General features: G+C 47.5%; 2 protein-coding genes and 1 long non-coding RNA gene across 14 annotated transcripts in view; 2 read left to right on the top strand and 1 right to left on the bottom strand.

The window, feature by feature from the left end:
• Positions 1 to 29,640: 29,640 nt before the first annotated feature.
• Positions 29,641 to 35,261, bottom strand: NEURL3 (neuralized E3 ubiquitin protein ligase 3). Of its 2 annotated transcripts, XM_036888519.2 has the most exons (4): positions 35,002 to 35,261; positions 32,083 to 32,568; positions 31,124 to 31,213; positions 29,641 to 30,489 (listed from the first exon to the last, which is right to left on the bottom strand). In XM_036888519.2, the coding sequence occupies exons 1-4, from the start codon at positions 35,027 to 35,029 to the stop codon at positions 30,263 to 30,265; spliced, it is 831 nt and encodes a 276-aa protein (XP_036744414.1). In that variant the 5' UTR covers positions 35,030 to 35,261; the 3' UTR covers positions 29,641 to 30,262. The 2 variants fall into 2 exon arrangements, with proteins under 2 accessions (XP_036744414.1, XP_036744423.1); XM_036888528.2 differs by lacking the exons at positions 29,641 to 30,489; positions 31,124 to 31,213 and adding an exon at positions 31,259 to 31,614.
• Positions 32,463 to 38,137, top strand: LOC118914052 (uncharacterized). 3 transcript variants are annotated; one of them, XR_008995745.1, is made up of 5 exons: positions 32,463 to 32,589; positions 32,995 to 33,096; positions 33,921 to 34,038; positions 34,436 to 34,642; positions 35,955 to 38,137. It is a non-coding gene; the product is annotated as an uncharacterized LOC118914052 (long non-coding RNA). The 3 variants fall into 3 exon arrangements; XR_008995744.1 differs by having other exon boundaries at positions 32,995 to 34,038; XR_008995746.1 differs by lacking the exons at positions 32,995 to 33,096; positions 33,921 to 34,038 and having other exon boundaries at positions 32,475 to 32,589.
• Positions 38,138 to 61,918: 23,781 nt separating this feature from the next.
• Positions 61,919 to 70,288, top strand: part of ARID5A (AT-rich interaction domain 5A) — an 11,334-nt gene continuing 2,964 nt past the window's right edge. For 2 of the 9 annotated variants that reach the window (XM_036888612.2, XM_036888604.2), the window contains exons 1-2: positions 68,297 to 68,412; positions 70,203 to 70,255. In XM_036888612.2, coding sequence (XP_036744507.2) covers positions 70,253 to 70,255 — 3 coding nt within the window. In that variant the 5' untranslated portion in view covers positions 68,297 to 68,412; positions 70,203 to 70,252. Of the gene's footprint in view, positions 62,035 to 62,611; positions 62,748 to 68,296; positions 68,413 to 69,363; positions 69,544 to 69,744; positions 69,866 to 70,202; positions 70,256 to 70,288 lie in introns of those variants that run through there. The other 7 variants (XM_036888619.2, XM_057496972.1, XM_036888583.2 and 4 more) reach the window with 6 other exon arrangements.

The raw sequence follows: 70,288 nt of genomic DNA, 5'->3' as shown, positions 1-70,288 counted from the left end.
GCACATGTAGATGATCAGGTGTGTGCCTGTAGACTATGTGTTAATCCAAGCTAGACAAGGGCAATAAAACATTCACGTATGCAGAAGATTTCTCTCAGAACAGGGGGGGTGAGGTTCTAAGCCTCACCTCTGTTGATCCCCAATTTCTCACCTGATGGCCCCCCTGCGACTGTGCCTGTCTTAGGTTGTTCCTCCCTTGAGGAATCTTACCCATCTCTGGCTAACCAGTCATCTTCCGGGGCCATACAGGGAAATGTGAAGTTGGTAAGTGAGAGAGAAGCCTTATTGTTTGAAAAGGTTAGCTTTTTACTTCTTTGCGTATTTATGCCCTGTGGCTTCTTTGCCCAGCATTTGTCTTGAGGTATCTTTACCACTTGGAAGAATTATGATACTCGGTAAATTCGATATGAGGCACGAATTCTATTTAAGGGTTGTAATTAGGAAGGAAGAAGAAAAGCTATAGAAGTAGCAGGCGGAAGAAAACATGGGAAGATTGATTATTTCTTTGACATATCTTCTTGTAGAGTAACTTCAGCATGTATAGGTTTTAAACTACTAATTAAATTGCACACACACATTAACATAATAGGAGTATAGTTACATAACCAAAGCATATCTGTAATTACCAGCCATCTCCAGTGAAACCAAGAAAACCAGTTAGGCACCTTAGGCATTTGTGAAAATTTATCTATGATATGGTGGATATTGTCCAGCTGAACTTGAACAGTCTGAGAGAAATCAGACAAATTAAAACAACCCATTCCTGGGGACTGTTCACATCCCATATGTTCTTTTAACAGTAAATAGTCTGTAGTTGTAAGATTTTGGAGCGCTACAATTTGCACTTCTTCTAATTCTTGGTTGAGTTCCAACAGTATAGATCCAGTCAAATTTGTTGTTTTACTGTATGCACAGGCCAGCTTAGATATCTCCTTCTTCATTCCCATGGCAAGTCCAGGAACTGGTGGGATGAGTGCATCTACAGCTGTAGCAGCGCGTGGATCTTTGTTGGGGTTTTTTGATGATCATCTTCTGGCATGAGTCTTCCAGAGAGTGCTGATATTGGAAGTTCTTTTTCATATCGTATCTTAGTTCATTTTCGGGGTAGCCCAATTAGGCTTTGATCTTCTGTATAAACACAAACAGACCCTTTGCCTACACTTTTATATGCCCTTTATACCCTTGTGTAGGACTCATTGGAGGTCTCCACACAGGAACTGCCTTTTTTTTTTTTGGTATCGTTAATCTACACTTACATGAAGAATATTATGTTTACTAGGCTCTCCCCTATACCAGGTCCCCCCTATAAACCCCTTTACAGTCACTGTCCATCAGCATAGCAAATGTTGTAGAATCACTACTTGCCTTCTCTGTGTTGTACAGCCCTCCCCTTTCTCCCCCCATGCATGCTAATCTTAATACACCCCTTCTTCTCCCCCCTCTTATCCCTCCCTACCCACCCATCCTCCCCAGTCCCTTTCCCTTTGGTACCTGTTAGTCCATTCCTGAGTTCTGTGATTCTGCTGCTGTTTTGTTCCTTCAGTTTTTCCTTTGTTCTTATACTCCACAGATGAGTGAAATCATTTGGTATTTCTCTTTCTCCGCTTGGCTTGTTTCACTGAGCATAATACCCTCCAGCTCCATCCATGTTGCTGCAAATGGTAGGATTTGCCCTTTTCTTATGGCTGAGTAGTATTCCATTGTGTATATGTACCCATCTTCTTTATCCATTCATCTATCGATGGACATTTAGGTTGCTTCCAATTCTTGGCTATTGTAAATAGTGCTGCGATAAACATAGGGGTGCATTGGTCTTTCTCATACTTGATTGCTGCATTCTTAGGGTAAATTCCTAGGAGTGCAATTCCTGGGTCAAATGGTAAGTCTGTTTTGAGCATTTTGATGTACCTCCATACTGCTTTCCACAATGGTTGAACTAATTTACATTCCCACCAGCAGTGTAGGAGGGTTCCCCTTTCTCCACAGCCTTGCCAACATTTGTTGTTGTTTGTCTTTTGGATGGCAGCCATCCTTACTGGTGTGAGGTGATACCTCATTGTAGTTTTAATTTGCATTTCTCTGATAATTAGCGATGTGGAACATCTTTTCATGTGTCTGTTGGCCATCTGTATTTCTCTTTTGGAGAACTGTCTGTTCAGATCCTCTGTCCATTTTTAATTGGGTTACTTGTTTTTTGTTTGTTGAGGCGTGTGAGCTCTTTATATATTCTGGATGTCAAACCTTTATCGGATGTGTCATTTTCAAATATATTCTCCCATACTGTAGGGTTCCTTTTTGTTCTATTGATGGTGTCTTTTGCTGTACAGAAGCTTTTCAGCTTAATATAGTCCCACTTGTTCATTTTTGCTGTTGTTTTCCTTGCCCGGGGAGATATGTTCAAGAAGAGGTCACTCATGTTTATGTCTAGGAGGTTTTTGCCTATGTTTTCTTCCAAGAGTTTAATGGTTTCATGACTTACATTCAGGTCTTTGATCCATTTTGAGTTTACCTCTGTATATGCGGTTAGACAATGGTCCAGTTTCATTCTCCTACATGTAGCTGTCCAGTTTTGCCAGCACCATCTGTTGAAGAGACTGTCATTTTGCCATTGTATGTCCATGGCTCCTTTATCAAATATTAATTGACCATATATATCTGGGTTAATGTATGGATTCTCTAGTCTGTTCCATTGGTCTGTGGCTCTGCTCTTGTGCCAGTACCAAATTGTCTTGATTACTATGGCTTTATAGTAGAACTTGAAGTTGGGGAGTGAGATCCCCCCTACTTTATTCTTCTTTCTCAGGATTGCTTTGGCTATTCGGGGTTTTTGGTGTTTCCATATGAATTCTTGAATTATTTGTTCCAGTTCATTGAAGAATGTTGCTGGTAGTTTCATAGGGATTGCATCAAATCTGTATATTGCTTTGGGCAGGATGGCCATTTTGACGATATTAATTCTTCCTCGCCACGAGCATGTGATGAGTTTCCATCTGTTAGTGTCCCCTTTAATTTCTCTTAAGAGTGACTTGTAGTTTTCAGGGTAAAAGACTTTCACTTCTTTGGTTAGGTTTATTCCTAGGTATTTTATTTTTTTTGATGCAATTGTGAATGGAGTTGTTTTCCTGATTTCTCTTTCTGTTGGTTCATTGTTAGTGTATAGGAAAGCCACAGATTTCTGTGTGTTGATTTTGTATCCTGCAACTTTGCTGTATTCTGATATCAGTTCCAGTAGTTTTGGGGTGGAGTCTTTAGGGTTTTTTATGTACAGTATCATGTCATCTGCAAATAGTGACAGTTTAACTTCTTCTTTACCAATCTGGATTCCTTGTATTTTTTTTGTTTTGTCTGATTGCCGTGGCTAGGACCTCCAGTACTATGTTAAATAACAGTGCGGAGAGTGGGCATCCCTGTCTAGTTCCCGATCTCAGAGGAAATGCTTTCATCTTCTCGCTGTTCAATATAATGTTGGCTGTGGGTTTATCATAGATGGCCTTTATTATGTTGAGGTACTTGCCCTCTATTCCCATTTTGCTGAGAGTTTTTATCATGAATGGATGTTGAACTTTGTCAAATGCTTTTTCAGCATCTATGGGGATGATCATGTGGTTTTTGTCTGTCTTTTTGTTGATGTGGTGGATGATGTTGATGGACTTTCGAATGTTGTACCATCCTTGCATCCCTGGGATGAATCCCACTTGGTCATGGTGTATGATCCTTTTGATGTATTTTTGAATTCTGTTTGCTAATATTTTGTTGAGTATTTTTGCATCTACATTCATCAGTGATATTGGTCTGTAGTTTTCTTTTTTGGTGGGGTCTTTGCCTGGTTTTGGTATTAGGGTGATGTTAGCTTCATAGAATGAGTTTGGGAGTATCCCCTCCTCCTCTATTTTTTGGAAAACTTTAAGGAGAATGGGTATTATGTCTTCCCTGTATATCTGATAAAATTCCGAGGTAAATCCATCTGGCCCGGGGGTTTTGTTCTTTGGTAGTTTTTGATTACTGCTTCAATTTCGTTGCTGGTAATTGGTCTGTTTAGATTTTCTGTTTCTTTCTGGGTCAGTCTTGGAAGGTTGTATTTTTCTAGGAAGTTGTCCATTTCTCCTAGGTTTTCCAGCTTGTTAGCATATAGGTTTTCATAGTATTCTCTAATAATTCTTTGTATTTCTGTGGGGTCCATCATGATTTTTCCTTTCTCGTTTCTGATACTGTTGATTTGTGTCGACTCTCTTTTCCTCTTAATAAGTCTGGCTACAGGCTTATCTATTTTGTTTTTTTTTCTCGAAGAACCAGCTCTTGGTTTCATTGATTTTTGCTATTGTTTTATTCTTCTCAATTTTATTTATTTCTTCTCTGATCTTTATTATGTCCCTCCTTCTGCTGACCTTAGGCCTCATCTGTTCTTCTTTTTCCAATTTCGATAATTGTGACATTAGACCATTCATTTGGGATTGTTCTTCCTTTTTTAAATATGCTTGGATTGCTATATACTTTCCTCTTAAGACTGCTTTTGCTGTGTCCCACAAAAGTTGGGGCTTAGTGTTGTTGTTGTCATTTGTTTCCATATATTGCTGGATCTCCATTTTGATTTGGTCATTGATCCATTGATTATTTAGGAGCGTGTTGTTAAGCCTCCATGTGTTTGTGAGCCTTTTTGCTTTCTTTGTACAGTTTATTTCTAGTTTTATGCCTTTGTGGTCTGAAAGTTGGTTGGTAGGATTTCAATCTTTTGGAATTTTCTGAGGCTCTTTTTGTGGCCTAGTATGTGGTCTATTCTGGAGAATGTTCCATGTGCACTTAAGAAGAATGTATATCCTTTTGCTTTTGTATGTAGAGTTCTATAGATGTCTATTAGGATCATCTGCTCTACTGTGTTGTTCAGTGCTTCTGTGTCCTTACTTATTTTCTGCCCGGTGGATCTATCCTTTGGGGTGAGTGGTGTGTTGAAGTCTCCTAGAATGAATGCATTGCAGTCTATTTCCCCCTTTAGTTCTGTTAGTATTTGTTTCACATATGCTGGGGCTCCTGTGTTGGGTGCATATATATTTAGAAAGGTTATATCCTCTTGTTGGACTGAGCCCTTTATCATTATGTAGTGTCCTTCTTTATCTCTTTTTTTTTTTTTTTTTATATAATAATTATTTTTTATTGAAGGGTAGTTGACACACAGTATTACATTACATGAGTTTCAAGTGTACAACACAGTGGTAGAACATTTATATACATAATTCTAGGTTCCAGCTATCACCCTACCAGGCTGTTACAATATCTTGACTATATTCCTTATGCTATACATTACATCCCGGTTACTAATTTATTTAACCATTGGAAGTCTGTCCTTTTTTTTTTTTTTTTTTTTTTTTTGTGAGGGCATCTCTCATATTTATTGATCAAATGGTTGTTAACGACAATAAAATTCTGTATAGGGGAGTCAATGCTCAATGCACAATCATTATTCCACCCCAAGCCTAATTTTTGTCAGTCTCCAATCTTCTGAGGCATAACAAACAAGTTTTTACATGTAGAACAAATTCTTACATAATGAATAAGTTACATAGTGAACAGTACAAGGGCAGTCATCACAGAAACTTTCGGTTTTGCTCATGCATTATGAACTATAAACAGTCAGTTCAAATATGAATACTGATTTGGTTTTTATACTTGATTTATATGTGGATACCACATTTCTCTCTTTATTATTATTATTTTTAATAAAATGCTGAAGTGGTAGGTAGATACAAGATAAAGGTAGAAAACATAGTTTAGTGTTGTATGAGAGCACATGTAGATGATCAGGTGTGTGCCTGTAGACTATGTGTTAATCCAAGCTAGACCAGGGCAATAAAATATCCACGTATGCAGAAGATTTCTCTCAGAACGGGGGGGTGAGGTTCTAAGCCTCACCTCTGTTGATCCCCAATTTCTCACCTGATGGCCCCCCTGCGACTGTGCCTGTCTTAGGTTGTTCCTCCCTTGAGGAATCTTACCCATCTCTGGCTAACCAGTCATCTTCCGGGGCCATACAGGGAAATGTGAAGTTGGTAAGTGAGAGAGAAGCCTTATTGTTTGAAAAAGTTAGCTTTTTACTTCTTTGCATATTTATGCCCTGTGGCTTCTATGCCCAGCATTTGTCTTGAGGTATCTTTACCACTTGGAAGAATTATGATACTCGGTAAATTTGATATGAGGCACAAATTCTATTTAAGGGTTGTAATTAGGAAGGAAGAAGAAAAGCTATAGAAGTAGCAGGCGGAAGAAAACATGGGAAGATTGATTATTTCTTTGATATATCTTCTTGTAGAGTAACTTCAGCATGTATAGGTTTTAAGCTACTACTTAAATTGCACACACACATTAACATAATAGGAGTATAGTTACATAACCAAAGCATATCTGTAATTACCAGCCCTCTGCAGTGAAACCAAGAAAACCAGTTAGGCACCTTAGGCATTTGTGAAAACTTATCTATGATATGGTGGATATTGTCCAAATGAACTTGAACAGTCTGAGAGAAATCAGACAAATTAAAACAACCCATTCCTGGGGACTGTTCACATGCCATATGTTCTTTTAACAATAAATAGTTTGTAGTTGTAAGACTTTGGAGCGCTACAATTTGCACTTCTCCAAATTCTTGGTTGAGTTCCAACAGTATAGATCCAGTCAAATTTTGTTGTTTTACTGTATGCACAGGCCAGCTTCGATATCTCCTTCCTCATTCCCATGGCAGGTCCAGGAACTGGTGGGATGAGTGCATCTACAGCTGTAGCAGTGCGTGGATCTTTGTTGGGGTTTTTTGATGATCATCTTCTGGCATGAGTCTTCCAGAGGGTGCAGATGTTGGAAGTTCTTTTTCATATCGTATCTTAGTTCATTTTTGGGGTAGCCCAATTAGGCTTTGATCCTCTGTATAAACACAAACAGACCCTTTGCCTACACTTTTATATGCCCTTTATACCCTTGTGTAGAACTCGTTGGAGGTTACCACACAGGAACTGCCCTTTTTTTTTTTTTTTTCTATCACTAATCTACACTTACATGACGAATATTATGTTTACTAGGCTCTCCCCTATACCAGGTCTCCCCTATAAACCCCTTTACAGTCACTGTCCATCAGCATAGCAAAATGTTGTAGAATCACTACTTGCCTTCTCTGTGTTGTACAGCCCTCCCTTTTCTCCTACCCCCCCATGCATGTTAATCTTAATACCCCCCTACTTCTCCCCCCCTTATCCCTCCCTACCCACCCATCCTCCCCAGTCCCTTTCCCTTTGGTACCTGTTAGTCCATTCTTGAGTTCTGTGATTCTGCTGCTGTTTTGTTCCTTCAGTTTTTCCTTTGTTCTTATATTCCACAGATAAGTGAAATCATTTGGTATTTCTCTTTCTCCGCTTGGCTTGTTTCACTGAGCATAATACCCTCCAGCTCCATCCATGTTGCTGCAAATGATTGGATTTGCCCTTTTCTTATAGCTGAGTAGTATTCCATTGTGTATATGTACCACATCTTCTTTATCCATTCATCTATTGATGGACATTTAGGTTGCTTCCAATTCTTGGCTATTGTAAATAGTGCTGCAATAAACATAGGGGTGCATCTGTCTTTCTCAAACTTGATTGCTGCATTCTTAGGGTAAATTCCTAGGAGTGGAATTCCTGGGTCAAATGGTAAGTCTGTTTTGAGCATTTTGATGTACCTCCATACTGCTTTCCACAATGGTTGAACTAACTTACATTCCCACCAGCAGTGTAGGAGGGTTCCCCTTTCTCCACAGCCTCGCCAACATTTGTTGTTGTTTGTCTTTTGGATGGCAGCCATCCTTACTGGTGTGAGGTGATACCTCATTGTAGTTTTAATTTGCATTTCTCTGATAATTAGCGATGTGGAGCATCTTTTCATGTGTCTGTTGGCCATCTGTATTTCTTTTTTGGAGAACTGTCTGTTCAGTTCCTCTGCCCATTTTTTAATTGGGTTATTTGTTTTTTGTTTGTTGAGGCGTGAGAGCTCCTTATATATTCTGGACGTCAAGCCTTTATCGGATGTGTCATTTTCAAATATATTCTCCCATACTGTAGGGTTCCTTTTTGTTCTATTGATGGTGTCTTTTGCTGTACAGAAGCTTTTCAGCTTAATATAGTCCCACTTACTCATTTTTGCTGTTGTTTTCCTTGCCCGGGGAGATATGTTCAAGAAGAGGTCACTCATGTTTATGTCTAAGAGGTTTTCGCCTATGTTTTCTTCCAGGAGTTTAATGGTTTCATGGCTTACATTCAGGTCTTTGATCCATTTTGAGTTTACTTTTGTATATGGGGTTAGACAATGGTCCAGTTTCATTCTCCTACATGTAGCTGTCCAGTTTTGCCAGCACCACCTGTTGAAGAGACTGTCATTTCGCCATTGTATGTCCATGGCTCCTTTATCAAATATTAATTGACCATATATGTCTGGGTTAATGTCTGGATTCTCTAGTCTGTTCCATTGGTCTGTGGCTCTGCTCTTGTGCCAGTACCAAATTGTCTTGATTACTATGGCTTTATAGTAGAGCTTGAAGTTGGGGAGTGAGATCCCCCCTACTTTATTCTTCTTTCTCAGGATTGCTTTGGCTATTCGGGGTCTTTGGTGTTTCCATATGAATTTTTGAATTATTTGTTCCAGTTCATTGAAGAATGTTGCTGGTAGTTTCATAGGGATTGCATCAAATCTGTATATTGCTTTGGGCAGGATGGCCATTTTAACGATATTATTTCTTCCTAGCCACGAGCATGGGATGAGTTTCCATCTGTTAGTGTCCCCTTTAATTTCTCTTAAGAGTGACTTGTAGTTTTCAGAGTATAAGTCTTTCACTTCTTTGGTTAGGTTTATTCCTAGGTATTTTATTTTTTTTGATGCAATTGTGAATGGAGTTGTTTTCCTGATTTCTCTCTCTGTTGGTTCATTGTTAGTATATAGGAAAGCCACAGATTTCTGTGTGTTGATTTTGTATCCTGCAACTTTGCTGTATTCCGATATCAGTTCTAGTAGTTTTGGGGTGGAGTCTTTAGGGTTTTTTATGTACAGTATCATGTCATCTGCAAATAGTGACAGTTTAACTTCTTCTTTACCAATCTGGATTCCTTGTATTTCTTTATTTTGTCTGATTGCCGTGGCTAGGACCTCCAGTACTATGTTAAATAACAGTGGAGAGAGTGGGCATCCCTGTCTAGTTCCCGATCTCAGAGGAAATGCTTTCAGCTTCTCGCTGTTCAATATAATGTTGGCTGTGGGTTTATCATAGATGGCCTTTATTATGTTGAGGTACTTGCCCTCTATTCCCATTTTGCTGAGAGTTTTTAACATGAATGGATGTTGAACTTTGTCAAATGCTTTTTCAGCATCTATGGAGATGATCATGTGGTTTTTGTCTTTCTTTTTGTTGATGTGGTGGATGATGTTGATGGACTTTCGAATGTTGTACCATCCTTGCATCCCTGGGATGAATCCCACTTGGTCATGGTGTATGATCCTTTTGATGTATTTTTGAATTCGGTTTGCTAATATTTTGTTGAGTATTTTTGCATCTACGTTCATCAGGGATATTGGTCTGTAGTTTTCTTTTTTGGTGGGGTCTTTGCCTGGTTTTGGTATTAGGGTGATGTTAGCTTCATAGAATGAGTTTGGGAGTATCCCCTCCTCCTCTATTTTTTGGAAAACTTTAAGGAGAATGGGTATTATGTCTTCCCTGTATGTCTGATAAAATTCCGAGGTAAATCCATCTGGCCCGGGGGTTTTGTTCTTTGGTAGTTTTTTGATTACCTCTTCAATTTCGTTGCTGGTAATTGGTCTGTTTAGATTTTCTGTTTCTTCCTGGGTCAATCTTGGAAGGTTATATTTTTCTAGGAAGTTGTCCATTTCTCCTAGGTTTCCCAGCTTGTTAGCATATAGGTTTTCATAGTATTCTCCAATAATTCTTTGCATTTCCGTGGGGTCCGTCGTGATTTTTCCTTTCTCGTTTCTGATACTGTTGATTTGTGTTGACTCTCTTTTCTTCTTAATAAGTCTGGCTAGAGGCTTATCTATTTTGTTTATTTTCTCGAAGAACCAGCTCTTGGTTTCATTGATTTTTGCTATTGTTTTATTCTTCTCAATTTTATTTATTTCTTCTCTGATCTTTATTATGTCCCTCCTTCTGCTGACCTTAGGCCTCATCTGTTCTTCTTTTTCCAATTTCGATAATTGTGACATTAGACCATTCATTTGGGATTGCTCTTCCTTTTTTAAATATGCTTGGATTGCTATATACTTTCCTCTTAAGACTGCTTTTGCTGTGTCCCACAGAAGTTGGGGCTTAGTGTTGTTGTTGTCATTTGTTTCCATATATTGCTGGATCTCCATTTTGATTTGGTCATTGATCCATTGATTATTTAGGAGCGTGTTGTTAAGCCTCCATGTGTTTGTGAGCCTCTTTGCTTTCTTTGTACAGTTTATTTCTAGTTTTATGCCTTTGTGGTCTGAAAAGTTGGTTGGTAGGATTTCAATCTTTTGGAATTTTCTGAGGCTCTTTTTGTGGCCTTGTATGTGGTCTATTCTGGAGAATGTTCCATGTGCACTTGAGAAGAATGTATATCCCGCTGCTTTTGGATGTAGAGTTCTATAGAAGTCTATTAGGTCCATCTGCTCTACTGTGTTGTTCAGTGCTTCCGTGTCCTTACTTATTTTCTGCCCAGTGGATCTATCCTTTGGGGTGAGTGGTGTGTTGAAGTCTCCTAGAATGAATGCATTGCAGTCTATATCCCCCTTTAGTTCTGTTAGTATTTGTTTCACATATGCTGGTGCTCCTGTGTTGGGTGCATATATATTTAGAATGGTTATATCCTCTTGTTTGACTGAGCCCTTTATCATTATGTCGTGTCCTTCTTTATCTCTTGTTACTTTCTTTGTTTTGAAGTCTATTTTGTCTGATATTAGTACTGCAACCCCTGCTTTCTTCTCGCTGTTGTTTGCCTGAAATATGTTTTTCCATCCCTTGACTTTTAGTCTGTACATGTCTTTGGGTTTGAGGTGAGTTTCTTGTAAGCAGCGTATAGATGGGTCTTGCTTTTTATCCATTCTATTACTCTGTGTATTTTGATTGGTTCATTCAGTCCATTAACATTTAGGGTGACTATTGAAAGATATGTATTTATTGCCATTGCAGGCTTTAAATTCATGGTTACCAAAGGTTCAAGGTTAGCCTCTTTAGTATCTTACTGCCTAACTTAGCTCGCTTATTGAGCTGTTATATACACTGTCTGGAGATTCTTTTCTTCTCTCCCTTCTTATTCCTCCTCCTCGATTCTTCATATGTTGCGTGTTTTGTGCTGTGCTCTTTCTAGGAGTGCTCCCATCTAGAGCAGTCCCTGTAAGATGTCCTGTAGAGGTGGTTTGTGGGAAGCAAATTCCCTCAGCTTTTGTTTGGGAATTGTTTAATCCCACCATCATATTTGAATGATAGTCTTGCTGGATACAGTATCCTTGCTTCAAGGCCCTTCTGTTTCATTGCATTAAATATATCATGCCATTCTCTTCTGGCCTGTAGGGTTTCTGTCGAGAAGTCTGATGTTAGCCTGATGGGTTTTCCTTTATAGGTGACCTTTTTCTCTCTAGCTGCCTTTAAAACTCTTTCCTTGTCCTTGATCTTTGTTAAAAAAAATAAAAATAAAAATAAAAATAAAAATAAAAATATTTATTAAAAAAATAATTTTAATTATTATGTGTCTTGGTGTTGTCCTCCTTGGATCCTTTCTGTTGGGGGTTCTGTGTATTTCCATGGTCTGTTCGATTATTTCCTCCCCCAGTTTGGGGAAGTTTTCAGCAATTATTTCTTCCAAGATACTTTCCATCCCTTTTCCTCTCTCTTCTTCTTCTGGTACCCCTATAATACGGATATTGTTCCTTTTGAATTGGTCACACAGTTCTCTTAATATTGTTTCATACCTGTAGATCCTTTTATCTCTCTCTATGTCAGCTTCTATGCATTCCTGTTCTCTGGTTTCAATTCCATCAATGGCCTCTTGCATCCTATCCATTCTGCTTATAAACCCTTCCAGAGTTTGTTTCATTTCTGCGATCTCCTTTCTGGCATCTGTGATCTCCCTCTGGACTTCATCCCATATCTCTTGCGTATTTCTCTGCATCTCTGTCAGCATGTTTATGATTCTTATTTTGAATTCTTTTTCAGGAAGACTGGTTAGGTCTGTCTCCTTCTCTGGTGTTGTCTCTGTGATCTTTGTCTGCCTGTAGCTTTGCCTTTTCATGGTGATAGGAATAGTTTGCAGAGCTGGGACGAGTGACGGCTGGAAGAACTTCCCTTCTTGTTGGTTTGTGGCCCTCCTCTCCTGGGAGAACAGCGACCTCTAGTGGCTTGTGCTGGGCAGCTGCGCGCAGACAGGGCTTCTGCTTCCTGCCCGGCTGCTATGGAGTTTATCTCCGCTGTTGCTGTGGGCGTGGCCTGGCTCAGGCCGCTGCTCCAAAGTGGTGGAGTTGCGTTGGAGGGGGAGCGGCCTGGAGGCTTTTTATCTCCGTAAGGGGCCTCTGAGCTCCCTGCTGCCCAGGGGATTAGGGTGCCCAGAGAACCCCGGATTCTGTACCTCTGGATTAAGTGTCCCACCCTGCCCCTTTAAGACTTCCAAAAAGCACCTGCCAAAACAAAACAATGACCACAAAAAAAATAATAAATAAATAAATAAATTTTAAATTAAAAAAATAAAAAAATAAAATAAAAAATGGCCACTCGTTTTTCTTTATTCTCTGGCGCCAGCCTCAGGCATCTGCTCACCGGTCTTGCTGCCCTGTTTCCCTAGTATTGGGGTCCCTATCCCTTTAAGACTTCCAAAAAGCGCCCGCCAAAACAAAACAGAAAAAAAAAAATGCCCGCTCATTTTTCTTATGTCCTCCGGTGCCAAGCCTCCGGTACCCGCTCACCATTCTTGCTTCCCTGTTTCCCTAGTATCCAGGGCCCCGCACATGCACTGTGTCTGCGCTTTGGCCCGGATGTCTGGGGCTGGGTGTTCAGCAGTCCTGGGCTCCGTCTCCCTCCCGCTCTGCCTGCTCTTCTCCCTCTGGGAGCTGGGGGGATGGGCGCTCGGCTCCCGCAGGGCAGGGGCTTGTATCTTACCCCCTTTATGAGGCACTGGGTTCTCGCATGTGTGGATGTGGTCTGGATGTTGTCCTGTGTCCTCTGGTCTTTATTCTAGGAAGAGTTGTCTTTGTTATATTTTCATAGATATATGTGGTTTTGGGAGGGGATTTCTGCTGCTCTACTCACGCCGCCATCTTGGCTCCCTCTCCTATGTACCACATTTTTATCCATTCATCTACTGATGGACACTTGGGTTGCTTCCGTTTCTTGGCTATTGTAAATAGTGCTGCGATAAACATAGGGGTGCATATGTCTTTTTGAAACTGGGCTGCTGCATTCTTAGGGTAAATTCCTAGGAGTGGAATTCCTGGGTCAGATGGTATTTCTATTTTGAGCTTTTTGAGGAACCTCCATACTGCTTTCCACAATGGTTGAACTAATTTACATTCCCACCAGCAGTGTAGGACGGTTTCCCTTTCTCCACATCCTCGCCAACATTTGTTGTTTGTCTTTTGGATGGTGGCCATCCTTACTGGTATGAGGTCATATCTCATTGTGGTTTTAATTTGCATTTCTCTGATAATTAGCGATGTGGAGCATCTTTTCATGTGTCTGTTGGCCATCTGAATTTCTTCTTTAGAGAACTGTCTATTCAGCTCCTCTGCCATTTTTTAATTGGATTATTTGCTATTGTTTGTTGAAGTGCGTGAGCTCTTTATATATTTTGGATGTCAACCCTTTATCGCATCTGTCATTTTTTAATATATTCTCCCATACTGTAGGATAACTTTTTGTTCTGTTGATGGTGTCCTTTGCTGTACAGAAGCTTTTCAGATTGATATAGACCCACTTGTTCATTTTTGCTTTTGTTTCCCTTGCCTGGGGAGATATGTTCATGAAGACATTGCTCATATTTATGTCCAAGAGATTTTTGCCTATGTTTTCCTCTAAGAGTTTCATGGTTTTGTGACTTATATTCAGGTCTTTGATCCATTTAGTATTTACTTTTGTGTATGGGGTTAGACAATAATCCAGTTTCATACTCTTACATGTAGCTGTCCAGTTTTGCCAACACCAGCTGTTGAAGAGGCTGTCATTTCCCCAGTGTATATCCATGACTCCTTTACCATATATTAATTGACCATATATGTTTGGGTTAATATCTGGACTCTCTATTCTGTCCCACTGGTCTGTGGGTCTGTTCTTGTGCCAGTACCAAATTGTCTTGATTACTGTGGCTGTGTGGTAGAGCTTGAAGTTGGGAAGTGAGATCCCTCTTGCTTTATTCTTCCTTCTCAGTATTGTTTTGGCTATTTGGGGTCTTTTGTGGTTCTATATGAATTTTAGAACTATTTGTTCCAGTTCGTTGAAGAATACTGTTGGTATTTTGACAGTGATTGCATTGAATGTGTAGACTGCTTTAGGCAGGATGGCCATTTTGACAATATTAACTCTTCCTAGGCAATATCATGGGATGAGTTTCCATTGTTAGTGTCCTCTTTAATTTCTCTTAAGAGTGTCTTGTAGTTTTCAGGGTATAGGTCTTTCACTTCCTTGGTTAGGTTTATTCCTAGGCATTTTATTCTTTTGATGCAATTGTGAATGGAATTGTTTTCCTGATTTCTCTTTCTATTAGTTCATTGTTAGTGTATAGGAAAGGAAGAGAGTTCTGTGTATTAATTTTGTTTCCTGCAATTTTGCTGAATTCAGATATTACTTCTAGTAGTTTTGGAGTGGCGACTTTATGGTTTTTAATGTACAATATCATACCATCTTTAAGAGTGACAGTTTGACTTCTTCTTTACCAATCTGGATGCCTTGTATTTCTTTGTTTTGTCTGATTTCCATGGCTAGGACCTCCAGTACTATGTTGAATAACAGTGGGGAGAATGGGCATCCTTGTCTTGTTCCCCATCTTACGTGAAAAGCTTTCAGCTTCTCGCTGTTACGAATGATGTTGGCTGTGGGATTGTCATATATGGCCTTTATTATGTTGAGGTACTTGCCCTCTGTATCCATTTTGTTGAGAGTTTTTATCATGAATAAAAGTTGAATTTTGTTGAATACTTTTTCTGCATCTATGGAGAGGACCATGTTGTTTTTGTCCTTCTTTTTGTTGATGTGGTGGATGATGTTGATGGATTTTGGAATGTTGTACCATCCTTGCATCCCTGGGATGAATCCCACTTGATCATGTTGTATGATGATCTTGATGTATTTTTGAATTTGGTTTACTAATAGTTTGTTGAGTATTTTTGCATCTATGTTCATCAGGGATATTGGTCTATAATTTTCTTTTTTGGTGGGGTCTTTGCCTGGTTTTGGTATTAGAGTGATGCTGGCTTCATAGAATGAGTTTGGAAGTATTCCATCCTCTTCTATATTTTTGAAAACTTTAAGGAGAATGGGTAGTATGTCTTTCTATATGTCTGATAAAATTCAGCAGTGAATCCATCTGGCCCAGAGGTTTTGTTCTTGGGTAGTTTTTTGATTACTGATTCAATTTCATTGCTGGTAATTGGTCTGTTTAGATTTTCTGTTTCTTTCTTGGTCAGTCTTGGAAGATTGCATTTTTCTAGGAAGTTGTCAATTTCTTCTAGGTTTTCCAGCTTGTTAGCATATAGATTTTCATAATATTCTCTAATAATTCTTTGTATTTCTGTGGGGTCTATCATGATGTTTCCTTTCTCATTTCTGATTCTGTTTATGTGTGTAGATTCTCTTTTTCTCTTAATAAGTCTGGCAAGGGGTTTATCTATTTTATTTTCTCAAAGAACCAGCTCTTGGTTTAATTCATTTTTTTCTATTGTTTTGTTCTTCTCAATTTTATTTATTTCTTCTCTGATCTTTATTATGTCTCTCCTTCTGCTGACTTTGGGTCTCATTTGTTCTTCTTTTTCCAGTTTCAATTATTGTGACTTTAGCCTATTCATTTGGGATTGTTCTTCCTTCTTTAAATAGTCCTGGATTGCTATGTACTTTCCTCTTAGAACTGCCTTTGCTACATCCCACAGAAGTTGGGGCTTTGTGCTGTTGTTGTCATTTGTCTCCATTTATTGATTTATCTCTGTTTTAATTTGGTCATTGATCCATTGATTATTTAGGAGCGTGTTGTTAAGCCTCCATGTGTTTGTGAGCCTTTTTGTTTTCTTTGTACAATTTATTTCTAGTTTTATACCTTTGTGATCTGAGAAGTTGGTTGGTAGAAATTCAGTCTTTTTGAATTTACTGAGGCTCTTTTTGTGGCCTAGTATGCGGTCTATTCTGGAGAATGTTCCATGAGCACTTGAGAAGAATGTGTATCCTGCTGCGTTTGGGTGTAGAGTTCTGTAGATGTCTATTAGGTCCATTTGTTCTAATGTGTTGTTCAGTTCCTCTGTGTCCTTAATTATTTTCTGTCTGGTTGATCTGTTCTTTGGAGTGAGTGGTGTGTTGAAGTCCCCTAAAATGAATGCATTGCATTCTGTTTCCTCCTTTAATTCTGTTAGTATTTGTTTCACATATGTCGGTGCTCCTGTGTTGGGTGCATATATATTTATAATGGTTATATCCTTTTGTTGGACTGCCCCCTTTATCATTATGTAATGTCCTTCTTTATCTCTTGTTACTTTCTTTGTTTTGAAGTCTATTTTGTCTGATATAAGTACTGCAACACCTGATTTTTTTCTCCCTATTGTTTCCATGAAATATCCTTTTCCATCTCTTCCGTTTTAGTCCGTGTATGTCTTTGGGTTTAAGGTGAGTCTCTTGTAAGCAGCATATGGATGGGTCTTGCCATTTTATCCATTCTGTTACTCTGTGTCTTTTGATTGGTACATTCAGTCCATTTACATTTAGGGTGATTATCGATAGATATGTACTTATTGTCATTGCAGGCTTTGGATTTGTGGTTACCAAAGGTTCAAGGGTAGCTTCTTTACTATCTAACCATCTAACTTAGCTCTCTTATTAAGCTGTTATAAACACAGTATGATGATTCTTCATTTCTCTCCCTTCTTATTCTTCCTCCTCCATTCTTTATATGTTAGGTGTTTTATTCTGTACTCTTTTGTGTTTCCTTTGACTGCTTTTGTGGATAGTTGATTTTATTTTTTGCCTTTAGTTAGCATTTGTCTACTTTCTTTGCTGTGATTTTATTTTCTCTGGTGACATCTATTAAGCCTTAGGAGTGCTTCCATCTAGAGCAGTCCCTTTAAAATATCCTCTAGAGGTGGTTTATAGGAGGCAAATTCCCTGAACCTTTGCTTGTCTGGGAATTGTTTAATCCCTCCTTCATATTTAAATGATTATCGTGCTGGATTCAGTATCCTTGGTTCAAGGCCCTTCTGTTTCATTGCATTAAATATATCATGCCAATCCCTTGTGGCCTATAAGGTTTCTGTTGAGAAGTCTGATGATAGCCTGATGGGTTTTCCTTTGTAGGTGAACTTTTTTCTCTAACTGGCTGCCTTTAATACTCTGTCCTTGTCTTTGATCTTTTCCATTTTAATTATTATATGTTTTGGTGTTCTCCATGGGTCCCTTTTGTTGGAAGATCTGTGGGCTCCCATGGTCTGAGAGACTGTTTCCTTTCCCAGCTTGGGGAAGTTTTCAGCAATTATTTCTTCAAAGACACTTTCTATCCCTTTTTCTCTCTCTTCTTCTTCTGGTGTCCCTATAATATGGATATTGTTCCGTTTGGATTGGTCACACAGTTCTCTTAATATTTTTTCATTCCTTGAGATCCTTTTATCTCTCTCTGCCTCAGCTTCTTTGTATTCCTGTTCTCTGATTTCTATTCCATTAACAGTCTCATGCACCTTGTCCAGTCTGCTCTTAAGATCTTCTATTGATTTTTTCATTTCTGTTATCTCCCTCTGGACTTCATCCCTTAGCTCTTGCATATTTCTCTGCAGGTCCATCAGCATGGTTATAACTTTTATTTTGAATTATTTTTCAGGGAAGTTGTTTATATCTATCTCACCAGGCCCTCTCTCTGGGGTTGTCTGAGTGATTTTTGACTAGACCAGATTCTTCTGCCTTTTCATGGTGATAGAAGTGGTCACACGCAGGTGGTGTGTGTGTCAGCTGGGAGAACAAAGTCCCTTCCTGCTTGCTGGTTGCCTCGCCCTTCTCCGCAGCTTGTGTTGGTTACCCGCAAACCGGGAGCAGTCTCTGGGATAATCTCCTGAGCTGCTGTGGTTGGGGCCGCCCTTGGGAAAGCCTAAGGCCCTTCGGGGGGTGGCAGACACACTGGGTGTGTTCTCCTGCAAGATCGGCGCCCCTTCATGCCTTCTGGACCTTGGTCCGGCTTCCTCTGCTTGTGCCAGGCATCTGCCCCATAGGCAGCAGCCTCTCGGTCTGTCCCAGTTTGCTGCACACTGGGAGGAGACTCTGTGTGGTTGCTGTGATCCGGACTGTTCTCTGGCTGCTCCACAGCTGTAGCGGGTCAGCTGGTTTGCTTGCAGCACCAGCTAGGGGGAGCGAATGGCAGGCTGCTTATCACTGTGAGTGGCTTCAGGGCTGCATTAACCCCCAGGGGGTTAGGGCACCTGAAGTTCCTTAAGATTCCCAGCCTGCTGGGCTGAGTGTGCTGGGACGATTTTGTCCAGCTGTTAAGCCCTTGTCACTTTAAGACTTTAAAAAAGAGCCCACTGTGGGGACCTGCTCACAGTCTCTGTCTCAGATTTTACTTTTCCATTTCTCTAATATTCAGTGCACCATGCAATGTGTGTCTGTGCTCCTGGTGCAGATCACTAGGACTGGTTATTTAGCAGTCTTGTGCTTCCAGTCCCTCCCCACTCTGATTCTTCTCCTCCTGCTAGTGAGCTGTGTTAGGGGGAGTGCTCGGGTCCCACCAGGTCATGGCTTTGAATCTTACCCTTTTTGTGAGATGCTGAGTTCTCACAGATGTAGATGTAGCCTGGCTGTTGTACTGTATCCTCTGGTCTCTCTTTTAGGAATAGTTGTATTTTCAAAAATATGTATGGTTTTGGGAGGAGATTTCTGCCGCCCTACTCATGCCGCCATCTTGAGCCCCTCCTATTGCAAACTTTTATACTGATAGTTGGTATGCCTTTATGGTAGCTCACTGGAAATAACCAGATTTTCTTACCTCCAAAGGAGATAAATTTAAAAATGGCTCCTATTTCCAAAATGTATTAGATGCCATACTTTTGCCAGTGGCTCTGGCTATTATTAAGTTTCTTGGACATTTGAAATTCAACTCCCTGGAGGCCAAAGGAAATCACTTCATGGGTATTTCCACCAAAAAATACTGCTGTTAAAGAAGCCAATAATCAAACTCCTATCATGTTCCAAAGGGATGTTCTCCCAAATGATAGTTTGGGAAATTCACAAGAGATACCCAACAAATGGCCCCAGACAGGGAAAAACAATATTGGAAATCTAATAATTGTTGTTTAGATAAAAGGAGAGAGCTCTGGTTTAGACCAAATAACAATCTGGTCTTACCAGGAATTCAAAAATTCCCTCTACTTATCACTGTATATAGTCTACTGACAAAATGATAGTGTTTTGCCTTAGCTTGTGGGTCCTGATTTCAATTCTCTGCCATTCCCAAATATAACCACCATTGTTGGTAAAATAACTGTTTTATTTTTAAGGTTAACACCAGAAAGATGGTTGGACCCAGGAGGAGGGTTGGGGAGGGCTCTCACTGTCAGCTCTCCCATCTCAATCATTATTTGCATCCAAACTAACCCCTTTTTTGTTGGGGATTTCAGGTGGGTGGGGAGAGTGGTATCTACAAGGTGATACCATCCCTGTCAAACCATAAATGGCACAGCTTGAGGCAGAAGAGTCCCTTGGCTGGGGCCTAGTGATTCAGGATCTAGTCCTGTCAACACCATGGACTGCTGAGTGGCCTCGGGCAAGCCAGACTCAGTCTCTAGGCCTCAGTTTTCCTGGCTACAAAAAGGGAACATTAGCATCTACTGTAGCCACCTACTTCATGCAGACCTGTCCGAGAGGGACCAGGACCAGAGGTTCACAGAGTCACTACCTCCACACTCACGAGGGGCCCCCTCCTCCTCCTCCTCCAAAGAAGGGGTAGGGAGAGCAGGACAGCTGGCAGATGGGACACTGATGTGGTGTGCAGGTCCATGGAGGGATGGGACGGCACCTCATTCCCTTCATTCTGTCATCAGGCTCAAAAATCCCCTTTACTGTCCTCCCCAACCTATGCTTGTGGGCTTCCTCCCAGTGGAATTTCCTGAGCAGCTTCTCAGCAGCAGGAGGCCCCGTAGCAGCGCTAGGGGGAGGGGTATCAATCAGGCTGTGAAGCTAGTGGAGGCGCCCCTGAAGGTCAAAGGTGGCCGTGGGAGTGTGCAGGTGAGATGGCGTGGGGGGCGCCGAGTGGACAGGGGGCATGGTGAACCTTGTCCCTTGCAGGGAGGGCTTGTTATTGCCCAGACCCAGGTCTCCCACCCCAGTCAGGAAGCCTTATCTGAAAGTCACCTGCACAAGGGAGTTTTTCTCCAGTCTCCAGGAAAGCCCCTTTGCAGTCCCTGGACCCAGCTTGGGTGGCTTCCTGCCTAAGCAAACACTGATAATCCTCAGTGGTACTTTTACTTTCCTTTTACCTATGTATTAGCCTCCTGATAATGACTCATTTCCACTGCTTTGATCCAGTGCCCTGTTATCGCCACAAGCTCTAAATCTCAGACTTCTGGGAAAGTGAAACCTGGCAGCCTGCTTCTTTCCCAGGTACCTCACCAGCAGGGCAGGTCGGCTGCGGCTCCTTCTGCGGTCGGCCCCTGCGGCTGCCGTCAGCTCCAGCCACCTTCCCCTTGGGCTCCTTTCGGCTTCCTGTGCCTTCTGCTTTAGCCAGTGTGGCTCCGCACAGTTCCCCCTACACATCCTGTGCTTGTCTGGCTTTGCGCGTGCTGTGTGGACTACCCAGCCCTCCCCTCCTCTCTCAGAATAGCTTGTCCTGTAAACCCAGTGCAAATGTCGCTTCCTTTTCGAAGCCTGTCCTGCTACCGGGGCTAATACTGCCTTCCTCTTTTTCTCCCGCTAGTACTTCTCTATGACTATTTTGGGGTGCTTTTTTCTGCATAAATTTTAAATTGAGGTATAATCCTCATGCCATGAAATCCACACCTTTAAAGGATGCGGTTCAGTGGTTAATATATTTACAAAGTTGTGCAGCCATTAGCGCAATTTTAATTTCCTCACCCCCAAAAGAAACCGGTACTCCTTAGCGGTCACTCTCCACTCCCTCCTCTCCCTAGCCCCTGGCATCCACTAATTTACTTTCTGTCTCTCTGGAGTTGCCTATTCTGGACATTTTGTATGAATAAAATCATAGAGTATATGGCCTTTTGTGACTGGCCTCCTTAAGAGATGGATGTTTTTGAGGTTCATCTACCTTGTAGCATGATCGGCACTTTGTTCCTTTTTTATGGCCAGACAATATGCCCTTGTATGGATACACCACCTGTTGTTTATCCATTCATCAGTTGATGGACTTTTGACTTCATCTCCGAGGGGCTATTATGAATAAGTCTATAGTGAACATTCAGGATCTGTTGGTTGGTTGTTGGGTTTTGGTATGGACAAATTTTTTCACAGACCCATATTTTCAGTTCTCTTGGGTACCTACCTAGGAGTGAAATTGCTGAATCATATGGTAACTCCATGTTTAGCTTTTTGAGGAACTGCCAGACTGTTTTCCAGAGCAACTACTTTTGCTCTTTTAACCAAAAAGAAACTCATTCTCATTGTACAGAAACTCAAAACATTGTAGCTAAATTAAAATTTCCTCTCAGGCCCCTCTCCCCATCCCAATCTTTTCCTCAAGATAATCTCTCTTTCCTTCCACACACTTTGCTATGTATTTACCAACACACACCCATATATACACATTTTATATATTTTTACATACATGAGATTATGACATATCACATTCTGTATGTCAGAAGTATGGTGAAATATATGGTGCCAAGTATTGCCCCCAGGAATACCCTTGCAGGCACACACCCTGTCCATTGTTTTAATCCAGTAACTTGCCATGTCACCCATGTGAGTGACATAGAGTAGTTACTGCTGGGGCAATAGGGAATGAACACTTTACATTTTAGTAGATAATGTCTACAGTTTTCTTGTTCAATCAATTTCTATTCTGTTGGTATCTCATCGCTTCCTTGATTTGCATTTCCCAGACTCTGATGAACGAGATCATCTACTTACATGCTTACTGGCCACGTGGATTGATTTGCTCGCATGTAATCTTAGTTACTTCCATGGGGAACTACTTGTGCTTTTCTTATTGGTTGTAGGAGTGAGTGCTGTATATGTTTGGACATCAATTCATTCTCTATCATTTATATTGAAAGACTACTTCCTATCCATTAGCTTGCTTTTTAGTTTTATTTATGGTATCTTTTGGCATACAGAAGCTTTTTAAAAAATTTATATGTAATCAAACTTGTCAGTCTCCTCTTAGTGGCTCTTAGATCTTGTGTCTTGTTTTGAAAGGCCATCACTACTCTGAGGTTAAACTATCTCCTCTATTTTCTAATTTTTTTGTAGAAATATGAGCCCGTTCTTCTAGTACACATTGCAAAATATCTTGAATACATCAAATGTAGTCTATATGTACAAGTACCTGACATGATCACAAAAAATTATGCTACCAGTTAAATAAAATTAATTGTATCAAGAGACACATGTTAGGCATTTGCTCAAAAATTACATAAAAATCCATTGAGATTTAAATATTGGTTATTAAATGAAAAAGTCATGTGTTATAATTCTGCAAAGATATAAACCCCAAGGGAACACGAGCTGCAGTAACAAAGGAACCCCACCATTTCAGTGATTTGTACAAGAGATTCATTTCTTACCCACATCATGGGCCATTGCTATGATTCCTGGTTAGTGTCACCTGTCTTGTATTTCTACCATCCACTAGAATGTCGGTGTCCTCTGCACCCAGAAAGCATGTGGGAGAAGAAAGGATGGAGCCTCAGCCCAGAAATAGCATGCTGCTTTCTCTCACATTTCTTTGGTGAAGGCTTAGAATGTAGTCCCAGGCTAGGCAGCTGCTGCCCATCAACAGTTCTGTACTTGCACTCGCTTTGAGTCTTGCTGAATACCCATGCATTGTGGGTCCAATAGAGCTCTGTATTCATGGGCATTGGGCAAGTTATATGCAAATGGAACAGCTCGGAATGGCCACTACATGGATCACACACATCTCCTCTGCTCACTGTGTTCTCCATTGTCCTGTTAGACCTCATCATATTTGTATTATTTCTCTTGTTCTTCCTTCCTTCCTGATGTTGCAAGATTCCTTATTTGTTACTGATTTTCTGTTTGGGGAACCTCCTTTTGTCCTTCCTTTTGGTCTGCTGATGACAAATTCTGTTAGTTTTCCTTAATTTGAGAAAATCTTGATTTCCTCTTCATTCCTGAAGGGTCATTTTTCTGGACATAGAATTCTGAATCGATGGCTCTTTTTATTCCCCTGCACTTGAAAAATATTGTGACACTTCCTGCCAGCCTCCATGGTTTCTGATGGCAAATCTGCTGTCATTTCTATTGCTTTTTCCCTGAAGGCAAGGTGTTGTTTTTCTCCGGCTGCTTTCAAGATGTTTTCTTTGTCTTAGTTCTTAGAAATTTGATTATGATACATCTTGGTGTAGATTTCTTTGGATTTAGGTCATGTTCTGGTGTTTGCTCAGCTTCTTGAAACTATAGGTTTACACCTTTTGCCAAATTTGGAGAATTTTCATCCATTAATTCTTCAAATACTTCTCAACACCACCTCTCTCCTCTCCCCTGGAACTCTAATGATGTGAATGTCAGATCTTTAGTTACTGTTCCGCAGGTCATTGAGGCCCTGCTCTTTGTTTTCTGGGTTGTTGTTTTTTGTCAGTTCATCTTTTTCTCTGTTGTTCATATTGGCCATTTCTATTTTTCAGCTTCAAGTTTCCTTTTCTGTTGTTATTGGTTATTATAATTTCTAGTTCTAAAATTTCCATTTCATCCTTCGTTATATTTTCTATTTCTTTGCTGAGTCTCAATTTTTTCCATTTGTTTCAAATGGGCTCATGAATGCCTGAAACATTTTTATGATGTTTTAAAATCCTTGTCAGATCATTTTAACAACTGTGTCATTCCTGTGTTGAGGTCTGTTGGTTGTCTTTTCTTATTGAAGTTAAAATTTTCCTGGTTCTTGGTATGATAAGTGATATTTGGTCGTATCCTGGACATTTTGGGTATTTTGTTATAAGACTCTGGGTCTTTTTAAAAAGTCCTGTTTTAGCAGGACTCTTCTGACACCACTCAAAAGGGGAGGCACTGCCAGATGAGGTTGGAAGTCCAGGTTTCTCACTTGGCCTCTGTTGGCACGCCAGGGAGAGATCGAGATTGGAACACTCCAATTATGACTGGGGTCTTCTGATATTTTTATAGATTTTTTTTGTTTTATTTTACTTTTATTGGAATCATAATCAAATACATTAAGGAGCCAAACTGTTCTACAAGGCTGGTTTCAAAAAGAACAGTCCCTGCCTTCATTCTTATCATTTTCCCAAAGGAAGCCACTTCTAAGTCCTTTGTTTACATTTACCTCTCTATTTTTTTAATAACATGCTTAGGTTGCTAGCTTGTGAGACGAAGTTTTAGGAATTAGATAGAGGCTCCTCACTCTGAAGGATGTGCACTTAATCCTCTCTCCATTCTGTCCCCTACACCACCATACAATGGAGCACTCCTTCCATCCATTAGTCCTTCCCAGAGGGTCACATAATTTAGGTGGGCCAGTAGTCAACATTTACATTAATATTGTATAAATACCTGTCACAGCCAAGCTGAGGCTTGTGTATACCTTAATCGACTATCTTTTCCTGAACTACCTTTAATTTCCTCTAAGAGTAGTAATTGTCTTGTATTTTTCCTTTGCCTCCCTGGAGAATAAACTTCTAATATTCTGACAAGGTTGGTAAAAGCACTGATACCCAGGGTTAGAGGGCCTAACTTCTTCTTAATTATATTAGTAAGTTCTCCTGTTTCCAGTTTCTTTCTTCACTCTCACTTGCAGAGATACTGGGTGTCCCAATTCCTGGAGGTTCTGGGTAGAAACATGGTTGTTTCTTAGCTTTCCCCAGTGCTGGTGGAAAAGTCAGTTCCCGGGGCTAAGTCCATCCAGCTCCTTTCCAGCCTCACAGATTCTGTGGCAGCTGCCTCCTCTTTCTTTTCTTTTCTTTTCTTTCTCTTTTGCCCTTGTGGGTTTTCGCCTTGAAAAAAGAAATCCCCTTGCTGTCTTGTCAGTTGGTTTTCAGGAAGGAGCAAAAGTAAATGTTTTTGATCAATCTATCATCTTTATCTACAAGATTTTTAAAGTTTAAGCTCTTCAACCCATCTGGCATGTATTTTTGTGAATGGGATGACTTTATTTTTTTCTGAATGGGTAGTCAATTTTCCAAAACATTTCACTCAATAATCTGTTTTTTTTCACTGATTTGAAGTGCCACCTAATTTATCATATACAAAACTAAATATTCTTTCACACCTGGGACTGCACTGGATTTGTATCTGATCTGTTTATCTTTCCTGAAGAAATCCACAGAAATCAAAGTATTGTTTAAATAACTGTTGTTTTATAATCTTAATTCAAAATTGTCTTAGTTATTTTTAAGCATTTAAACATCTATATTGATTTTAGAAACAGTTTCCCAAGGTCCATGGAAAATCCCAATGAGCTTTAGATTGAGACTGCACAGAATTCATGGATTTATGGTGTTCTGGAAAAAAGCAATATCTTTACCATATTGAGACTTTCACCCAAGAACATGGTATACAGCTCTTTTATTTTTGGTCTTGTTTATGCTATTCCATGGTGACTTGAATATTTTATTACATTTATTCCCAGCTATTTTACAAGGTTTATTGTCATTACTAATTTATTCTTGACTACTTTTGTCTATATGTTATTGCTATTATTAACCAAAACCTATAAATTTTTTAATTAAGCTTGTAAACATTTTAGGGAATTGACTACCTTTTCAGAACCTTCTGGAGTTATTTATTAAAGTTTTCTACTTTTTGGGCCAATTTGGGTAATTTATGTCTTCCAAGCAAGTCATTTATTTCTTCTAGGTTTTCATGTTTGTGTAAATGTATTGGTATTCATTAGATTTTCTTGTTAAATCTCCATATTGTTAGGTGTAGCCCCGTTGTGTTGGTGTGCTAAGTCTAATTTTATACTGCATTGTGTTCGGTGAAGCATTCCTGGTAGGTGGAGTGTGGGCCACTTCCTGCTCCCAGTTCCCCCATTCTGGGTTTGAAGTGTCCCTGGAGCTGTTCCCACCCTTTGAAGCAGTCCTCTCCTCTGTGGAATTCTGGTCCATGTTTTCCATCTTCAGTCTACTCTCCTCTGTTTTCCATCTTTTATAATGTTTTTTTTTAATCACTAGGTTTTCCCTATATTGTTTTCAAGTGAAGATAGGGATTTATTTAGATCTTTTATGAACAATTTATAGAGACTCGGAGTAAAAGGAAACACTTCATGTGCTCAGTCTCTCTTGAACAAGAAGTTGAGAAGCTTTTTGTACAGACTATTTGAATACTTGCCACATTGTACTATAATTTTTATACCTCAGTTTGACTCCCAAGGACACAGAAAAGGCTCTGCTCATATGGGATAGCTTCCACTATCTGGTGCTTAATGTCTTTAAAATTAACTTGATGAATGAATGAAGAAATTATTGAGTCAGTGTGTTATAATGAGGATTCTAATTCTTGTCCCATCATTTATAAGATCATTCTTCCTCCCTGGGCCGCAGTTTGCCTACCAACATGATTGGAGGAAAAGGTTAGAGATCAATCCTTTCATTTCAGTCTGAAGGAATTCTTTTAATATTTCTTGTTGGCCAAATCTGCTAGCAATGAATGTTCTGTTTTTTGTTTACCTGAGAATGCTTCTTCGTTTTTTGAAAGATAATTTTGCTGGATAGAGAATTGTTGGTTGAAATTCTTTTTTCCCAGCACTTTCAAGACATCATTTCATTATTTCCTTGATTATTGATGAGATGTCAGCTGTTACTGAGGATTCTTTGTATATGATGAAGTTTTGTTCTTTGCTTTTCTTGTTGCCATTGAAATTCTCTGTTTGGTTTTTGACAGTTTAACTCTGATATGTCTCAGTATGGATTTCTTTGGGTTTATCCTGCTTGGAGTTTGTTGATTTTCTTGGATGTGTAGATTAATATGTTTCATCATATTTAGAAACTATTTGGACTTGACTTTTACAAATATTTTTTTCTTCCCCCTTTTCTCTCCCTTCTTCTGGTATTCCCATTATATTTATGTTGGAACATTTAATGTCCCACAGATCTCAAAGGGTTTGTTTATTTCTTGTCATTTTCCCCTATTCCTCAGACTAGATCATCTCTATAAATTTACCTTCAAGTCCACTGATCCTTTCTCCTGCAGCTCAAATCTATTGTTGAGCCATTCTAGTGAACTTTTTATTTCAGGTATTGTGCTTTTCAACTCCAGAATTTTTACTTGGTTGTTTTTATAATTTTTCTCTTTCTATTGATAGGTGTGATTCCCACATGTCCAACACCAAATGCAATGGTGTATTTCTTCCCTACATATATGTATAAAAGTAACAATATTGTACCCAGCAGTAATAGCAGTACAACTCCATTCAGGTACCCAGACCCGATTCCAAAGTGTGTAAATATGTGGGAGGGGGTCTTCCCACACAAACTTACACCAAGCAATTCTCAAACACCAGCAGGGTGTTGGAGAACTCAACTTAATTCGGATGCTATCTGCCTGGAGACAGCACCAGATTCCCAGGTTAAGAGCTCCGTCCTACAAGACTGCCTTCCACCCCTCACTCAAGACACCGGTCACAAGCCCCAGGCAGTTCCCTGTGCTGACCTACCAGCTACAGATTGGATGTTCCCACGACCTCCCCCTTAGGTCCGATTAATTTGCTAGAGTGGCTCATAGAACTCAGGAAAACACTTAACGTTTACCAGTTTAATAAAGGATGTCATAAAGGCTACAAGTTAACAGCCAGATGAAATATACAGGACAAGGTCCCAAATAAAGGAGCTTTTATCCTCATGGAGCTTGGGGCCTGGCTGGCATGTGGAGACATTCTGGTTCCCCAGGCATAGAGGCTCTCGCTGACCGAGAAGCAGGTCCAACCAAGCAGGGCAGGCAGAGCACAGCAGAGAGAGACAGCAGAGACATCAGCAAGGCTGCTGGTTTTCAAGACTACTGTGGACCTGGGGTAAGAGGGATGGGAGTTAAAATTAAAACCACTCTGTTCTTGCCAAAGTTGAGTAGTTTCTCTTGGATAAACCCTCTTCAGATTGTTCGCCTTTGGTTAATACCCAAAGCTCTGGAAAAGCTGATTTTTACAATCTTGCCAATACTTTTGTTGCTTTTCTGGAGGAATGGATTTACAGAAGTCCTTACTCCACCATCCCAGAAATCCCACCTCAGATTAGAAATAATTTCTAAGATTAGGTTTGCCTGGGTGTTAATTGATAAGGAGGTGTTCGCTGGGAATAGGATTAAAGTACTGCCCTGGACATGGAAGAATCTGAGTTTAAACTCTTAAAAGATGAAAAAACTCGTTTTAGGATCCATAGGAATCATTCCAAATTATTGTGGTGATGTGGTGGTCCTTGGTAAAAGTCAGTGGGCTGTCAGGATCCATACCTGGCCCTACTGATCCCTTGGGGGCTTCCTCTGGGAGATGTGCCTTTTCCAGGGGAAGGGAGCTGCCATATTTTTAATACTTCCTCTAAGTTACAAGTTTCATACTCACTACCTTCTCACCTTACCAGCAAGAAAATGATCTTATTTCCACTTTACAGATGAAGAAACCGAGGCTCACAGAAGTTAAGTCACATGAGCAAGGTTAGAACCCTTAGGTGGAGCAGATGCGATCCTACTCCAGAGTGAAAGCTACTCTGATGCCCTCAAACCCAGCATCCTGACCCTCTGGCTGGGCATGGAGGCAGTCTGTGGAGTCGCCCATCATTAATTTTGAGCACAGTAGGTTGGAACCCCCCTTTTAACCCTCTCCCCCAGGCGACACCTCCCCACCAGTCAGAGAGCAAGAAAAGAGCAAAGTAATAGGTATGGCTTGCCCCGTCATAAACCCATGCTGACGTCAGTTCTCAGGTCAGCTCTTCCCTTCAGTCAGGAGCCAGAGCCCAAAATAAGCAGCCCTCTCCCTACCGCCAAATCAAGGGTGGCGAGAGCAAAGCCTGGTTGTGACTTCAGGGCTGGGAGCCTAGGACTATCCCTCTGCGTGCCTAGCAAAATGAGTCCACCGGCTTGAGTGCACAGAGCTCCACCCAGTCTACTGCAAGCCCAGAGTATGTCTGTAGGGGACAGGAGGGCATGTTTCAAATGCCTCAGCATCCTGACCAGCCCAAGCTCCTCCCACTCCCACTGACTGCAACAAAGGGGACATATTCTTTAAAGTTTGTCTTTTACAGTGATTTTTTATTTTAACATCTCAGAAATTGGCAATGAAATAAACACAGTGACCACAGTGAATCATCCTCAGATGCATGATCTCACTGGGACCTCACAGACACCCAGCAAGGCAGGCAGGTGGTTAACAACGGATCCATTTTATGGAGGTCTTGTTGGCAGGAGCAGCTTCTGCACGGCACTGTTAACATTCCACCCAGATGCCTCCCTGCATCTGGTTCAGACTTCTCAATACCTCAGGGTGGGCAGGGCTTCCAGCAGACACACAGATATTCTTAACTTCCTCTGCTGTAAACCCAGAGGTCGGGCCTCCCCATCTCTGAACAAAGGCCCTCCTCATTGACACACATGGGTTCTTGACTCTGAGCACCATGGGACTTATGTATACCAGGACTGCTAGGCCTGCGGTGGCCATCCAAAAGCCCTGACAGGGCCCAAATGAACCTGGAGCTAAGCAGAGGGACCAGAAGTCCCCTAGCCCATCACTGAGTCACTTTCTACAGCTAGGCTCCCCATTAGAGAGACAGTTTGGGTATGGGCAGAAAGAGAGGCTCCTCTCAGCTCCACTGGGCCAAGCCTGGTGGGGATGGGGGATCACCACCTCCCTCTTGCTACTGAAATTATTGCTGACCAGCCTTTCTGACTTTCTGACTGCACCTCCTCCTTCTGCCGGAGCTGGGCTCAGAGCTAGGCCCAATCTGCCGCCCCCGCCGGGAAGCCTTTGCCAGTCCGCAGAGCAGTAGGGTTCCATGCTGAGGTCACCATCTTAATATCACAGCGACACATGGGGCATTTGGCTGTGTCCCTGAAGACTCGCCAGGCGCAGGAGCCGCAGAAGAGTGTGTGACCACAGGGCACAAGGCAGCTGTTGGCAGCACGGTAGAAGCAGATGGCACACTCTCCTCCTGCTGTGGCTGGGAAAAGAGACAGCCCATGATGGGGGTGCATGGGGCAAGGGGTGGGCAGCCTACTGGAGGACAGAGAACTACACAGTCATATTCTGAAGACTATTATGTCATGAGAAAATGCTCACAATGAAAATAGTACTAAGATAACCATAATGTACATACATATATTTCATAAAATTCTAATTTAGAAAAAAGGAAAACAAAGCATAATCAAGTCCCCATATATGTATATATATATATGACCACAAAATACTGGGAGGAAATCCACCTCGGAGTTAATGGATCATTTTGGTGCTTTTTTTTTTTTTTGCTTCTTTCTTTATCCTTTAATGTTTATTTTATTTTATTTTTGGAAAAGCTTTTACTATGAACGTGAATTGCTTGTTAAAGCAAGGATAAAATAATGTTATCTGTTCATGAATGTGCTCTTGTAACTTGTAAAGTCAGCCAATGTTCTAGAAGGCAGAGCTATTCATTTCCTTTTAGGTTTCCAGCAGCAGAGCCAAATCTTCTGGTGTGAAGCCTGTGGGAGGCTTCATGGGACTCTGAAAGACTTTAATGAGTTCCTAAGGCTGGGACTCCCTCTGGCAACCTGGTTCTGGAGTCCTGGGAAGTTGGTGTGCCCCAGGAAGCCACTCACCATCAAGCTCAGACATAATGTCAACATAGAGGTCCCACGGCGTGGTTGTGCTGAAGGTGCCGTCTGTGGGGAAGGCGCTGGCTTTGGGGTCTAAGGCAGAGAGGGAAACTCAGGGTTCAGGGAGCAAAGCCAGGGTGCTCCCTCCCCACTGAGCCCCTGGGGCAGTGTCCACCTCCTTCATTTTCTGGGTTGCAGTGCTAGAGTTCCCATCTAATCTTAGGGCCCTCTCTTCACCATCCCTTCCCCAGGTTAGCCAAGCAGAGACTTTGTGGGTTGTAGACTCTCTTTCCCAAACTGCCCTTCCTTTAGACATCTCCTCTCTGTCTTCCTACTGTTACCTAAATGGAGACCCTCAGTGTTACCTGCATGTGCATGAAAATCCCCCAGGAGGCAGGCAAACAGCGCATGGGCCCACTCCAGACCTGCCAGGTTAGGTGTTCTAGGGGAGAGGCTCCAGCAGCTGTGACACATGGTTTTTAAAGCCACTGTGCCTGGTGGGGAATGGACGGCTTGTGTGCAGGCCCATGGGCCACCAGCACAGGGGCACCAGTCTCTTTTCAATGTGTTCCTGAATCTACTCACTCCCCCCAAATCCACTCTCGTTTCAGGTGTCGAGAGAGTTGTTTCCCCACCGGCTGACTGAACTCAGGCATCCTGTCTCCAGTGAACTACTTAGAAAGCTCAGCTTCCAAATTTCTCCCTTTATGAAACGTGATTGGCTCTTTAACAGATGTTTGGGGTGCTAGTCATTATCTTATCATTCTTTAGGGACAAGGTGTCCTCCTTATGCCTGGGACTTGTCCCTCTGGAGTCCCCAGAGCCATCTTCATATCTGACACTGGGCAGGAGCTCATGAAATGAACGAATGAACGTTTCCCCCCGCGGCTCTGGGCGGGGGGCAGAGTTGCACCCGAGCCTCTCCCACAGGGGCGGTGCCTGGTCCCCGCGGGGTGCCTCACCCAGCAGCTGGATGGCCTTGGTGGTCCCGTACACGTCCATCACGGCCCAGAGCGGGGCGCCGGTGAGCACGCCCTTGCGCAGCAGAAGCTGGGGACCAGCGTTGATATTGGCGAAGAGCCAGCCGCTGCGGTTCACCCAGAAGCGGATCACGTTCCCCGGGAACACCCAGTGTCTGGGCAGCACGGCCGCCCACGTCGGGCTTAGCTGCTCCAGGTCCGGGCACAAGAAGGGCGGCAGGAGGAGCGCAGGCACGCGCGCGGGGTCCAGGCGCGTGAAGCCCACGCGGAGGCCGCCGCACCAGCAGTCCTCGTGCCACAGCACGCGCAGCGCCACACGCTCGTCGGGCTGCACCGGCCGGTGGCTGAACACGATGCCGTCGTGGAAGGTGGAGCGCCGGCGCGCAGTGCAGCGCAGCGCGTCCAGCTGCACCTGCGCGCCTTTGGCTTTAGCGTGGAAGCGAAGTGTCTCTCGAGGCGCCTCGGCTTCTGCGGAGGGTGGGGGAGTAGGTGAGTGCTGACCCGGCCCCACCGGCTCCCCGCGAGGCTCCCTCCTTGACCTTTCCTGGGGTGAGGGGCATTTCCACCATCACCAGCATCCCGGGGCCACTGTCTGCCCTGGCCCTCATCCCTAGGACCCCAGAGACCTGCCTAGAGCCGAGTGAGGAACGTTCTTTGCCTGTCTGGGTCCTGAGTTTCCTCACGAGTCTCCCTCCCAAGCCTCTGTACCCCTCCCACAGGGATATTGTCAAAATGAAGGGAATGGATGCCTGTACTGATCCTAATATCCTGTAATGGTTTTTGTCATTAAATAGAAAGGGCAGGTTGTAGAAAGTAGATGTAATATGATTCTGGTTTTGTTGGACACGGGTATCTATATATTTAACATGTACATGCATATTCCATCTGAAATAGCCCGAAAGACAATAGCTCTGCTGATTGTGCTGGGTGCTGGAGGCCAGTCCCCGTGATTTTCCCGCAGAGAACCTGCATCACTTGTCAAGCCCACAGCCTCCAGTGAGGGTGACTTTCTTGTCCTGGGAGAGAAAGGGGCTTGTTGGCTTCCCACGGGGTGGAGATGGGGGGAGGCTGGAAAGGGGAGGTCCCAGGTCAGCCCCTCAGAATCACGGGCTGGGCCCAGCCAAGGTCCAGGGGTGGGCTTTGAAATTAGGGGACTTCCTGACCTGATTCCACTTGGCAGACAGGCAGGGAAAGTTCCTTACTGGGCAGCCCTTCCTTCCAACCCCCAGGCCTCGGAGGCCTGGAGGAAACTGGTGAGGAAGCTGGTGAGCTTCCTGCCTGAGGACTGCTCTTAGCCAGCTCCCCAGACCTCATCACTCACCCTTCCCCCATCCCGGCCCAGCTTTTACTGGGTTGGAGGAGGGAGGCTGGAAAGAAAAAGGTGTGAATTCAATCAGAACTTGAGCCTGACCCCAGCCTGGGGGGGAGCAAGTCCCCTCCCCTCCCAGATCTCATTAGTTTCCCCTGGGCCCCCGTCTCTGATGACTCACAGGCCTGCAATAAGCCAGAAGGGCACATGCTGGGGAGGGTCGACCTGGTCAGGCACGGGGGATACTCTCAAAGTCACCGTGAATCTGTCCTTGACGGACTCAGACCAAAGACAAGCCTACTGTGGTTCCCTCTCCTGAGGCATCAGGGGCAAGCCCTCACCCTGGCCTTGGGGGCCTCCGAACCTGCCCTCACAGGGCTCTGCTATCCAAGCTCACCCTGCCCTCACCTGAGCTCTGCCCACATTGCCAACCCTTCCCAGAATATGCTCACCCCTCCTCCCTGACAGGCCTGCCCAGACCCCCATTCCTGTTCCTTCCGGCTGTGCACAGGCTGGGGGAAGTCCCTGCGTAGACAGATGGTGACCAGGAGCCAGAGTCAAGGCCCGACATCAGATGGACCTTTGCGCCCACTGCAGGGTCCCTGAGAGGCTCGGTGCAAGGCAAGCAGGTCTGACACCCGGATTCTAACCCCAGCTCTGCGGCTGCCCGAGGCAAGCGATTGCCCATGTGGCTCTAGGGTCTCCTGACCCACAGATGGGACTGATATGCCTACCCAGTCAATGCCTGGAGTCTCAGGTACCTGCCTGGGAGTCCTGAATGTGAGGAGCTCACTGCCCAGTGGGCAGGCGTCAGGCAATGTCTGATGCCCTCCTCCCACCCTGACAGGTGGATTCAAATCAGAGACTCTTTGCCTCGAGGCTCTTAGAATCCAAGTAATTTAGGGTTAGCACCCTGCTCATCCCCATCTTCATCACTGCCCCTCCAGCCACCAAGCCTCCCCAGGTGCCAGGCACCTCCTAAGCCCTTACAACCTCTTTTACTCCCCGCCACCATCTTGTACTCAGAGGAAACTGAGCGGGTCGGGGGGATGCAAGTTGCTGCAGCTGCAAGTGGAGGAGCTCGGCCCAGCTCCTCACCCTGCTCTCCTGTGCTGCCTCCTTCATGGCACCACCATCACCTGGAATCCACACATGGTCACCACAGTAGTGGCAGCCAAGGCGGCCTGGTTCCTCCCCCAAGCCCCAGGCCCTGGGTGCCACCTGCTGCTGCTGGTGTGTGAGCCTTCAGTGCTGCTAGGGGGCCACGGGCCGAGACTTCGGCTCTTTGCCTGGGCAGAAGCAGGGTCCAGAGATGCAGTCTGGATCCCTGGTGGTGAAAGATGGTGTACCCCCACCTCCCATAAGGGAAAGCTGTGGTCTCATGTGACACTCACAGACAGCTATTGTGCCTCAGGTGGCCTTTTGGTCTGTGCTCCTGGCAGCCCTGTATGCCAGCAGGGTGGCTTGCACTGGCCCTGGCCTGTGGATGAGGAAACTGAGGCCCTAGGGGAAAGTGACTTGCCCAAGGTCCCGTGGATCCCTCTGCTTCTTGCATCCCCAGTCCAGGAACCAAGCTCAGGGCCCCCACTTACCAGCCGGGGAGGAGAGCCAGGCACCCATCAGCCTGGGGTCCTCAGGCACAGGTCCCTGGGTCTGGAAGGAATTGGCAGCAGAAGGCCAGTGGACAGGTTTCCAAAGATTCAGCAGGTCCCCTTATTATGGGCAGGGATCATGTTACATAGTTGATGATTAATTAGATGTTGCTGTCACGGGTTACAATATCTAGGGAATTTCCTGATGATTTCTCCTGGCTCACTGCACACCTACTGCAGCTGGCTGGCCCCTGGGAAGCAGGGACTGCAGAGATGGCCCGTGTAGGTTTTAGGGTAGACTTCTCTCAGTTGTTCACAGCCCAGCTGTGCATTATGATTGCCTGAGGCACATTAATAAGTACCTCTACCCAGACCTGTCCCCAGAGACTGATTCCAGTGTGCAGGGTGGGGCCTGGCATCAATTAATTTTAAAAAGCACATGGAATGATTCTAATGTACAGCTGGGGTGGAGATTCACTGCTCCAGACCCCGGCACACAGAAGGTGCTTACTCAATGTTGCCAAAGTAGTCTGAATTGAATTAGCTGCATGGAGGACCTGTGAAGCGGCCCAGCCTGGGTTCTCCAGCAAGAGGGGAATGGGGAGGCAGACAGGATGGGAGAGGTATCTATTGCTCCCCTAGCTTTGCTGGAGCCAGAATTCCACTTTCAGAATCTACCACAAATGCAAGTGGTCCCATAGGAGGTCATACCAAAGACCTGGCTCCCTGTATTGGGGCAAAGAAGTCAGAGATCTGCCCCATCCACTTCCATAGGGAACTGAGGCTGGTGGGGGCAAGTAGTTTGCTCCAGCCAGTGCTTCTCACTTTGCAACATGCAGGAATCTCCTGGGGATTTCATTAAAATGAAGATGATTCAGAAGGTCTGAGGGCCATGTCTGCTTTTTCAAGGATTCTGCTTTTCTAACACGGTACTTCTGTGGACCCCACTTTAGGTGGCAAGACCCTAGTTCATTTGGAGCTGGTAAGTACCTGGGCCCTCCACCTCCAGGCTAAGCCCTTCCCAAGACCCTGGATCAAGGCCATGATCGGTGACTACTCTGAACTTGGCTAAAGGGAGATTCCCCCCTCTATGAGAATTCCCCCACGCATATCCCTGGAGGGACTAGGACAGTGGTGCTATTGACTGAGCTGGGAGGTGGCAGGGTGGGAAAGGGTGGGGGTTTGGAGACCCAGGGCCGGCATCCTGTGTTTCCTTGTCCCCCCTAATACCCCCTGGGTCCTTCCATGTGTACAACAGGAAGCCAGGATGAATCGGTCTGTGAGTCCCTTCCAGCCCTGACAGGCCGGGCTTTTGGTCTGGGCAATGGAGAGGCAACAGAACCTGGGCCCAGCTGACTTCAGAAGATAGCTGCAACCTTGGACCTTCTCTTTCACACCTGCCCCTGCCAGGCTCCCTCAGTGTCTCCTCTAGAAGCAGCCTTCCCGAGGCCAAAGGCAAGCTGGCGAGAAGTCAACCACAGTGCCAGCAAGTCCAAGGTTCGTGGTCCTGCTGGCCCAGCCAGGTCCAGGCTCAGGGCATCCCTGTGTCTCTGGGCAGTACTAGGGCCCAGAGATCCCTCCTCCCCCTTCCTCTCCTGCAGATCCACCTGTATCTCTGGCTACTCTGGGCGGTGGCCAGAAGGCTGGAGCTAAGAGCACCTTGTTGATAAACCATATTCCTATAAAAGAAGTAATTATGGAATCTTATCAGGGAAATCAGATCTCGAGCATCAGCCTGGGTGGAACATTACCAGATAAGCTGACGACAGCAGGCTGAGGCGCTGAGGTCTCAAAAATGGGACCTCAGTGGCAGCGAGCACTCTGAGGAACTGAAATCCTGCCTTAGAGCTGACATCCATGGGACGGGGTTGCCCAGGCAGAAACCCCATCACACATCCCCATTCTTGATTATTTGACAAACATGATTGTTCTAAGTCTAGTACTTGCTAATTAACTTGCTAATCCTTATGGCGGCTTCTGCAAAATATTCTATTGTAACCATTCCCATTTTACAAATGGGGAAACTGAGGCACACACAAAGAGGTGAAGAGACTTGTTCACAATCACAAGGCAGTAAGTGGGAAAGAAGATGTGGCCCAGGCAGTCTGGCTTGACAACTGGTACCTTAACTGCTGCACTGTGCCTCCTAAGTCAGGCCACTTTGCACCCTTCTGAGTCCTTAGCTGTAATAACGTCCTGACTGTGCTGACACACAGTAAGGGCTTTATGGATAGTTGCTGACTGGGCACCCCATGCTGGAGACTGCGCCCCTCCCTCTTGCTCCAGGCCACCAACTCAGCAAGGCTGTTGTAAATGTTTATTCCAGGAAGGGAGGGACTGGCCCTTTGGAGGAGGGCAGCTTCTGATGGTAATTGAGGCAGCCCCTGGTGGCTATATTCAGTACTGCAGGATGCACTGTGGTCCTCAAAGCTAAGAAGGGCGCCACCTGTTGGGGACGTCCCAGGCTGAGGCTTCTGAGGCCTTCTGACCCCTACCATATTATACTTGCCCAAACTCAACTGCTCCCCCATAGGGCCAAAATTCGGAGGGCAAGGGGCTGCCATGCCTGGAAACCAACCCATGGAACAATCAGGATGATGCACACAATAGGTGGTTGGCAAGGATCTGTGAGTGCAAAACAGTTCAGTTTGGCAGTTTCATTCAAAATTGCCCATCCACCTACCTATGATAGCAATTCCACTCCTGGGTGATACCCAATAGCCTTAGGTATGGATTTCCAAAAGACAGGTACATACACAATGTTCAGAGGAGTGTGATTCGTGACAGCCCCTGACTAGAAACAGCCCTAACATCCATTGTGCTGGATGCTCTGATGTGCTGCTCAGATCCTACTTGAGGAATGAAGCACATGGTCCCCCAGAGGCTAGAGTACTGCTCTCAAGTGTTTAACTGAGGTTCTTGTCACAACCGCCCCGCAGTCCAGCTCTCCTGTCAGGTTCTATTTCCACAGGTGCTGATCCTGGAAAAGCTCCCTAATAATTCTGTCTCAGGGGCTGCTCCCTAGGGAACCCAACCTCCAAGACCCACCAACAGGAGAATGGACAAGTGAACTACCATGTAGTCACACCATGGAATGAATGCTCATGGCAATAAAAATGGACAAATCACTTTCATCCACAACAATGTGGTTAAACTCACTGATTTAATGCTGATGAAAGATAAGACCCAAACAGGACCCTCTGTGCTTCTGAAATATAAAAACTGGGTAAACGAATCTGTGGGGTTAGAAGTCAGGAATGGTGCTCACTTTGGGAGTTGATTACCGGGAGGGGTACAAGGGAGTCTCTGGGTTGCTGGAAATGTCCTCTGTCTTGATTGGGTATTGTGTATACAGAGGGTGTGTATACATATGGAAAAATCCATCCAGCCCAAATCGCATGTCAGTTGCACCTTAATTTTATTTTGGCTAAATTCCCTTTCATCCCTAAAGCAGTTCTGAGAGAGCTGATGAACGATGGAGCACCCACCTCCCTCCGAAAACCTAACCTTGCACCAGAGAGTTTGGTAGCACTGCCACCTGGTGGAAACAAATGGAATTGACTTCGGGTCAGATACCCAGGAGGGAAATAAATGGTCCCCCATCACAAAGGCTCCCACCTGTGTCCCCCACCCCACATTTGCTCTCCTTCCTGCCCACTTGCTTTCCGGCTATGAGATCCTAAAAATTCTGGGGGTTCACCAAATTCTCCAGGTCAATAGTTGGACCCCCATCCTGGGCCTTGGGGGCAAGAGGTCAGGATAGGGAGGCTGGGGTGTGCCAGCAAAGTAGCCATCCCCTAGTTAGGTCTGTGCTGTCACTTTCACACTGCTACCCCGTTCAGATCTTCCTGGTCCCTGATTCTGCTCCGGGCCCCCACAGCTCTTGTCCCACTATCACTGGAGCACCCTTCACGGTGTGAGTGTGGAGCCTGCTAGAGAGGGGAGCCGAGGGCGGGGAGCACTACTGGGGACCCCTGTGGCTGTTCAGAGGTAGGGGAGCTTGGAAGGGGGGAGGCAGGCTCCCTGTGCCCCCTAGTCCCACATACCTCTTAGGGTGCCTGTCCTGGAAGACTGTGACACCTGCCCCAAGGGTGTTTTGTGTGTTACACAGAAATTTATTGAGCACTTACTACATACCAAGCACTGGCCTAATTTCTGGGTGAGCAGCGATTGAAGAAAACCCAATCTTTGTCCTTAGTCAATTCAAGTACACTCTGGTACTTAGGTAACTCCTATAAGAAATCCAGACTGAGGCCTGGGAAACCCATGGGTGCGGTAGGGGTCATTATGCCCAGGGAATGGGTAAAGGCTCTGTGGAGCGACAGGTATAAAAATTGATCCCTGAAAATTAATTAAGCTTTCAACAGCAAGAAAGGCAAAAAGGGCATTCCAGGGAGAAGGAACTGCATATACAAAGGCACAGAAATGTAATTGTGCATGGTACTGTCTGGTTGGGTCAGTTAAGATTAGGATTGCATGTAACAGAAAATACAAAAGAATAATGGCTTAAACAGGAGGTATTTATTTCTTTTTCAAATAAGTTGAAAACAGGCAGTCTAGGGTAACTGGTATTGACAGCTCTATTGCCATAGGAACCCAGGTTCTCTCTGCTTTTCTGCTCCACCATTCTAGCACTGGCCTCCATACTCAAGGTCACTTTATGGACCAAAACAGTTGCTGGAGCTCCAGCTAGCACATCAGCATTCCAGGCACCAGGAAAGAGAAAGACCCCAAAGGGCATTCCTCTAAGTCAGTTTCCTATTGACAACTTACTGGAGGGCTTTTGTAGCACTTTCATTGATATCTCATTGGCCAGAAATTTGTCTGTGGCCACAACTAGTTGCAAGGGGAGCTGAGAAATGTAGTCTTATTGGGGGAGCAGTTAAAAAGTGGGATTCTGTTATTAAGGAAGGAGAAAATGGCTATTGGATAGGCAGCTAGCACTGTCTAGCCCAGTGGTAGAGTGAAGCAGTGGCCCTCCAGTCTGTAGAGAGAGGTGACAGTAAGGAACTAGATCACAAAGGTCAAAGGAGAATTTGGATTTTATTCTACAGAAAATAGGCAATCACTGAAGGATTCTGAGCAGGAGCCTTGGATCAAAGGGCCAGGAGCAATCTGTTTGCGGAAAGACCTCACAGGTGGAATGACAGAAGTGAGGCAGGATGGAATGCGGCACTGTAGGAGAGCCAAAGCTTACCTGGTCCAGAGGAGGGACACAGACCTGCAGAGAGCAAGTGTGGGAGGGATACTGTGAGCTCAGGATGTTTGAGTCTGGGTAACTGCAAGTCATCAAGTCAGATGGCTCAAGGGCACCTGATAATCGAAAAAGAAGCTGCTTAGGTGAAAGGACAAGGCTGGGGGTATGGATCTGGGAGTCACCAGTTGTACAGTGTGGGCAAGACCAGCCAGGCAGTGGCACCGTTGTTGAGCTGGAGGAATCTGATGGACCTTCCAGAGTTACTAGGCAAGGAGGACAATGCAGTGGGTAAGTGCACCAACTTTGGAGCCAGACAGAGCTGGGTGTGAATCCTGACTTCACCACTTAATGGCTATGCACCCCTGAGTCAGCTGATTGCCCTTTCTGAGGCTTAGCTTTCTCATCTGCAAACTGGGAATGAAGCGTCCTACCTTGAGGGCTGATAGGATGGAATGGGTGAGTGTTTAGCATAGGGAACTGCACTTGTCAGTAAATATCAGCTCTTCCCATTAAAGGGGTAACCCTCCCCTTATTGGAGGGGACCTCATGCCTTTCTTGGGGCCGTGGGTGTACCCTACAGTTTTCCCACAGTGGGTGGGACTCCGGAGCCCTGCATGGCTCACTGGGGAGTGAATCACAGGAACGGTGCATCTCCAGGGTCCTGAGGGCCTCTGACACAGCACAGCCAGGCACCCCTGACTCGGCCAAATCTCATGGGCTGAGGCATCAAACCCAAGCTGGTGAATTGGGAGGGGAGAAATGTATTTACCGTGAGGCGGACTGACCAGAGGGTGAGAGCCAGCCACATACTCCACAGAGGTGACTCTAGGGAGACTCAGCCCCATTTTGGAAGCTAAGAAAGACAGTTACTGGGACAGGAGGATAGGGTCTGGCCAGCCATCATGAGCAGAGAAGGGGTCCTCCTATGTCTGCATTGAGCCAGCCATGTAGCATGGACAGTGTCCAGCCAGGGGGAAATGCCTGGCTAGAAGTCTGGGCACACAATACCCCCTTCAGCCCAGAAACCCAGCTTACCCGCTTTGCGTCCAGAAGGCCAGTCTCGCCCTTTTCCCCGTAATGACCCAAGAGTTTGGGGAAACCAACGTGTCAAGGACAAGCACAGGAATAAGGGCCCTCAAAGGACCCTGGAAAGGGACAGCAGAGACATCGGAGGTGCCAGGGGCATGGCATCCCAGAAGCTAAGGGTGGGCTGAGAGGGAGGGCCTGGGAGCAGCCGGGCGAAGCTCAGCCAGGTGTTGGGTGGAAGAAGCCCTTGGGTGTGCCCAGGGGGAGGTCAGCGGTCGGGTGGAGACAAAGCTAGGGGAGGCTGCTGGAGAAGGAAGTCCCTGTGAATGCCTGGATCCCTCAGGCTGTGAGCAGCTACCGTTGGCAGAGGTTAGAAATGGCTGATTCCTTCCAGGAGCAAGTCTGGAGGGTGGGGAGCTCCACTCCATAAAGCCGTCTCTGCCAGGCCCCTTCCAAGTTTGCTTGTCCTCACCGGGTGCCACCGTCCTCCACGTGGCCCAGAGCGCTTCCAGCAGCGGGAGGAAGGGCCCAGGCAAGACAAGCACGCGGGGTCACAGGCCCCTTACTTCAGCTCGCATGCCATTGGCCAGAGCTCGGTCACGTGCCACCACGCCCAGCCGCAGGACTAGGAAACAGCCTTTACTCTGGAGCCCAGTGTCCAGAGTAATAAGGCGTGCCCTTATTATGAGGGACAAGGAGAGACAGATGTGGGAGGGGATGGGTAGTCGCAGGGCTACAGCCAGAGGGAGGCAGAGTGAGGGAGGAAGGCTTCGCCTGCAAATAGCGGGCAGTGTGCAGGGTTCAGGGCCTCACGTGTGGCCCCGGTGGGTGCGCCCCGTGCTCCACTGTGAGGTCCTGGCGGGCGGGACAGGTAAGGGAGTTGTGGTTGCTGAGAACTGGCTCAGTCAGCAGACAAACTAGTGACCTTTCCAGCAGAATTTTTCAAGATTCCCTAGAGGTCCTTCTGGTGCTCCCCACCCCCACCCCCAAAGCCAAAATAGCACAGAGTAAGGAAATAGCTTCCTTCCACCCTGGAGCGTTTGGCCATTGTCACTGTGCCCAGTGCCAGAGCCATAGGCACAGTCCTCAGGCAAGGAGCGGCCACCCCTTCGCTTCCCATGTTCCCTCCACTGCAGCTGAGAAGGGTCCTCAAATGTCCACATCAGCCCGGTTCTGGCCCATTCCCTCCTCTCTATCCATTTGAGCTTTAAGAGGCAGGGTAAGAACGGAGCCATCCCCCAGGGCTGGAGGGGTAACCACAGGGGTGTCTCTGCCCTTGTTGGGCTGCACGCCTATTGACCTCTGCTGCCTCTGCTCTTCAATGGCTCTGAAAACAAATGCTGGGAAGAAGGAAGACAGTGTCCTCAGATTCTGTCTCAGCAGGTCTGCCGGCAGGCCCGAGTTTTGAGAGCCACACGAGCCTGTAGTTCGCCCCGTGCCCTTCATGGACTCTCTCTCCACTTGTTCATGACGTCCCTGGCAAAGGCTCATGCCAGGGATTAAATTAACTCTGAGTATTTCAATGGGACAGTCAGCAAACATTTCCTGGGGCCCAGGAGGAGCCATGCCTATGCTAAGCACCACGGAACAGCTTAGTGCCTCAGTGGTACAGAGTTGGGTCTCTGCCCACACTGGCTGTGGAACTTAAGTACGTTACAGATGGGGAAACGGAGGCTCAAGGTTGAGGAACTAGCACAGGTTAAACCAAGACTGACTGCAAAGTTCTCCATCCTTTTACTAATTCTAAAATCTAATTGGGCTCCTGGGTGAAAGCCCTAAAGGCACTTGAAAAATGGGCAAAATTATGGTACCGTACCTAGCAGAATGTGTTCCTTTAAACCACAGGTTGTTCTTGGGGGTGTTCCGCCTTGGCCAGGTGGCTACCCAAGTCTTCCCATAAGCACGGAGTCACTTGCAGATGGACTGGGGATGGAATTGCAGATGGAGCATGTGCTCATGGGAATCACTCCGAGTTCTGAGCATCCATGAGCTCTCCTGGTCCACTCTCCTAGTGGGGTGAACAGTTCTCGGAGCTGAAGTAAAAAGCCTGAGCCTGTCCATACAGGACCCACTGCCTCCCCTCAAAGGCTCCAGGGAGTCCAGTGAGGGAGCTCAGCAAAGGCCCCACATTTCTCCAGGTCACTTCCCTCTGCTGAGGCCCTCTCTCATCTCCTTTCCTGTGGGTGTTTTCTTCCCTGCAGCCCTCATCCCACATGGGCTCCTTTTCTTTGGTTTGATTCAAGCACCACGCAGGCATTTGTGGGCAGCAGCTTTGAAAATGTGGGGTCATGCTGTGTGAAGGGGAGGGAGGATTTACAGTCAATTCAGCACAGGGAACAGCACTAAATTGGGGCTCGACTAACCACTATTTTTAAGGGTCCTGGGATGTTCCTGCCATCAGGATTTCCCACTGTTGGGTCTTTATAAGCCCAGCCTTCCTTCATCCCCCCAGGCCCCTTACTCTTGCCCACCTTAGAGCCAGCTCCAATCTCCTCACCCTCCAATCCCTGTTTATTTCTCACACAGACACGTTCAGTTCCCCATTTCTGCAGAATCAATACCATCCCCAGGCCTAACTCTGCAGGCCCTAAACCTGTCCAAGATGCTCTGCTAAACATCAAGACCCCTACTTTCAGATTCTGGGAACATTGTGGACAGAACCAACACTGACACATACACCCCAAAAACACTGAGAACAAAATATAACTGAAAGATGTTACAGCCAAAGTGAAACTTGAAAAAAAAGACAGGGAAATACCCAGGTGTTGGGTGTGAAGAGAAACTTGGAGTCAGAGTTGATCTTTGACCCTGGATGTGGGCCTTAACAACAGTCAGCCCGCCTAGGTTCGGGAGAGTGGCCTGAAGGAGAAATGGACAGGAGACCCCTGTGTAAAGTCAGAACCCTGGCAGGGCTGCCCTCAGGGCAGAGCCTACCCACCAACCCAGGGAACTGACAGTGATCTTGTCTTGACTTAGAGCTCTGGGAGAAGATACCTGAGAAAAATCAAAACTTAAAACCTGAACTGTTCATGGAGATGGCATCCAAATTTGTGCTATCCATGGAGTGAAGAATTCCCAAGCTGAAAATGTAACACAAAACAATCCCCTTGATGAGCCCCTGGAGCAGCTGCAGAAACAAATACAAAACAGATCTCTGCGGCCATCTTCACATCCCAGAACACACAGGACTCCCACAGTACAAAACTTTCTCACTGAAGATGAGCTCACAAACACCAGTCACAAGTCACACAAAGAAACCATCTATGTGAAGGACGGTCAGCAAGCACAACACATAGGAAAATCAGCACAGGGCAAAATAAAAGAGATACCAAATCAGCATGTTAAAATAATTAAAAATATAAAGGAAGGAATAGAAATGATAGTGAAAAACCAGGGCACTATAGAAAAGGACAGATTTGAAAAAGAACCAAGGAAATGAAACATATAGACATTGAATTGGTAAACATAATGGACAAGCAAGCCATGTTGCATTGATTAGAAGACAGATCTGAGGGAATTAATCAGCATGTAGCACTCTGGCAAAAGGCTAGAACACTTAAAAGAAAGGTTAAAAGACATGGATACTAACATGATAAGACAGTATACAAGTAATAGGAATTACAGAAGAAAAAAATCAGAATGAATGGGAGAGAGACAATACTTGCCATATTCACAAGAATGATGGATGAAATTTTCCTAGAATGGAAAAAAAGGCACAACTCTTTGGACTGAAGAGGCACACAGAGTCCTGGGCAGGATAAATAAAAATAAACCCACATAGTATGTGGGGGGGACTTAATAATGGGGGGAATCTAGTAACCATAATATTGCTCATGTAATTGTATATTGATAACATAAGTAAGTAAATAAATAAAACGACATATAGACACTGCAGAACATCAAAGATAATATTAAAAGCAATCAGAGAGAAAACATGGCTTACTTAAAAGGAGAAATAATTAGATGATTAGAGACAACTTATTCACAGTAATAGAACATTAGACAATCCATGTATACATCTAAACAGTCACTGATTTATATCAACAATAACAAATAATTTGGGATATTAAAAATAAGATGGAAATAAAATATTAAACAATAATACATGGAAAATGGGAGGTGGGTAATTGAAGCTGAAGCTTTTAAGATCTTTGGCATTGTTTGGGAATAGCATAAAGATACTAATTTTATACTTGTTAAGTCAAATATGAATGCTAGAGATATAAGTTAACCACTTAAAGAATAAAAATACAATGTGTAATACCCAAACCAGCAGACAAAAAGGGGATGAGGATGAAGAAAATCTGATCAGTCTAATGGCAAAAAGAGCAAAGAGGCAAAGCAAGAACATGGTATATATAAGATAAAATAGAAAATTAAATTCAAGTTGATCAATGATAACAATAAATGTAAACAGACTAAACTTACCACTTACCTGACAGAGATTCTCAGGTTACATTTTTTAAACTCTAGCTATATGCTATTTATAAGAGATATATCTAAAACATAATGACACAGAAATTTTGCAAGTATTTTTATACTAAGCAGATACTAATCGAAACAAAGATGGTGTAGCAATATTAGTACTAGGCAAAATAGACTTTAAGACAAAAGTCATTACTAGGGAAAAAGGATTCACTATGTATTGGTAAAAGGAATACTTCAACAACCGGATAAAACCATCTTGAACCTGACTGCACCTAACTTCAATACACACACACACACACACACACACACACACACACACACACACACACATATATATATACACACATATATGTATATGTATATGTATATATAGCAAATACTTACAGAATTACAAAGAAAAACTGGCAAAGCCATAATCATAATGGGAGATTTTAAACAAAGGGTATTGACACCAGGCCTCCATTGCCAGAATCACAGCAGCTTTAAGATTACAATCTTTCCTTTAACATGACCTAATCCTAGACATAATTCCTTCACCTGTCAGTTCCTACAAACTGAAGAAATGTGCATAGCCAGATGTTTTAAAATAGTCTTTTTTTTTCTTCCCTCAAATGCATGAGCCTTAAGGGGTGGCAGCTGTCCCTGATGGATTTCCTTGAAACCTATAGGAGCACCTGCTTTCCATTTCCATTAAGGGTAGCCATGGTCCTTATGACAGGGGGTTGCAGTAATCTGAGTTTTTATAAATTTTTAAATCACATTCTTCCAAATACTCACAGAGGCCTGGATGTGTACTGCATATTCAAATGTTATAAATTAGCAAAGGAGAGAGCTTTAAAAATACTTATGTTATCTCATCTAATCTCTGGTTGACAGATAAGAAAACGGACCTAGAGAGAGTAAGGGAGCTTCCCAGAGCCGTAGAGCCAGTGTGGCGAGTGAGGGGCGCCAGCTGCTGCCCTCTGACTCCACTTGGAATTGCACTGAGCTCCATTTAACAGAAGCCCAGTGACAGTGGCGTAGCCACATGCAGGTTCATTTTGCTCAAAGGACAAGTCCTGGAGTCCAAAGTTCAGGCTAGTGCAGCACTTAAGGGAATCATCAAGGATCTGGCTTCCTCTCAGCCTTCTGTTCTGCTTCCTTGGCAAATAGCTTTCTTCCTCATAATTTCAAGATAACTGCTTCACCTCAACCTCATGGCCCCTTCCAAGCAGGAAGTAAAAGGAAGTGACAAAGAGGAAGGGGAGGGGCCTACAGAAGGAATGTCAAACTCCAGAATCCCCAGCCGACTTCTTCTTAGATCTTCTTGGCTGGTACTGGGTCCCAAGGCTGCAAAGGATGCTGGGAAAGGTCATATTTTCACCTGGCCCATTAAAGTCAGGGTTCTGCCACATATCATTAACACCAGTTACCTACATTTGTCAATTGCTTACTGTTCCAAGGATACTGGCTTAAGTCTGGTAGCTCCTGAGTTAGGGGTATCCCCCCAACATTGCCCTAACCATTTTGTTTCATAGTTACTCACATCTTTCTCCAGTAACAACACGGTCAGCTTTCTGAAAACAGGGACTGTTATGGCAAGGGTGAGAATAAGCTAATGTAGGGAAGTTCTCCATGCCATACATATACAAGGTGCTATGTTATTATCATTAGCAAGAGTAGTTTGCACAATCTCCCCCCATGCCCCGCCCCATAGTGGCACTGTCTTTGCACACAGTATAAGCTCAGCACATGTGTGTTCGATTGTTCAGTACACTGTATGTACATTTCCCTTTCCTCCTGCCCCACCCCTCCAGCTTCTGCAAGAAGCTCAGCAAGAACTCAGGTTCATGGTGAGCCTCTAGGTACCCAGAGACACCCTCTCCAGGTGGAGAAAAACAAGTCTAAGGGGAGTGTGACCCCCAGCAAACTCTCCCTAATGTCTACTGCAGGCTGTGTGCCAGCCTGGCAGGCCTCTGTATAAAGGCTGGGGGGGCCCGGCGTGGGCTGTGGGGAGGGAAAGAGAGAAGTGGAGGGGACAAAATAAGTTGGAGAGGGGCTGAAGAGGGACCACACACAGATAAGGATTAGAGAAAGCCTTTGTTCCCAGTCCAGAAACCAAAGCCTATGGTGCCCCGCCCTTGGTCTGTAAGGCTCTGCCCACCCCTGGGCAGTATGCAACTCTGCCCAGCTCTTAGAAGAGGGCAGGATGCAGGCTGAAAGCCTGGTGACCCACATGTGGCTGATTTTTCACATGTCAATCACACTGTCTTCACATCAACACTGAGAGGTAAGTATTCCCATTTTATAGATAGGGAGAATGAGGCCCAGAAGGTAGGGCCACACAGTGAGGGGCAAGGTGGGGGAGTTGATCTGGCTTTGAGCCTATTCCCTCACTGGAGGTGAGTACTGTGCCTCAGATGCAGGGCACCAGCAGACCCCTCAGCCTCACCCCCTAGGGGGCAAATGACTGAAGCAGCAGGGGTCAGACCAGAGGAAACAGGCCCTGCAGGGCTGGGTAGCAGGCTGCCACGCTCTCCAAGTATGGCTGCCTCTTCCCTCTCCACAGCCAGCAAATGCAATTCTTTGGAGTTTGGGCTCCCATGGGCTCCCCACTTCAGGGCAGCTCCTCAAGTCCTCAGTCTGAGGGGCTGATCAGAAAAAGCATCCCCCACCCCACTGCAAGTCCCCCTACCACTGCTGGGAACCCAGAGCCTGTCCAGCTTTCTCCCCAGACCAGGGTGTCCTTCACCTGCAGCCATTCCTGCCTACTCAGTAATTGGCCAAGACTCCCTCTTCCCTGTCTCTTTCTGGCCCTTGCAGTGGGTCCTGGGGAGGATGGCCACAGCCGGGGTGGGATGGAATGCCAGGAAGTCAGCACCCAAGCCCTGTCCTTTGTCTCCTGATCGCTTCCCAGAGGAGGTGCGACAAATTCAAATAAAGACAGTTTGGGCTCCAGACCAAGAGTCTTGGTTCATTGCAGGCAGACCCGACTGCACCAGATTTTATGAGAAAGCAGCAGATCCTAAGAAAACTACCTCCTTGGGAGGACTTGATTGGGACAGAAACTGCAGATGGATGTCGATTCTGGCCAGTCTCTACGTGAACCTGTACAGAATGTGCAGTGCATCCAAACCACCATCCTAAATCCCTACAAGGAGCCTCAGCCAACGACTCAGTCCTTTGACTAGCTAAGAACAACAACAGTCTAGTGGCTCCATTTCTAGAGCACACACGGCTCCTCTTTCTAGTGCCTTTCACAACCTAGAGAGGTATCGTTCTGCACATTTTACAGATAAGGAAACTGAGGTTACTGAGGTTAGGTAACTTGACCAAGGTCACATATTTAGAAAGTGGTGGAACTTTTCAAAATACTAAGTTGGGGAAATGCTCATCATTTGTAGAAAAATTTTCAATAAGGCATTGGAGCACAGGCTTCCAGTTAACCCTCAGTTACCCAGAAAAGTCAGTTCCCCAGAATGTCCCTACACATGATGTGTGTGCCTGCCCACCCTTGAGTATTCTGATTAACAGAGATCTTGAAAAACAGGCCAGACCACAGGGTAAAAAATGTACAGACACCAGCAACTGTATTCTCTGAATTCAGTCATGTGCTGTGCTTGGAGATCCCCAGGTAAAAGGTGGCAAAACATACATCTCTTGAAGCAACTGGCAAGGAGGGGGATGAGGCAGCACTGCCATGAGGGACACAAGCATCCGTTTGGGTCCCCCTCCAGCTCCCTGCTCTCAGAGGCAGCTGACCCAGGGTTGATAGGCCACCTGCCTATACTCGCTGCAGCGTCGAAGGGCAAGCAGGAGAGTGGCAGGCACAATATAGCACTCAGCCACCCATCTGCAGAGTGGCATTGAGCAAGTCACTTTCCTCTCCTGGCGTTTAGTTTTCCCATCTGGAAAACCAGGAGTCAGTAGACTTCTTATGTAAAGGGCCAGATGGTGAATGTTTTAGGCTTTTGGTCTCAGTCATATATTTTTTGTTGTCATTTTTTAACAATGGTGTAAAATATAAAATCTTAAAAAAACTTAAACAATGTAAAACCCTATAAAAACAGTACCAGGCCAGAGAGGCTTCCTAGAATGTACCAGAATAAGACCGAACCACCTCTGCTCCCCTTCCTACCTCCAAGTGTTCATTCAGCTCTTTCAAGTGGAGATGCTCCAACTTTCTCTGGGATCCAGGTGTTCCCTTCCCCCTCAGGATTAACAGTCACCCCCGCTGCTCTAATCCACTTATCAAAAACAAAACAAGCCAAGTCCTCTGTCAAATGAAGGCCCCAGTCGGGAGGTGGCCACACTCAAATCCCTTGGGATCTGGCAGATAAGACCACTGAGCAAAGCCCAGTGACAAATGGCCTCAGAGCAGAGAGGCATGTAGGGGCCAAGGGAGCCGCATTTCATCCCCGCACAGTGAAGGGGCAGCAGTTAGCCCCTCCATGGGGTTGTGGGCCAGGTGAGGCAGATCTGATTTTGAAAGAAGTCAGAAATCTAGAATTTTATACATTATTTCCCATTGTTTAAATGTTAACAACCAGATTGAAAAGAAAAAAAATAACTGTTGGGAGTGTTAAGATAAAACCATGGACCATATTAACTTGAGCCCTTGGCACCCACCTAACTCTCAGCGAGCCCCTTTGTGGGAGCAGAGATCTCCTAGAGTTAGTAGATCTCAGATCACCATGCTTTGGAAGGCTCCCCTGTCCAGAGAGCTCTTGGCTCTTGGGGGTCCCCAGTGGGAGCGTTCATGAGAAGCAATCCCTGAGGACTCTTCTCTCTGCCATAAGCTTTCTAGGCTGGGCAGACAGCCGGGTATCCGCAGCCACCCCTGGCCTCTCCATTTCCTTTTCCTGGGGTTAGAGTTGATTTGAGTGACTGCACAACAAAGAATAAAGATGTTCTCTGGCTCAGAGGAGAGGCCAGACAGTTCATGCGGAACATTTGCGATATGCCAGTGCGTGCACGTATGTGTCTCCCCTGCTGGCCAGAGCACAGTTCTCTACCAAGGCACTTCACGGCCCCCTGTGCACCAGCCCTTCGGGGCCAGGTCCGAGGCAGCCCTCGCCACCCCTCAGTGACAGACCCATGTCTTACAACCAGGCCAGAGAGGCTTCCAAGAATGTACCAGAAGAAGTTAGAACTGTCTCTGCTCTCCATTCTGCCTCCAGGTTCTCAGTCAGCTCCTTCACATGGAGATGCTCCCAGATCTCTCCCCTTGCAATTAACAATCAGCCCCCCACCCCAGCTCTAATCCACTTACACTATTGACATACTTCAATATGAGTATTAGCTGCTGCTACAAGCTGCTAGAGTGGCACCCTGCACTGGGCCAACCTGGTGCTTCCCCTCTCCAGACTTCCTCACAATATAGCAAGTGCAGGGGGATAAAGCCAGGTGCTCTGATAGACCAGTGGCTATGCTAACCCAGCCTTGGCAGCCCTGTCTGCTAGTACCACCCTGTAAAGCTATAAAGAGTGTTGTGGGGGGAGGAGGTACGGGGGTGTGAGTGTGCGTGCATGTCTAGGCATCTGTGTCCTCCTCATATGCTTAGCTGACCCTGCCTGCACCTGACCTTGGCTGTGGTCTGTGCTTGTCCTTGTGAGGTGCACCTGCCAGGCCCTCTATGGCACAGCCATCTTGTTATCTGTAGGACTCTTCTGCATGACAGCTGTCTGGGAGTTCACATCGGTCCTGCTTACAGCGCGAATTTTGTGCTGACCTAGCAGGCTGGGCCGAGGCGGCAGTACAGCAGGCCTGGGCCAGGTGTTCTGAGTGAACCATCAGCATCTTCTTTCTACCCCTGTCCTGAGGTCAGAATGAACTTGAGGCCACAGAGTCCCGAGCCAGAGTTTCTGTGACTATAAAAGCTGAACAGCTGAGTTGGGGGTCTGCAGGGGTCAGAATCCACACTGGACAAGCTCATCAGAGGAGCCCCATGGGCCCTACCTGGCCCACTCTACCCTGGCAGTCCACCCTAAAAAAAAAAAATCACTAGGCTATTATATATAAATGAATGTTTCTCTTCCCATTAATGTCAGTTCAAAAAAACCTTGTTGATTTGGGCCTCACTGTGTCCACTGGGATGCTGGCCAGAGGGCAAGCCCTGCTGAGCTAAAAGGCCTCGAAATGCAATTGAGGGTAGGTGACCAGACCTGGCGATAGCGAACCTACCTGGGTGGTTCTTTCCAAATTGGTTTCAAGCTGGTCCCTATGATGGGAAGCCACGCCCATTCTAAAAGGGGACAGAGACCCCAGGAGTGTCAATGTGAGACTTCCAGAAAAATTTCTGAAAAATTTCACTTCTACCAGTAGGAGGTATTTGCAAGCTGGCAGAGAGGGAACAACTGAGGGAACAGAGAGAGCACAGAGGCGTGAGGGACTTGTTGAATGACTTGAGAAGGGTGAGGGCAGGGCAGGGCCTCCTGGGGCAGGTAGAGGGAGACCTCATTCACCTCTGCCAGAAAGCCCCAATCATCTGGGCCTCAAGGAGGGTCATGGATGGCCCTGGGAACCCAGCAGAGCCTGTGTGGCTGGAGGAGGCACCCTCCACTTGGTCAGCCTATTCTGCCCTTAACCCTTCCTGGCCCCTTTTCTGGAGAAAAGAGGAACTACGGGGCACGGGGCTTTCAGTGAGGCCCGAGGGGCCAGCGATGCTCCGGCCCTGGAGCTCCCTGCCTGGCAGTAATTTGGGCCCCAGAGAAATATCGGCGGCCTTGGCTAACCGAATTACTCTTTCGGTTTGAACCAGCAACCCCTTTTGACTCAGATGCGGCGGGGCAAGGAAAGCGCTTTCCGAAACCCCTGGGAGTCTTCGCCGGCCCTGCGAGCCCCGAAGGCAGGGGCGGGCGCAGAGCGGCCGCTCCCCAGACACGCCGGCCTCCCTGCCGCCGCGCCGCGCCGCCCGGAGCCGCTCCTCCCCTGCACCCCCCGCGCACCCGCCCCGCCCGGAGCCGCTCCTCCCCTGCGCCCCCCGCGCCCTCGCTGCAGCCGCGCCGCCCGGAGCCCCTCTGCTCCTGCGCCCCCCGCGCGCCCCTGCCGCGCCGCGCCGGCCGAGCGGGCGAGCCAGCTCCTCTGCGGGGCCCCCGGGGAGGGCCGGGCGCGAGCGGGGTCCACAAAGCACGTGCTTAAGGCCCCAAAATAGAAGAAAAACGCTTGGAAATAATTTGATTTTTCCAAACGAGCATCAAAAGTCGTCGTTAACAGGAAAAGTCAGCCTTGTGGGACTTCCTTACTCTAATTTAATCTCTCAGAGTTGTTTTTCTTTTAAATTACGCGCGGGGATGGACACAGTGATCTTTTTCAGAGTTTTGTCTCGTCCCCACACCGTCCCTGGGGCCCTGACGCCTGATGCCTCTCCAGCGCACCCTAATATTTTCACGTCCCCGTTTCAAATCCCTGGGGCCGCAGGGCTGCCCAGCTGTAACTTTGTAGACTTTCTCCCGCGGCAGCCCGCTGACAGTTCTGCTTACTGCTCCGGCCACTGACTCACAAGGAAAGGAGGGGATTTCTGGGCTGTTTCAAAACTTAACCAGCATATCAGGGGTTTCATGCAGCGATTGTTTATTTTAAAAAAAAAAAGCCCCAAAAGCCAACAAAATATGACACATAGGAACAGAAGAGAGAAGGCAGGGTGGGCAGGGACCTGCCAGCACCAAATGGCCTGTCTGCTGCGTTTGCTGGACCTGGATCCCAGGTTTCCTGTCCTTCCCTCATGGCTCACCATACCTCCTGCTTTGCCCTGAGCTATGGCTGGAGCTAACATTTATGGAGAGCTTCCTCCTGCCAGACTCGCTCTAAGCCTTTATAAAAAACAACTGTCTAGAGCACAGGACTGCACTAGGAGGTGGGAGGGCTTATTATTATGCCATCCCCATTTTATAGATGAGGAAACTGAACATGAGTAACTTAACTGATTGGGGCACTTGTCCTCTTTCAGAGAAAGGTGCCCATCACTTCCCTACTCTGTCCAGGCAGATCCTGCCCAGCCACAAATAGCCCTCAGACTGACCAGATTGAGGCCCCTGGGGGCCTGGAGCCCCCCTTTTGCAGAGGCCAACAGGTCAGGGGCTTGGGGACACTGAACTCCTGAGGGGATTGACGACGCACTACCCTGAGGGGAGTCCAAGGCCCCAGATCCTGCTCACTGATCCTGTCGGGGCAGGGAGCAGGATGCCCGGTGTAGGGGCTCTGACCTGAGCTCCCAGCTGGGGCCAGAGGGATGGAGAGTTTCTCAGTCCTGCAACTCCAGAGAGAAATGTGTGAACTCAAGGCCAAAACATCACCCTGCCCTTAAAAATTAGGAAGTTCTGCCCTGGGGGAGGCAGGGGGAGGGGGTGGAAATGGACATCCTGCCACTTCTTCCCCCACCCTCTCCTTCATCCCCCTTCTGTGCATCTTCACTGAGCATCTACTATTATCCTCCCTCTGCGGCCTCTTACTTCCTCCTCTTTCTTCCCAATTCCTTTACTCACCAACTCCAAGATCTTCTGAACCTCCTGTGGGACCTTGGACAAATCCCCTCCACCTCTGAAGATCATTATCCTCTCGGCAAGAGCAGTGGCCTGAGCACTGTGACCTTGCAGCAGCAAGGTACAGGCTGATGGGAAGGGCCATTCCTAACTGGGTCATGGCAGCAAGGCTCAGGAGGTGCCGGCTGGTCACATAATGGCACAGGACTGACCACGGGTGCACGAGGGTGTAAAATGTCACAGCAGAGATGTGTTCTGGGAGTGCTGGGACACAGAGGGGATGTGGGTGCCTGCTTCAGGTAGAACCTTAAAGGATGAGCAAAGCTCCACTCGATTGACCTGGTGGGACATACTGAGCCAGGGAAGGGCACTCAGACGCACAGGGAAGAGCACATGTGAACACTTGGTGTCAGGAACAGAGCAGAGAGCATTGGGAAGTCAGGCCTTCCAGTGTGGCTGTATTGCCACATTTGTGAGGGAGAGGTGGCTGCAAAGCCACTGCCATGCCTAAGAGCCATGGTTATCCCAGGCCCAACACCCAGAAAAGCCACTGATATACAGCCCTCTGCCTTCAGCTGTGCCCTGTACCACTCAGGCAAGCCTGGGACACCCTACTGAGGCCAAGGCAGGGAGGGAAGGCAATTCTAATAGAGCAGAACCCCACTAGTCAGCCTCATGGCTGAAGACACCACGGCCTAGGCGGGCAGCTGGTGAGAGGCAAGGGGCCTGGACAACTATCTGTCCCCTTCAGGGTGTCCAGGGTAGTCCAAGGGGTGCCCCAGATGTGAAGGAAGCCCCAGGGGCTGTAGGTTATCTGGTAAGTTATAGTTGAGTGTGTACATGTACATATGTTCCTATGTGCAAGCTGTGGGCTCCTCTGCAGGTAGGAATCACTTGCAAATGCACAGGTGTGTCTGCACAGGTTTGATATATGCTCCTGGGTATGCAGGAGCTGAAAGGAGAAGCAGTGGGTATGGAGAGAATCTGAGCTCTTGGTTGGCAGAGTGAGAAGGAAGGAGGGCCTGCGGCATAGGCAGGACCATTTAGACCTGAGTTTTCCTGGAGTTCTCCCTGCTAGGCGCTGTTTCAAACAAATGATGTCAGGAAGGGAGGGCAGGCCCCACCTGTGGCAGTCACAGAGTGGATAATACCAAGATGATGAAAGCAGAGGCCTAGACTTCAGTTACGGGACTCAATGTGGGAAGAGGTGCAGAGAGAGCATGAAATTCCTAAGAGATCTTGAGCTCTTGGGGCCAATGGACCCCAGACAACCCCAAGCCTGGAACCTTTCATTCTGATTTCAGCAAAGTCCCATGAGTTCATCTGGGGAGCAGGAATTAGAACACCACTCCCCAAAGCCTGGACTTCTGGTATTGAAGAGTGTGCCAGGGCCCACCCAGGTTGGAGATGAATTGCTTACCTTGCCCGCAATTCCTCCCAGCATCTGGGTATCCTGGCCAGACCCTAAGACCCTACCAAAGACCTTGGGATTTTGAAGCTATTGCCTGAAAACCTCGAAAACCCGATCAGGTGGGGGATCCCAGGGCCCAGCTCAGGCCACCAAGGCCAAGGTTTGGGGGCAATTCCTCCTGGGCCTCCCCTGGGGAGCACAGAGGACAGGCTGTGCAGACAGCTGGGTCAGTGGGGGGTTAGGATAAGTATTTACTTCTTCACTTATTTCTTCCACTGGCTCAGAAGCAAGCAGGATCTGCTCATCATTTGTCAGAGGCTTCTGTCATTTCTGTCCCTCACACTAATTTCACAAGGCAGATATTGCTACCCCCAATTTTCACGTGGGAAAATTTGAGGATTAGAAATGGCAAGCAATTCATGCAAGGTCATCTACAAGTGAGGTGAGGGTGCCAAGTTGGCGAGTAGTCTGCCTGGCTCCAGAGCCTGGGAGGTGCCTGTTCTGGTGGACTGGTTGGGAGTCACAGCAGCCGCCTGAGAAGTTGTGAACTTCTCTGGGCTTCCCTCTGCCCTTCAGTAAAAAAAAAAAGGAATTTAAATGCTGAGGTCATTGTGAGAATGAATGCGTATAAGGAGCTTGGAGTTGACCTGGCCTTTATCAGCGTCCAGTGGCTGTAAGCTTGAGTTATCCTATGCTGCCTTGGCGACCAGCAGTGGGAAGCCAGTGGGCAGTCTCTGGGTCCTAGTGGCTTTATTTGCCAAGGGTCCAGATTAGGGCCATCCATAGCAGGATGATACCCGTGCCAACCTCACAGCTGAGCCCCAACTCATGTAAGCCCCAGAGAGAGGCTCAGCGGGCTGGCTCTAGAGGCCCAGAGGCAGCTTTTTGCTCAGGTTGCCCTCCCCAATTCATCACAGTCCTGCCCTCAGGACGCCGAAAGCTGGTGGTCACCCCACTCCGACGACTTTCCTGCAAATCTAAAGGGAAATCGGCACCTCCCAAGAGATTTGGGGTCGGCTCGGCCCCCCTTCCCCCGTTTTCCTCTCTGTGTCCCCAGGCCTGTCCTCATCTCTTCGCTCCAACAGCGAGCCTGCAGCTGTTGAGATACAAAGTTTGGAATCCAGGAGGAAGGGTAGAACACTGAGAAAAGGGAACCCCAGCATCCTTACAGCTGCACCCCTCCATTCACCTCGCAGGTTCCCCGATTGTCCCGGGAGGAGGCAATCCCAAACTTTCCCGAAGCCCTTAACAACGAGGTAAACCGAGGCCTGGCGGGCCGCTCCCCCACCGACCGCCAGCTGGTGGCCTGCTGAGCCCGGGTCCAGCTGTCGGGGCCCTGGCATCCGCAGCCCCGGGCCAGGCGGAGCGGCAGAGGCGCGCCAGCCGCGCCCCCTCCTGGCTGCGCTCCCTGCCCGGGGCCCCTGGCGCCCGCCTCTGCCGCTCTGATGTAAACTGATATTTTAATTCTCTTACAAGGAATGGTGTTTAGAGAAATGACTTAACCGGATTACTCATCGTCTATAATGACTTGGCCGGATTCCGAGGCTATTCCTAGACGTGACGCTTGAGGCTTTGATTCTTTTCTTTGGTACCCTTTTTTTCTAATACCGAGAAATTACAGCCTAGGGCTCGCGGCGGCCCCGCCCCTACACGCTCCTCGCGCGGCATCCTGGGAAACGTAGTTCCCAGCCCCCGTCTTCCACTCTCCCCCCGCCCCGCGCCTCAGGGCTTCTCCGCGTGCGGGCGAGGGAGGCTCAGACCACACGATGCAGTCCTGGGAGCAGAAACCCGACAGCAGAAACCCCGGTTATGCAGTCACTAACAGGCAAGTCACTTAACCTGGGCACGCCTTGGTTTACTCATCTGTCAAATGGGAGGCAGTAATACAACACAGAATTGAAAGGTCAGTTGAGATTTAAGTGTAAGCGCAGCAGTTCCCACGTTTGAAAAAAACGTCTCTGTCCAGTGCCTTTGTACTGCCCTTCAGTCTAGACTGACCACCAGGCTTCAGTAATCTTGGTCCCCAGGGCTTAACAGGGCTCTGGCACATAGTCAGCCACCACTTATTCTCTGCTTCTCAGTGTCCTCAACTGTAATAAGGGCATAAATACAGTGCCCACTTTAAAGGGTTGGGGTGATGAAATGAAATAATCCGGTAGGTGCTTGGTGCAGTGTCTGATAGAGGAAATGCTGCTCAAAAGCGTTTTCACCCCTCCCAGCTCCAGGACGTGGCTGGTTTGGTAACTGAGGAAGGAATGGCTAATTCTCTGCAGTCTATGAACTTGGCAAGGACTACATCTCCTGAGAGTGGATTTGGTCGTGGCCATGTCCCTGTTGTCTAGACTAGTCTGGCACATGGTAGGACCACGATAGATGTTGAATGAATTAATAAACACAACATTACCCCTGCTGTCCAGATGAGGGACCTCGCCATCTGAGAGGTCAAGTGACTTGCTCAAGGCTGCACACCTGCGCTATCTGAGGATGAAAACCAGATTTTCTCTCCTTGTCACACCCCCCAAGCCCAACCCTCTCCCCACCTTACCCCACCTCCCCCCTCCACACACACACACACACACACACACACACACACACACACACACACACAGATATAGGAGAACCGGCTTCCACACTTTAGGCTCAGGAAGTGTGCAGAACCTTGATTTCCACTCTTGCTGGGACCTTGCTGGGAGGGGGATGCTCCCAGTCCAGGCCTAGTCCCACAGAGGAATTTGCTCCAGATTCTGCTGAAGGGCAGGGCTAAGGGGCTGTTGGTTGGCGGGAACAAGCTGCCAGGTGTAGATGTACGTGGCTCCCAGTAGGGACAAGGCTGGGGAAGCTAGTTTTCACTACCCCTGGGGGGAAAGTGGCCAAAATTCTTCACGCAGGAGGTCGGGTCCCTGGCCATCTTGACTGGACCCCTATCCAAGCACTGCATCTGCCCCTCACTCTCTCACCCCCTACTAGTTCCCCAAAGGAGGAAAGCTATTCTTGGCTTTTTCTAAAAGAGGTATTTGAAGCCATGAGCCAATTTTTTCCATTCCTAAGCTTGGGTATCATCTATTTCGGGCGTTTGTTGTTTTCCATGAGTCGCGAATGCCACTGTGAAGCCGGCCCTTCCTGGACAGCTAGCACAAGGGAGCAAGGCAGGAGTAAGGCGCGGCCAGCAGTTAAAAATACTTCCCACTTCATTTCTCCTTTGAAAACAAAGCCCTGGGGGCCTTTTGCAACTGCTGAGCCTGGGAACAGAGCTTCCTAGGGCAGAAAACTGACTGGACAGCAAACTGGCTATGTGTTGTTTCCTGTGTGCTCGGAACGCATGTGTGGGTCCCAGAAGGAGCAACAACACTGAGTTGCTGTGTGACCTTTGGTAACTTGCTTAATATCTCTGGGCCTGGTGGCCTCCTCCCTAAAAATAGGCTGGTGGACAGAAGATCTTGAATGGTCCCTCCTGCTCTGGGAGCTCCAGGTGAGAACCACCCCCAAGCGCCAGGTTTTCTTCCTAGAACTGGGCCAGCAGGGGAACTAGGACACAGAGGCAGGAGGTAGAAGGCAGCTTTCCATTTAGTCTCTCAGAACACATTGTGACTTCCCAAGCCCTGAAAGTGTTCTCAAGGGATCTAGAATTTTCTCCCAGGATTCATGTAATCACAAAAAGATTAAGCACCATCAGGAGATAAAATAAAGACACTGGTAGAGCCACACCATCACAGGCAGCCCTGGAGTTGCCAGGAAGATCTGTGTTCTGACACTGAGGGATTACCCAGGTCTACTGATGCACAAAAAGCAAGTTGCAGAGAGGAGCAATTAGAATTGTATCACTTGTTTAAAAACACATCATAAAACAAAGCTACATATTTTTCTACACCATGGATACATATATTTATGGAAATACACAGAGAACGTTCAGGAAATTTTACCCAGTCTAAGGGAACTGGATTTGGAGTAGTGTGTCAGAGAGGATGAATTTACTTGTAATGTTTTTTGTTGTTTTGTTTTTTGAATTTTTTTGTGGAGAAATAAAGAAAGACACCAAGACATTGAGGGGCCAGGTGACTTTTCTCAGGCTATCCTGGCTTGGGATCCTATGGTTGGAGGGTGGATGCTTGGGAGATAGAGGCTTGAGCAATGGAAGTGTTTGTGCTGCTAGGGAGGCAAATGGAGATGCCTCTTCTGCAAGATCTCCTGGCCGTTGTAAATTACTATTGCAAACAGTTGCCTCTGCAGGCAATTAAATTTAGATCGTATTGTTCCCAGGTTGGCACAGGCAGGTGTTGACTTGCTGCAATTTTGCACAATAGCCACTGTCTCTAAGAATGTGCATGGTTGCCTGGATAGCCCTGTCCCGTGGCGGAATACACAGCTGCTCTGTAAGGTAGTGAGTTTGTCAGGAGGATATCCAGTCCAGAATGGAGGGATTGGTCTAGACTGTGACCCTGAAGGTAGCATCCAGGTATCCATCCCAATCCTTACAGAATGGATGAAGGTGAAACTGGAAGCCCAGTAAGCTTCCTGCTGGCATTCTATCATAGTGCCTGCCACCGCAGCTCAGCTCTCCTGGAGAGCTTGTAAATGGTTCTTGTAAAGTGGGTGCACTATTATAATCACCATTATAATGATTATTCTGGGCAGTTACTAAATATTGTGGTTGGTGTTTCTATTGCCAAATCTACAGGTGCTGTAGGTAGCCAGGGGAGCCACAGTGTTGTCTGCTCTGGATTGAGCCTCTAGAGATCTTCCATCCTGGGACCACAGAACAGGGGCCAGGGTTTCAGGGTCACCAACTTGCAGCCCTGCTCCATTTGTTTAGGATGATGGGTGGGCAACAGTGGGTACAAACGGCTTTGGTGTGCACCTGGGTATGAGGGGCTCCTGGGCTATCTGTATTTCCAGCTTGTGCCTTGCTCCTGGGTTCCAGGCCTTGGTTCCAGCTACCGACCAGACATCTTGCCAGCCCACCACTTATTCACCATGTTCATGTCTTCCCCTTTGCTCTCTCTCCTCTTCAGGCATCGATCCATGATTCTGGTAATGGTACTGCTAAGAGATGGCTGAAGGGAATGGTTCAGGAGGCCTGTTCTGGAGTCCAAAAGCCTGGGTTTAGTCCAGGCTTCACCACTTACCAGCTATGTTAGTTGGGCTAATTAAACCCCTAGTGCCTTGGTTTTACCCTACAAAATGAGGACAATTACGATGTGAAATGCATAGAGACGTTGTATTAAAACAAATCAACAAAAAAATTTAGTGCCTACTATGTAGGAACAAGGTTGAATGAAGTCCTAGCTAGCCACATGCTGAGACCTTAGGCTCATTTTTCAAATTGTAGTAAAATATACATAACATAAAATTGACCACTTTAACCATTTTAGAGCATACAGTGCAGTGGCATTAAGTATATTCACATTGTTGTGCAACCATCACTACTGTACATCTCCTGAACTTTTCCATCTTGCAAAACTGAATCTCTGACTTAATAAAAAATACCTCCCCATTTGCTCCTTACCCCAGTCCCTGGCAACCACCATTCTATTATTTGTGTCTATGATTTTGATTTAAGTAACTCATGTAAGTGGAATCATTCAGTATTTGTCCTATTGTATCTGGTTAATTTTACTTAGCACCTTTTAGAGGTTCATTCATGTTGCAGCATGTGTCAAGAGTTCCCTTCCCATTTTAAAGCTGAATATTTCATCCTATGAACTTGCAACAGTTATCCATGCATCCATCCACGGACACTGATTGCTTCCACCTTTTGGCTGGTGTGAATGATGTCATGAGTGGTTGGGCTCTCAGACCTGAGCCTCGGGTGTTCCTCTGCATGAGCATCCACGGCTGAGTTACTCCTCCCTCCATGAAAGCCTGGCTCCTCTGGCCCCCACTCCACGCTGAGCCTCACCCTCATCTCCCAAAGCAGGGGTCATACTCCTTCTTTGGACTGCTCACTTTGTAGCCGCCACTCTGTAAGTGGCCTACATGGCCACTGGCCACTACGGGCAAACTTCCTTTCCCAGGCATTTCTGGACCCCACAGAACTTTGACCGAGGACTTGCCCTTTTGGGCTGAGCTCCTGGTTTAACAACTCTGGCTGGGTGGGAGTTGGAAAATGCCCACAACCCCATTCAAGTCAGTCAGAAGCACTTTGCTTACCTACCCAGCCCCCAGCGCCCTGCTGCCGAGCAAGGAGGGTTTTTCCAAGCCTCTAGTTTTGCCTCCAGAGGCACAAGGCCCCAGAAATTCCTGGGTGAGAAGCTTGTTCCACGAGCCCTGCTTGGAGCCTTGGGAGGAGAGCACACTACAACTCCCAGAACTCCCCGGGCTCAGGGGCGGGCCCTGTTCCTAGCGGAAGAATCAGACCCACCAACCCGAGCCCCGAGCGGAGCGGGGGCGGTGCCCTGGCGGGGAGGGGCGGGGCTGAGAGGAGGCGGCCGGCCGGCTGCGCTGCAGACCAGTAGCGCGGAGAACCGCGCGCGGAGCGTCGCGGCTGGCGCCGTTGGGATTTCGCTGGGCCATGGGTAAGCGGCCCTGCGGCCCAGCCGGGAGGGCGAGAGTACGGTGTCGGGTCTGCCTTGGCCCCCGTGGCCGTTGGTGGTGCTTTGAGGGCAGAGCAGGCCGGAGGCGGACTCTCGGGAGAGGGCGCCGGGGACCTACCCGGCCTGGGGCGCCAGCACCCTCCGCCCCTCCGGGGTGGGTGAGGCTGGGTGTCGGTGCGCGCCCTTCGGAAAAAGAACAGACGAAAAGTTTGGACGGCCAGGGGCTTCCCGGACGTTTATTTCGAAACTCTTTCATCGTCTCTTGGCTGAAATTCACCAAGTCCCGTTCGGTTCTGTCATCCCACTTCCTGCTGTGGTTTCAATCTCGAGCTGGCCTCAGCTAATTTGTTGTGACAGCTGTCCGCAGCAGTTTCTCTGCCCCCCGCCCTAGCCCGCCCCGTCCCTTCCCGCGGTTCTCAGAACCCGCGCGCCGAGAAGGGGCTCCCGGACTGCCGGGCGCGCGGGGCGCTTTCTACCGCGGCCGCAGTTTCCTGAAAGTGACTCTGCGCGGGTTTTGAAGAACTTGCTCAATGCGCTTTGAAGAATCAACTGTTCCCCTTTCAGCAGAGGGGTGTGCAGATCCGTCGGCGGTTACCGGCTTCTCGCCCCCTACTCTCTGTGTTTTCTCTTTACTTTTTTGTTTTCTTCCTTTCTTGTCTCCTGTCCACCCTGCTCTGTGCCCCGGCAGGAAAGAGGTAGCCCTTTTCGCTCTCCTTTTCTTCTGTCTTCTCTCCCCTCTGGTCTCCAGAAGGGGCAGGGGGCGGCCCTGGGGCGGGGTGGGGAGGGGGCAGAGCTGAAGCGCAGGCTGGAGCGAGCGAGCAAGGAGTGGTGCCTGGCTTCGCGCGCCCGAGAGCTGCGGGTTTGCCGCATCTGGGTTGCTCCGCCGGGTGTGCAGGGGGCGCCGCCCGCCGGGTTCGCGTGCCCCAGCCCTGCCGACGCGCCGGACCGCTAGCATTCGGAGCTGCGGGTCTGGAGGCACTGCGTTGGCCGAGCCCAGCGTCCCTTTGTTTGTGGGGTCGTCAGCCGGCGAGAAGGGATCCGCGGGGCCAAGGGGAGGAAGACAGGTGCTTTTAACCTCCCTCCCGCCCCCCCAAACACCACCGTCATGGGGCACTGGGGGTTTTGCGTCCACAGGCCCCAGTAGGGCAGAGGAGGGGTGGGAGATGGCGGCTAAAGGGTCGACCTCCCACAGTGCAGTTCTAGAGTCCCATCAGAGCCCTGGGGACCGTCTGTGGCCTAGAACGTGGAGTGGCAGCGGTAGAGGACCTTGGGAAATCAGCCCCTTGTTCTTTGATTTACAGTCTGAAAATCTCTTGGGCTTAAAGACCCGCCCGAATCTGGCGGTGAGGGCGAGGCAGGCCTCCAGGACCCCGCCCCCTCCCTCCCTGCCCCGTGGTCTTCAGTTTTCCCAGGGGTGAACTGGCCTGGGACTCGGCGGGCCTAGAGAAACCGTTGGGGGCGCTAGAAGGAAGTGGAAAAGCGGGAAGGCAGAAAAGTGCCCTGTGCAGGGTCAGGCAGCCTCCCCACGCTGTGCCTCTACTACTAGCCCACATTTTGGACAAGACACAGAAACTGGTTTCTCCATAGGTGGAATGGGAACACGAAGTAGAGTTCATAAGGACAGAGGAAACAGTGCATACACGGAGCTGTTACTGTTACCGTCAAATATCACCCAGACTTGGAGGAGAGGGCAGTAGGGATTCAGCCTCATCCTGGAAGGGGGTCTTTTAGGACATCCCAGAGCTGGCTAAAGAGGGACAGGAGTCCCAGTGGGGCTTGGGTGTTGGTAGTCCCACTGCTGTGGTTCCCCCATACCCCCTGCCTGCCTTTCTGTATTTTTTCAAGGATGTCATCTTGGCCCAGTTGCTCCCAGACCCTGTTCCCCACCTGCCAGCTGAGACACTTAGGCAGGGCTGTGGCAGGAGCTGCACCCTGTGCCACTGGGAGTCCCATGTCCAGCTCATCTGTCCTCAGTGCTGGCTGGAGCACAGCCTGGGCAGGTCCCCTCCCCAGACAGCCCATTGGAGAGAGTGCCACATGCAGACTCTGCCAGGCAGCTGGCTCCTGGGCCAGGCAGGGGTGGACTGGCTGCTTCAAAGGCTGTCTTTGTTTCAGCTCCAACTCTGGCTAAAAGAAACTTAAGCCAACAACCTCAGGCGAGGAGGTGGGGCCGTGTCTGCTGGTTGTTATTGAGGCTGCTGTTACCATTATTGTTGTAATTGAGGCAGTGCTCCCAGTGGGTGACTTTTCATGAAAGGAAGTGTTACTTCCTTTCCATTACACCAAGGGTGAATGAGGCGGGGCAGAGAGAGAGAGAAAGACAGAGAGAGAGAGAGAGAGAGAGATGGTGCAGCCTGGCACTGGGTCACTGACAGGCTATGTAACCTTGAACTGGTCACAGCCCAAGCCCCTCTCTGGACATCAGGAACCCCTGAGATCGAGGGCTCCACTGCAGCCCCGTGGCTGATGATGGGGTACCTGCTGTGTGCAGTACAAAGCAGTGAGCTGCCCTGGGGAGTGAGCAGGACAGGAAGACCTCATCTCATTGAGGGGTGTGTGCGCACGCTCAGACACTTGGCTGTGGTTTGTGAGGGAAGCCTTGTTTCTCACTTTGTTCTACTTAGAATGTTGGGCCCATGGGGTCTAGCACACCCACTTGATAGATGGGAAAACAGGCACAGAAGAAATGACTGACTTGGTAAAGATGCAATTGTATGGTGTCAGAGTCCCTTCCCCCCTTCCCCTCCTGCCACCCTCATCTGATTTCAGCATGCTACCTGGTAGGGCAGGGGCATGCTCCTGGTGGCAGATTGGTGCGAGTGATAGGGAGACAGCAGATCTACTCAGGGAAGGCGGACAAGTTTGTACCCTCAGAGCACAGATAAGGAACTTGGGGTCTCCCTGTGCCCGTAGAACAACTCTACATCTCAGGATCCTGTGTCTTGGGACAGAGCGCTCTGGTTCTGAATTCCAGCTTTGCCACCAGTAAGCTGTGCGACCTCAGAAAAGTTACTGAACGTTTCAGAGCCTCAGGTACTATATCCATAAGAGGAAGGAAATAATACCATACCCACTGGGTAGCTGGGAAGATTCAGTGAGGCAGTGAACAGAATGCATAGTCCAAGGCCTCTGAGAGCACTGATTTGAGTTGGTGGAGTGGACAGTATGGGAAGAGGAGGAGGGGATGGCATGAGAACAAGTAGGCTTCAGGAAGCATCCTTTTTTTGACTGAAACTAACCTCTTCCCTGCTGTGGCCTTTAGGATCTGGGGGTTAAGCTTGACTTCAGTGCATGCCATGGAGTCAAACAAGTCAGATGCCTACACAGGAAAGGCCTTGGGTAATCCCCCTGCCTGGCACCCTGCCACCCCCATGCACTGCCCACTGAGTCCTGGTCACAAGGGCCCAGAGTTCATCACCAGCCCAGCCACCAGCCTCTCTCTGTCTCTTCCCAACATGAAATGAGGAAATGGCAGGGGCTGGGGGGTGAAATCCTACTGTGGATTATCAAAGCTTTTCTCACACTGTTACCCAGGTGCCCAAAACTCAGGGCATAAGCTCAGCAGGAAGCACTCAGGGCCTTTCAGAAGGACCTTCAGAGGACCAGAAGCTGGGGAGACTTGTGGATCTGACAAGGATGCTGCAGTACAGAAAGGGCCCTGCAGAGCTGGGGGAGGGGCTGCAAACCGGGCAAGCACGAGGACCCACTTGCACCTAATATAGGGGGTTTCAGACTTGGTTTTCCTACCAGAACCTTTTTCCAAGTGAAGATTTACCTGCAACCCTGATCTACACTGGGGAAGGGAGGGATTTGGGCAGCTGAAATAGGGCAGAGGACACCCTGGAGAAGGAGGGAGAGGACTCCCCTTCCCTCATCTAAGGCTGTGGGAGTGGGGGCCCAGAAGACCCTGCCAAGACAGACAGCACATTAGCCCTGGTTGGAAGAAAACAGAGACCAAGTTCATTTGGGGACTTGGCTGGACACAGAGATAGAGTGTTTCTCTTTGTGTCTCTAGTCAAGAGCTCCAATCCTTTTCCCACCTGGGGTTAAACAGCCCAGATTGATGACCTCCTTCCCAGGTAACCCGAGTGCCTACTCCTGGAGATCTTCCCTGAGTGTGGCCCAGGCGGAGCTCACCAACACCAGAACCAGGCAGAAGGGACCAGATACCCCTGGCCAGCTGGCTCGCAACTGGCTGCCCTCTTGAGATCCCCTGGGGAGCTGAATACTGATGCCCCTTGCAGGACCTTAATCACACTCAGTTGAGGGAGGCAGTCATCAGTGTCTTTAAAATGCTCCCCGGGTGATTCTCATGGGCTCTGGTCTTACCTTCTCATTTTTCTGAGGTCCGTGGCAGTGACTTGCCAGGGTCACACAGTTTGCAGGGAGCTCCAGTGAGAAGCCCTGGTCACACTACACTCAGAAACTGAGGACAGAGAGAGTTGTATGCTAAGAATCTGAGCCAGTAGGAAAGAAAAGAGAGAGACAAAGGAGAAAAGCTGGGGGAGCAAGTGCTCCAGTGACCCGGAAGGCTTCAGGAATTCACAGGACCAAGCAAATGACTCAAGGGGCTTTCGGTCCCATTTCACAGAGGGGATGACTGAGGCACAGACTCACTCAGAACTTGGCTGAAAAGGCATCAAGCTGGGGGGATCAGTTGTTAGCTAACATCCAGTTATTTCTGGATATCGAAATAAGATATCGAGGTATTGAATGGTCAGAAGCCAGCCCAAGAGGGCAGCCTGGGTGTCTGTCTTTGATAAGCGTTAGGACTGGCTTCTCTTGCAAGCTCATATGGGCTCTTCATCAAGGACTTGCAAATTTTGGTGACAAGCACAGCAGCCACAGAGGTGGCAAGGCCAGCCCCCTGGACAGGCGGCCAGACACCTTGTTTTGGATCCTGGTCCCCCAAGGAGACACGCAATTTCACTTCTCTGACTTCAGTTTCCTTTAAAGTGTGGCCCCTTTAAAATGGGGTCCTTTTTGGAACTGAATGAGAGATAGTACATGACGAGTCAGGGTCAGCCAAGTGTCTGCAGGGTGTGAGCAGGGTGCTTGTGTGAACAAGCACTGAAGGTGCTTCCAGCCGCATGGGTCCCGTCGGTGTGGATGTGTTGTTAGATTCTTCTGTCTGGGATGGAGGGGGATCTCTCAGGTGTCCAGCAGTGAGGATTTCCTGGGCTGGAGCAAACCAGGAGAATGACAGTTCATACTAGATTAACAAAAAGAAAAAAGGAAGAAAAAGGCATGGGTTCCTGGTCCTGGGCAGCTGCCAGCCCGTGGGTGTGTGCGTGGCCTGAGGCAGTCTGCAATGGGCGCTGGCTTGCATTTCTCCAGCTCAGGGCTGCCTTAGTAAAACTGAGCCTCTGGCCCCTCCTGCCCTCCATGCAGCTTGGTGGGAAACTCGCTCCTTCTGGTTTACCTGGTATCTCCAGGGGGGTGGTCACTGGGAGGCCTCCTCAAACTGTCAGAAAGCCAGACAAATGGCAGACAGTTCAGTCCTGATGGCCGTGAATGGCCAAGGATGGCCAGGAGAGGCCAGAGCCCTGTGCTTGACTGGGGGCCGAGGAAGGCCACCCAGAGGAAGTGACCTGTCAGGTGAGACCGGAAGGGTCACCTGTCCCTTGCAGGTGAGGGGAGCCTAACTAGGGGCACTTAGAACTCTGCAGGCCCAAGGAAAAGTCGGACACATCATGAATGGGAACTTACTCTCTTCTTGATTATTCCTGGAGGATCTGTGGTCCAGGCACCCCCAGGTGCTTTCCCAGGGAGCCTCAGCATCTTTCCCGATTCTACTGAGTTGCTGCAAAAACTTTCTACCTGAATGTGGGGCAGGTTCTGGAGAAAGGATTTCCCTAAGCTCCATGGCCCCAACCCAGCCTCCTCTCACATACATTGAGGTGGTTTAGGGTTTCCTTCAAAGGTGTGGGGAGATGGCTGGAACAGAGGAAGGAACAGCAGTGGGTGTGGGGCCTGGCTGGAAGTGGACACGGGAGAGGAGGGAGAGCAGAGGGACCCAGGGTACGCCTGCATGTGCAGGTGCATTTAGAGGGCTGGCCTGCACACAGTGGGACGGTGGGCGGAGAGCTGCTGCAGAAGAAAGGGGAGGCCCATCCCCACCTGGCAGATTCAGATGCCACCTCTCCCAGGAGACCTCTCCTCACCTCCAACCTGCCTGCCTATATCTCAAGTGCTCTCTCTCTTTCCTTCCCCTTTCCCCCTCCTCTCCCTTCTCTCTTTGCAGCACCTCCTGTCAAAGGGAAAAGGAAGCCATCAGAGGGGGGTGACCCCCTAGACCCACCTCTGTCCCCTCTCCCCGATGGTGATCAGAGCAGGCGCCAGAGCCCTGCCCAGCTGGAGGTGAGTCGAGCGACCTCCAGGGCCCCCCTTCCCTGCCTGTCCACAGCCTCCAGTGTGACCTTGGAGACCCCCAGGCTCTCAGGAGGGAGATGTGTTCCCCACCCTCCACGCGCAGAGCCAGGAGAGGCCCACTGAGTAGGCAGGAGGAGGGGTTGCAGTCTTACTTTTCCTGGCAGAACCCTTTTATCAAATGAAGATTACCTGGAACCCTAATCTATAAAACAGATAAAAGCACAAATCTCTGATGTAAAACTGCACCTGCTTCCACCCATCCATGTGTCTGATGTGGACATTAACGCCACTCAGTGAGGCCAGCCAGGTCATTGTGATTTACGCATTGAAGGGATGCACCAGAGGAGCCTCACGCCCTTCGTTTCCCCATTTGCTGTGATGGCACTGTCTGGAGTGAGCATCCTAATTCATATGGAAGTTGTTGGACATAGTAACAGTTTCTAACATGGGCTTCAGAGAAGAGGAGTGGGAGCAAATTCATCAAAGAGCAGTAAGGAACAGGAAGGGAGTTTTATGGTTTATCAGAGGTCTTTGATAAGTCACAAACTCTGCTTGAAGTGAGTATTTGGGGAACACATGGCCCTCTGTGCTGTTCTAGGCCCAGATGGTTTATGTCCTTCTGGTGTTTGGGGCCTCCCCAGCCAGGACCTGGGAGCTGTCTGTCCTCTGAGCCCTTTGCCCCAGCCCAGCCATACCCCTGCTCTGAGATGCCAGCCGGATGCACAGCATCCGCAGAAACTGCCTGTGCGGGAGCAGAACCCAGAAGTCCTGTGCATCTGTCAGAAGTATGCCGGGAACCCAGGGCAGGGCTTCACCTCCCTGAATTCAGCACACAGTCTGGCGAGTCAGAGAGTCAGGCCACCACTGCAAAGCCTGGCAGGGCGACCCCACAGTGTCAGAGAGCACCAAGCACCTTTGTTCCTTCTGCTCTGACCACAGAGCCTGCCCCCAGGAACTCACTGTCTGGTAGAGGCTGAGATGTGGATGTAACAAATCTAGAGCAAAATAAAGAAGCGATCTGTCTGGAGAGGCCTGAAGGAGGTTCAGGGTCACTTTTCTGGCTGTCTCCAGAGCCAGGCGTCTGCGGACTCTGACTCGGGGTCCTGGTCATTAATGCTGGTAACTGTGCCTGCGTGATGCCAGAAACAGTCACCCCAGCCCAGGGCAGTAGGCTGGGGGGATGCGGGGGCCTGCTCCCTCCTGCGGGAGCCTGGGGTTGTGGAACACCACCTCCTTCTTCCCCAGCAGCCAGTGGTACTGCCCGTCTCCAGCCACCCACCAACTGGGGGCTTCTCCCAATGCCTCCTGTTCTTTCCCCAGGACTCCCCCGAGGCAGGCGGGGAGCGGGAGGAGGAGCAGGCCTTCCTGGTCAGCCTCTACAAGTTCATGAAGGAGCGACACACGCCCATCGAGAGGGTGCCCCATCTCGGCTTCAAGCAGAGTGCGTCCCTGGGGTGCAGGCAGGTTGGGGGAGCCCAGCAGAGGGCCCTACACAGGCAGGGCAGTGGGGAAAGCACCTCCACTCTGGGTGACCCCGGACGCTCCCAGCCTGAAGGGGTTACACCTAGAAAGGGCTCTCCCCTCCCCCACAAGGCACAGGGCTGCAAGGGCAGGGCCACTGGGCCCCCAGCACACAGAGCCCGGCCTGGCTGGCCATTGCAGTGGCCCTGTGTGGGGACGTGCTGGCTCTGTGCCTGCTTGACAGGGCCGTGGGGATGGGCTGCCAGCTGTCCCTCCTCCTGCAGAGGCTGACAGTGGCCCTGCCCCCTTCTCTCCAGTTAACCTGTGGAAGATCTACAAGGCAGTGGAGAAGCTGGGGGCCTATGAGATGGTAAGGAAGGTGCCTCTGAGAGCTCAGCATGCT

This window comes from Manis pentadactyla, chromosome 2 (genome assembly GCF_030020395.1).
Source record: "Manis pentadactyla isolate mManPen7 chromosome 2, mManPen7.hap1, whole genome shotgun sequence".
Classification (NCBI taxonomy): domain Eukaryota; kingdom Metazoa; phylum Chordata; class Mammalia; order Pholidota; family Manidae; genus Manis; species Manis pentadactyla.
This window is presented reverse-complemented; position numbering and strand designations above follow the sequence as displayed.

Bases quoted from the DNA above. Each gene is read 5' to 3' on its own strand.
- NEURL3 (XM_036888519.2), bottom strand. From the start codon at position 35,029: ATGGGTGCCTGGCTCTCCTCCCCGGCTG. The intron at 32,569-35,001 runs GTAAGTGGGGGC...CACCCTCCGCAG, and splicing joins CTGGCTCTCCTCCCCGGCTG to AAGCCGAGGCGCCTCGAGAG. The intron at 31,214-32,082 runs GTGAGGCACCCC...TCTCTGCCTTAG, and splicing joins CAAGGCCATCCAGCTGCTGG to ACCCCAAAGCCAGCGCCTTC.